Source organism: Triticum urartu, chromosome 2A, assembly GCF_056163025.1.
Source record: "Triticum urartu cultivar PI428250 chromosome 2A, HENAU_Tu73, whole genome shotgun sequence".
NCBI classification, from domain to species: domain Eukaryota; kingdom Viridiplantae; phylum Streptophyta; class Magnoliopsida; order Poales; family Poaceae; genus Triticum; species Triticum urartu.
Genome location: NC_141874.1, coordinates 599,819,174 through 599,890,779, shown reverse-complemented (window position 1 = coordinate 599,890,779; position 71,606 = coordinate 599,819,174). Strand labels below are relative to the sequence as shown.

Sequence of the window (71,606 nt, the reverse complement as noted above, 5' to 3'; positions counted from 1 at the left end):
CCTCCAAAGGACCTGCAACTGCTCACTCCCGAGATCATTCTGCAGACCAAGTTGGTACCAATCGGCGGCAAGACCACACCGCGCGTCAAGGTACGTTGGGCAGGCAGGCCAGGCACACACGACACCTGGGAAGACGCGTTCAGGCTGCAACGTCGTTTCCCTGTCCTGGCAACTTGGGGGCAAGTCGCTGCTCAAGGGGTGGGGAATGTCATGTCATGGGCCGGCCCAGGGCGACGGCCCAAAGCGACAAGACGCAACCGAAGGCTGGCAAGAGAATTCGAAGCCCAAGAGAAGGAGAAGCAGAGCACGGCAAGGGAGCGAGCTATATGAAGCGAGAGGAGGAAGACAGAGGCGTCAAGCAACAGAAGGATAACCCAACCACTTTGTTCCCCTAGTATCTTTCCTCCTCCCTCCTTCCCCAATTTGTACCAACCCCAATTGAGAGGGAGAATTCTGTTGTGAGCATAACATGCCCCTCCTTCAATCCAGAGTGTCTCTTCTTTCTTGATGTTGGAGAAAGACGGTGCTAGGCGTCGTGGAGGTGTTCTGCAAGCGTATAGCATTGCGTTCATTTCAAATTTCTTAAGAGACAAGAACGAGGATTGAAGCGGTTGATTTTGAAAAGCTACCATTGTGGACCAAGCCTGACGTGTGGTGAAACTACACTTCAAGATAAAAATCTTGGTACTCATACTAAAAAGGTTGTGTGCACCGCTAGTTGGTGCAGAGGCCGGGAAGTAAAATTCTCTCCCAAATTTTTAGACTTGGGAGGTCCTCGATCCACTTCTTCCGTGAGCCCGCGCCGTGCAGCCTCCCCTCAGCGCCGTCAATCGACGCCATCGAGCTTGCCTGTGCGGCTGACGACGACGGCGGGGCTTCATTCCTGTAGATTTGGAAGACAGCGCAGCGAAGGTGGACGCCATGAAGGAGGAAAATGTAGCGGTTGCGCCTGTTTCTACTTGGGAAACGACCTATGATCTTCATCCTTGATGGCATTGCCACCAAGACCCAACTTAGCGCCATCCCCCACACTGTCGAAGCGCTGCCTATGTTCGTGTCCAGACGTAACGAATTTGGTTGCGCGTGTTTGGCAGTGCCGGACGAGGATGACCGCCCAACGATTGATCCATGGTTGCGGCATCTACTAGATGGCGGTTACTGTAGGGCGTCGCCCATTCAATCCGACGTCAAGGGCGATGTTGGCCGGTGATCAGACCGGTGCGGAAATTCTCGCATCAGATGGTTCGTCGTCTATGTCTCTCTGGGCAATGCCTGTCAACGGTCAGGTCCTTCCCTTTTGGTATGATTTGCTTCAACAGGCGAGTACGACAGGGCTAGCGGTTGTGCGTGGTTATGTCGTCTAATGCAGATCAGCCACAGAATGCCACTTTGTGTGGACAGTGTGACACCTCCGGAGCGTCCCGAACTTGGAATTTCAGCGGCTGCAATGTCCTTCATCTCTATCAAAACTTCGTCGTGAAGTTACTAGTGCCTCTTGCGCATATGCAACTGTGGGGATTGTGGCAAGTGGAGGAAACAACACATGACTTTGATTGGGTGGTGCTTCTCTGAGTACCCAGTCTCAAGTTTCAGGGTGAAAATCCTATGTGTCACTCTAGTGTGTTATACCTGGCAATGTCGGCGTTCTATGCGTCGTTACCTTAGCAAAGTCATTTCTTGAAGTTTGCTCAGGCTTGATCTTCAGGGTGAAAACCCACGATCTGACCTTCGATAGTTGGATCTAGCGATGGCCGCGTCGTTCCCTTTCTGGAGGCGTCGTTTTTGGAGAACATTTTCTTGTAAGTCTTGTGTTGTCATGATATGGTTAGTGCCGATGATCGCGACTATCATTGTTTTCATCGGTTTTCTTTCGTTCATGGGCATTGCTCCTTGCCGGCGCGATCTTTTCTGTATATGCGTTTATGTTGGCTGTGTGTATCCTAATTATGCAGAGGTTGGGTGTGCACTCATGATGATTGTATCCCTCGATGCTACGATATGAGTCAATAAGAACGGTCTTTATCGAAGAAAAATGTGAGCGTGGAGGATGCTACCCTGGTGTGATTGGTGGCACCTTATGAGTGACAAAATTTTATTAGAAAAAAAATCTCAGCTGTTCAGGAGTATATGATTATATTTTTGAAAATACAGATATACGACGATAATAAAATTCAATAACTATGAATTATCAGTTTTATTTTTCATATTGTTAATCCAAATATTCTTCTTTCACACAAACAAAGTATTAAAATTTATTACAACCAATTTCCGCAGCAACACAGGAGCTATTATATCTAGTTGCCTAGACATTATTCATTAATTGAGATACTTGAAGTCTTGCAACACGGAAGACAGTAAAAAGCAGAGATCTTATTCTTGGATGCATATGGTTTATTGGCTAGTCCCAACAAGAGCCATGATGAAGGTCTTGAAGTCACCGGAGGTTTCCTTGGCGATGGCTTGCTCCAAGGCAACCGACGCCCTCCTGTGGAACTCGTCTTTGATGGCCCTGAGGTCCTTCTCCGCGTGCATCACCACCACCCGGAGCAGGCTCTCCTCGTCGGTCCCCGACTTGTGCATCGCGTTCCTCAGGACCTTGGCGAAGTACTTGTCCGTGTCGGCGATGCACCTCGCCGCGGTCCGCAGCACGCGCGCGTAGCCCGTCGGATCGGACCCATGCAGCAGGGCCTAGCCGATGGATGATACAGATGGCATTATATATTGACCACATCATCGCCTAATAAATTGATCCAAAGCCTGAAGAAATTTAGCAGATTTTTGGTTATGTATGGGCGGTGACCGGACCTTGGTGACGGTGGTGCCGTGCTCATCTCTGAAGCAGTTGAACGTGGCGCCGAGCTGGGCTCTGCTCCTGGTGCCCAGGACCCTAATGAGCTCCCCGTGGTCCGCCGTGACGCCGTTCTTCACGTCCGCTTGAATGATCTTCGCCTCCGATCTCGCCAGCCCGCCGTTCACCTCGTCGCCGTCGTACCTGTAGGTGCTCACCAGGGCGACCAAGAGCTGAACACAGCAGGGACAGGGATCGCCATTAGTTTGGGGAACAGAGCTTTCCCTTGTCGCGTGCTCTAGTGACAACCAGATATCATACGTTACGGAGGTTTCCCGTGGCACCAGCGGCGACGTCTTCCTCCAGCGAGCGCTTGTAGATGGCGTGGTAGGCCTGCTTCACTTCCAGGAGCTCGGCGGGCGAGTTGGCGCACGCGATCTCCACGATCACGGGGTACTCCTCGTCGATGCACTTCGTGGCGGCGTTGGCGATCACGGCCTGCCTCTCCGTGGGGTCGAGTACCCAGTAGCCCATCGCTGTCTGTAGTCACCAAGATCACTCGCTGGTTCATTAGAAGAAGAAAGGGAGATTCTGAAAATGTGTGGTCACCTGAAGATCGCCGGAAAGTTCAGACTGGAGCCGGTCGGTGAGGAGCTCGTTGTACTTCTCTTCGTACGCCTGCCGGATCAGCTTCCTCTGGGCCGCGTCCCGGTGAGCTAGTATGTAGATCACTGCCTGCTCGTCGGTGCCCCATCCTGAACCACAAAAATGTTGCAAAAATCACTACACATATTGCGAGGTTATGACCAAGATTCAGGACCTATGCACTAGAATAAATCGATGAACCGAAACAGCGAGGTAAATTCCGGGGATAATATAACCTTGGAAGGCCTTCATGAGCGCCTCAGCATCTTCAACCGGAGAAGGGACAACTTGAGGAACTGTGATCGTGGTCATCGCTCTCGTTCTTCTCCTGCAAATCTGATTTTCATGAGCACGCATACTCTGTTGGCATTTATACGGAGGCGAACTCTGAAACCACCAAAATAAAAGTTAGTGAGCATAAAAACTATGGGTGAAACCGATTGGTAATTCAACGGTTCCTGTTGGCTTACTGAGTCTTAAAAACCATTTAAAACTGTGTGTTACAGCTATAGCTGGTCTTTGCGGTTCTGGAAAGGAAAAAAGAAACTCGAAAGAGCAAACTAACCCTTCTCAATGCTTCGTGGTGTATAAGAATAGGACAATCTGATGTGACAAAACAATTAAGGAGAAAGAGCACTTTCATGACCCAGCAGAAATGATGCCAAGCACGCGGATCTATGCAAAACACTAATGAGAGAGTTTGATTGCCGAACAAGAAGCTAAGCACATATGGTCCTATGCATTGAGGAGTTTAGTTGGTGAGCTTTTTCATGCATTTAGTATCTCATTTTTCAACAAAGAAACCATGGTAACGGCCGGGAGGGAACCCTACAACACTTTTCCATTTTTTTTCTAGGGAGAATCCTACAGAGCTTATTATATAAATAAAATACCATAGAAAACTATCCTATTACACAAATTTTTACAGAAAGTATATTTACAAGATAAGATTTTTCTCAACAACCGTGGAAGGGTAGAAAATTGTCAACGCCAGATTTGGCCGTGCAAAAAAAAAAGGCAACCGCTAAAGGAATTGCCTCAAATTTCCTACTCTTGTGAACTGACTGGCTCTCACATGGTTCGCTTCTTGTGATGGGACCAGCCCATTCGGATTCAAGTTCCTTGTTTTCTTCCATTGATTTATTTCAACTTTTTTGAGGATGTTCGTTCCGTACGAGACTACATTCCCGTACGTCGACTATGTGAGGCTTGTGGTGATTTCATGAATCTGAAGATATACTGGCTCAGTCACTCTAAAGGCTCATAGAGAAAGGATGTGAGTGTATATGAGTATCTCCGTTTATACTTTATTTGTGAAAGAAATGAACTTCCCTACTCCCGTGAGACCCTTCGTGTGTGTCCCCTCCTCTCCCTCCCACCACCTCGCTAGTCACCACTTGGCGGCAGCTGTGACCCATGTAGAGCCCTTCCTTCTCAAGTCTAGTAGATATGATACTACCATGTAGCCCTATATATAGACCATGAAGAATATAGCTTCCAGTTGAGGTTCTCGGTTCCGATGTGGAAGACCTAGTTTTCTCATGCCGACGTTATAGTATCCAGGCCTCGTCCGATGGTCGCGCGTGTCAACCCCCTCCGGTGAGCAAAGGGAGCAAGTGATTGCCTCGCTTCCTATGGAAACCATGTCACCCATGATGAGTGACCAATCATTATGTATTGGGAGGGGGTGTTAAATAAATGATTTTCAATTTAGTTGCCAATTTTAAACTATGGTTGAAGGAAGTAACCATGGAAGCAAAACTTGCCAAAAGTACAAGAGCTACAATGAGGGATTAAGTAAAAACAAAGATGCATTCCGAGGTTCGAATAGTTGGCATTGTATGAGATTATGATTGCACGATGTATTGCTCTCGTGCATAGGCACGTATATATGATGTACAAAAGTGGGCCACAGACCTCAACTATACAAGAAACTAGGAGGCGGGCCCGATACACAATATGCACATAACACATATACTCAACACCCCCCGCAGTCGAAGCGGCACCGCGACTGATGCAAAGACTGGACCGGAACTTCTCAAATGACGCCGTAGGCAAGCCCTTGGTCATGATATCTGCAAATTGTTGGGAAGTAGGGACGTGTAAAACATGAATATGGCCAAGGGCCACTTGTTCCCGAACAAAATGAATATCCAACTCAATATGCTTGGTCCGTCGATGATGCACCGGGTTAGCGGAGAGGTAGACCGCCGAGACATTGTCGCAGTATACCACCGTGGCATGGTCAACAAGGCAAGAGAGCTCCTGAAGCAGCTGGCAAAGCCACGAACACTCGGCGACGTGGTTTGCCACTGCATGATACTCAGCCTCAGCACTGGAACGAGAGACCGTAGGTTGCCGCTTGGACGACCATGCGATGAGTGAGGGTCCAAGGTAGACACAATAGCCCGAAGTGGAGCGACGAGTATCAGGGCAGCCCGCCCAGTCTGCATCAGAGTAGGCAGTGAGGGCGGTGTCGGCGGAGGCGTGAAGCGTGACGCCAAGATCCATAGTGCCACAGATATAGCGGAGAATCCGCTTGACGGCAGCCTAATGAACGTCGCGAGGAGCATGCATATGAAGACACACCTGCTGCACGGCATACTGGATCTCCGGTCGAGTGAGAGTGAGGTACTGGAGAGCACCAACGATAGACTGATGGAAAGTAGCATCCGAAGCAGGAGAACCATCCGTGGCAGAAAGCTTGGCCTTCGTATCAACAGGCGTAGCGGCGGGCTTGCAGTTAAGCATGCCAGCGCGCTCGAGGAGCTCATGAGCGTACTTCCGCTGATGAAGGAAGAAGCCATCCGGATGGCACACCACCTCGACACCGAGGAAGTAGTGCAAAGGACCCAAGTCCTTGATGGCGAACTCAACGCGAAGACGAGTCGTGAGCCGACTGAGGAGACCAGCCGTACATGCCGTCAGGATGATGTCGTCGACATAGAGCAGCAAGTAGGCCGTGTCAGAGCCCTGATGATAGATGAAGAGCGAGGCGTCCGAGCGGGTAGAGCGGAACCCAAGCTGGTGGAGAAACGCCGCAATGCACTGGTACCAAGCATGCGGAGCCTGCTTGAGTCCGTACAAGGACCGCGAAAGCAGGCACACGTGGTCGGAAAGCGCTGGGTCAACAAACCCGATGGGCTGCTGGCAAAAGACCTGCTCCTCGAGGTGACCATGGAGGAAGGCGTTGGAGACATCCATCTGGTGCACCGGCCAAGCACGGGAGACCGTAAGGTGGAGAACCGTGCGTATCGTGCCGGGCTTGACGACCGGAGCAAAGTTGTCGGCGAAGTCGATGCCAGCACGCTGTCGGAAGCCACGAACGACCCAACGCGCTTTGTAGCGATCAAGGGTACCATCAGGACGGAGCTTGTGTTTAAAGACCCACTTCCCGGTAATCACGTTGGCGTGCCGGGGAACAAGCTGCCACATCCGGTTGCGCAATGATACGTCTCCAACGTATCTATAACTTTTGATTGCTCCATGCTATATTATCTACTGTTTTGGACACTATTGGGCTTTATTATCCACTTTTATATTATTTTTGGGACTAACCTATTAACCGGAGGCCCAGCCCAGAATTGCTGTTTTTTGCCTGTTTTAGGGTTTCGAAGAAAAGGAATACCAAACGGACTCCAAACGGAATGAAACCTTCGGGAATGTGATTTTCTCATCGAATAAGACCCAGAAGACTTGGACCCTACGTCAAGGCACGAAACAGGAGGCCGGAAGGCGCGCCCTCCACCCTCGTGGGCCCCCTGTTGCTCCACCGACGTACTCATTCCTCCTATATATATCCACGTACCCCCAAACGATCAGATACAGAGCCAAAACCCTAATTCCACCGCCGTAACTTTCTGTATCCACGAGATCCCATCTTGGGGCCTGTTCCGGAGCTCCGCCGAAGGGGGCATCGATCACGGAGGGCTTCTACATCAACACCATAGCCTCTCCGATGAAGTGTGAGTAGTTTACCTCAGACCTACGGGTCCATAGTTATTAGATAGATGGCTTCTTCTCTCTTTTTGGATCTCAATACAATGTTCTACCCCTCTCTTGTGGAGAACCATTCGTTGTAATCTTCTTTTTGCGGTGTGTTTGTTGAGACCGATGAATTATGGGTTTAGGATCAAGTCTATCTATGAATAATATTCGAATCTTCTTTGAATTCTTTTATGTATGATTGGTTATCTTTGCAAGTCTCTTCGAATTATCAGTTTGGTTTGGCCTACTAGATTGATCTTTCTTGCAATGGGAGAAGTGCTTAGCTTTGGGTTCAATCTTGCGGTGTCCTTTCTCGGTGACAGTAAGGGCAGCAAGGCACGTATTGTATTGTTGCCATCGAGAATAACAAGATGGGGTTTTCTTCATATTGCATGAGTCTATCCCTCTACATCATGTCATCTTGCTTAAGGTGTTACTCTGTTTTTAACTTAATACTCTAGATGCATGCTGGATAGCGGTCGATGAGTGGAGTAATAGTAGTAGATGCAGGCAAGAGTCGGTCTACTTGTCTCGGACGTGATGCCTATATACATGATCATGCCTAGATATTCTCATAACTATGCTCAATTCTGTTAATTGCTCAACAGTAATTTGTTCACCCACCGTAGAATACTTATTCTCTCGAGAGAAGCCACTAGTGAAACCTATGGCCCCTGGTTCTATCTTTATCATATTGATCTCCTACTACTTTGTTATTTACTTTGCCTTTATTTTACTTTGCATCTTTATCATAAAAATACCAAAAATATTATCTTTATCATATCTATCAGATCTCACTCTCGTAAGTGGCCCTATAGGGATTGACAACCCCTATTTGCGTTGGTTGCGAGGATTTATTTGTTTTGTGCAGGTACGAGGGACTCGCGCGTAGCCTCCTACTGGATTGATACCTTGGTTCTCAAAAACTGAGGGAAATACTTACGCTACTTTGCTGCATCATCCCTTCCTCTTCGGGGAAACCAACGCAGTGCTCAAGAGGTAGCACGCAACAGGGTGTCAAACTCCTCTTGCATCGCAGCCATCCAGAGAGGTCACGAAGAGCGCCTCGAACGGAGGACGGCAATGGCGACGGCTCAGAGGTGGACGCCGCATGAACGTAGTCATCCGAGGCGTAGCGCGAGCTCGGGCGAAAAACACCCGTACGGGCGCGGGTGACCGGACCGGCCGGGGGCGCCGAGGGGGCCGCGGGGGCCACGGGCGCCAACATCGGGGGCACCAGGGGCGCCGTGGGCGCCGAAGGAGCCGCGTGCGCCAACATCGGGGGCGTCAGTGCCGCGACTGTAGGAGGCGCCGCATGCGGGGGGGGGGGCACCTCAAAGCCAGGGGCGGGCCAAGAGAGACGCGTGAGCGCCCTGGGAGAGGCGTCGAGGAGCCCGCATCACCAGCGGCGGGAGGAACAGCCGGAGGTACCTGGTGAAATGGAAACACATGCTCATCAAAATAAACGTGCCGGGAAGTGAACACACGGTGGGAGACGGGATCGTAGCACCGATATCCCTTGGAGTTGGAGGGGTAGCCGATGAAGATGCAAGTGATAGATCGAGGTGCAAGCTTGTGAGAAGCAGTGTCGGCAGTGCTGGGATAGGAAAGGCACCCAAAAATACGCAAGTCGTGATAAGACGGGGGGGGGCATACTGACGAAGCTATGTACCTAGGATAGGGTCATGGACCTGTCCAAACTGCCCTACCCAAGGACATCTCTAGAAGAAATCACCTTTCAATCGACTTGGAGGTGTTCCACTCGACAGACTCGAAGACACTCAACCAAGAAGCGATCACTCGACCAAGACCAAACCACTCGACGGCCAGGAGACCTAAAGGCACTCCGCATGCTAACGGTCGGTTATTAAGTAGCCTTTATGGTCATCATAGCACTTTATTAGGGGCGTTACCAGTAACGCCCCTAATAAACCATACACGCATAATCCAGTCGACCGCCTCCGGGCTCCGAGACGTAGGGCTATTACTTCCTCTGAGAAGGGCCTGAACTCGTAAACCTCGTGTGCTTACAACTTCTCCATAGCTAAGATCTTGCCTCTCCATACTTACCCCCCTACATTACTGTCAGACTTAGAACCACGACAGTTGGCGCCCACCTTGGGGCAGGTGTTTTAGCGATTTGTTGGAGGAGTTGCGATCTTTTCCGATCCGAATCATCATGGTTTCCGGCGGAGTTTTGGTGGAGGGCCGCAAGATCCGTCTCGGCGCGCTCACGTTCATCGCCGACGACTCCGCTTGGCTTCAGGAGGCTCCGCTCGACGTGGACGCGCTCCCTGTCCGCGGGGCGACGCACTTTCGCGCGTGCGTCCGCGGCATCCTTTTGCGGCAACCGTCGACCCACTATCGGTCGGCTCCTGTGCTGTCTTCCCTTCCTGTTTCCCGCCGGCACAAGCGCTCCGGTCGGTCGAGACTTCAGGGGTGGGTGAGACACGCGGTGGCATGCCAGTCGGCCACCCCTCAAGTCGCGGCGATCGAGCCCGACGAATCCCTCTACGGCTTGTTCGATCTGTCGACTGGCTCTAGAGAGACCGCCTCCGAGTGCGACAACAGTGATCCGGCGGCGGAGGTTCTGATGGTCGATAGACCGCCCAGTCCTCCCGGTTTTCCCCGCACCGACGGAGGCGCGGGTGGAGGCGACCCGTCGCGTCCCCATGAGGAATATCTCCCCGAGCCTCTCACGTCGTTGCAGAGAGAAGAACTTCGTCGCCGGAACATGGATGCGCTGCACACTCCTATCGTCGGAGAAACCCCCGAGGATCGTGCCTTGGAGGACGCGCGCCTGGCAAACTTGGACGAGCGCACTCGACTGGAGAACCTCCAGCGAGCACTCGACGAGCGTGCGCGACAATGGATTCCCGAATCCAGTCGACGTCAGCTCTTCCCGCCCCCGCAGGTATATCGAACTCCGATTCAGAATTTAGCGGCTGCAGCCCGTATAGCAGAGTCGATTCAGCCTTCCCAGTCGAAGGCTGGCAGAGGCTTGCTGCAGATTAGAGCGTTACTCCGGGCAGCAGGAGACCAGAATTTCGCTGTTTCTCAGTGGTGGAACAGGATTCACAGCAGATCCGTTGCTGCAGACATAGTCCAGTCGGCTCATAGCCCAAGATCGCCCCCGAGGCGTGAGGGACGTGGGGATCGGCGTAATCAGTACGGGAACCGTGAGCAATATGATCACCGATTCGATCGTGATGATCGACGTCGAGTGCCCACCCCTCCCCCGAGGAGCGGGTCGTATGCGCCTCGACAGCAGGATGACAGGCGTCCTCGTAGTGTTGGGCGAAGGATTTCAGTCGACTCCAGGGAGCCAGGCTTTGATGCGAGATCCATTCTCGTTCAAGGTTTGGTCGACAGGAATAGAGCTCACCGAGAAGGTCACGACAGAGATGCACCTACCAGCAGTAGAGCACATGTTTCGGGGCCAGAGTGCTTTAGTAGAGCCATTAGGGCCGCTGTGATTCCTCCCAACTTCAGGTTGGCGACTGGAGTCAGCAAGTTCACTGGTGAGTCCAAGCCCGATACTTGGCTTGAAGACTACCGAGTGGCCATCCAGATTGGCGGCGGCAATGATGAAGTGGCCATGAAGCACCTGCCTCTCATGTTGGAGGGTTCGGCCAGAGCATGGCTGAACCAGTTAGCACCCAGCAGCATTTACACTTGGGAAGATCTCGCCCGAGTGTTTGTCACCACATTTGAAGGAACATGCAAGCGACCGGCAGGGCTGACTGAACTGCGGTCTTGCGTGCAAAAGCCGAATGAAACTTTGAGGGATTACATCCAGAGATGGATCACGTTACATCACACGGTAGAGAATCTGCCTGACCACCAAGCAGTCTGTGCCTTCAAAAAAGGCGTCAAGTACAGAGAACTGAATCTGAAATTCTGTCGGACCGGAGATATGTCTTTGAATCGGATGATGGAGATTGCCACCAAGTACGCTAATGGTGAAGATGAGGATCGACTCAGGAGTGGCAAGCTCAAGTCAGTCGCTCAAGAAACCGGAGGAAATTCCAATCGGAAACAGAAGCGGAAAGCCGAGCCAGCTGCTCCTGGGGAAGCCTTGGCTGTAACCCAAGGAAAGTTTAAAGGGAAACCCAAAGGACCTTGGAACCCCAAGAAAATTAAAGACCAGGATGGAAATGATGTGTTGGATTTGCCATGTCTCGTCCACACCAAGAAAGATGAAGAGGGTAATTTCATTTACCCAAAACATACCACTCGACAGTGCCGACTCTTGATCTAGCAGTTCCAGGGCAAGCAGCCCAAAGATAAGGAAAAGGAGTCGGACAAAGTTGAGGACAAGGAAGATAGTGACGATGGATACCCTCAGGTCAATTCCACCCTGATGATTTTTGCTGATGTTGAAAGCAAAAGTCGACTGAAAGTTATCAACCGAGAGGTGAATATAGTTGCTCCGGCGACACCCAGTTATCTGAAGTGGTCTCAGACTGCCATAACATTCGACCGGTCCGATCACCCAACGCACATCGCCACCCCTGGGAGGCAAGCTTTGGTGGTCGACCCAGTTGTTGAAGGCACTCGACTGACCAATGTCTTGATGGATGGTGGCAGTGGTTTGAACATATTATATGCTGAGACGTTGAAAGGTATGGGCATTCCGATGTCCAGACTCAGTACCAGCAACATGAGTTTCCATGGAGTCATTCCTGGGAAGACGGCTGAATCACTCGGCCAGATTGCTCTTGATGTGGTTTTCGGTGATTCCAAGAATTACCGCAAAGAAAAGTTGACGTTTGAAGTTGTAGACTTCCAGAGTGCCTATCACGCTATTTTGGGCAGGCCGGCTTATGCACGCTTCATGGCCCGACCATGTTATGTGTATCTCAAACTGAAGATGCCTGGCCCCAAAGGTGTGATCACTATCACGGGCAATCGGAAGAAAGCGGAAGAATGTTTTCAGAAAGGTTCAAAGATCGCTGATGCTCAGATGGCAGTGGTGGAGCTGCAGGAATACCAGAAGACTGCAGACCCGAGTGATTTGTTGCGAGCCAAGAAGCCCGCTACAGAATCAACTTTTCAGTCGTCTGGCGAAACGAAGACAGCTCACATCCACCCGACCGATCCCAGCGCTGCTCCAACTCATATCTCAACAACACTCAACTCCAAATAGGAAGAAGCGCTCATCCAATTCCTCCGTGAGAACTGAGACATTTTCGCATGGAAGCCTTCTGACATGCCGGGTGTTCCCAGGGAGCTGGCTGAGCACCGCCTAAGAGTCGACTCAAAAGTAAAACCTGTCAAGGAACATCTCCGACGGTCCGCCGTCCAGAAGAGAAAGGCTATTGGCGAGGAGGTGGCTCGGCTCTTAGCAGCGGAGTTCATCCGAGAAATCTACCACTCCGAGTGGCTCGCCAACGTTGTCATGGTCCCCAAGAAGGACATGTCACTTCACATGTGCATTGACTTTAAACATATCAATCGGGCCTGCCCGAAAGATCATTTTCCTCTCCCCCGCATCGATCAGATAGTCGACTCGACTGCGGGATGTGAGCGACTGTCTTTTTTAGACGCCTACTCCGGGTACCATCAGATCCGTCTGTATGGACCTGACGAGATCAAAACAGCTTTCATCACTCCATTCGGGTGCTTCTGTTATATTACCATGCCGTTCGGCCTCAAGAATGCCGGAGCCACATTCATGAGGATGATTCAGAAGTGTTTGCTCACTCAAATCAGTCGGAATGTGGAAGCGTACATGGATGACATTGTGGTCAAGTCACGGAAGGGTTCCGACCTGCTGGCTGACCTTGCTGAAACCTTTGCCAACCTCAGGAGGTATGATATCAAGCTTAATCCATCAAAGTGCACATTCGGAGTTTCTGGCGGAAAATTACTCGGTTTTCTCGTTTCCGAACAGGGAATCGACGCCAATCCAGAAAAGGTCGGTACTATACTCCGAATGAAAATTCATGTGCCAGTGCACGACGTCCAGAAGCTTACTGGTTGCTTGGCCGCTTTAAGTCGATTCATATCTCGTATCGGTGAAAAGGCATTGCCTCTTTACCGATTGATGAAGAAGTCCGACAAGTTCGAGTGGACTCCCGAAGCTGATGCAGCGTTTGCAGAGCTCAAAGCTCTGCTCTCCACCCAGCCGGTGCTTGCTGCCCCGATCAACAAGGAGCCTTTGCTGCTTTACATCGCAGCCACGGGACAAGTCGTCAGTACGGTACTTACGGTCGAGCGGGAAGAAGAAGGAAAAGCCTTCAAAGTTCAGCGCCCAGTATATTATATTTCTGAAGTTTTGACCCCGTCGAAGCAAAGATATCCTCATTATCAGAAGGTTGTATATGGGATTTATATGACCACAAAGAAAGTTGCTCACTACTTCTCTGATCATTCCATTACAGTCGTCAGCGACGCTCCATTATCAGAGATCCTGCACAACAGAGATGCAACTGGTCGAGTGGCAAAATGGTTGATTGAACTCCTTCCTCTAGATATCAAGTTCGAGGCAAAGAAAGCTATCAAGTCCCAGGCAATAGCAGATTTTGTCGCCGAGTGGATTGAACAGCAACTGCCGACTCAGGTTCACTCGGAGCATTGGACCATGTTCTTCGATGGTTCCAAAATGCTGAATGGTTCCGGTGCCGAGGTGGTGTTGGTCTCCCCCCGAGGAGATAAGCTCAGATATGTTCTTCAAATCCACTTTGATTCCTCCAATAACGAGGCGGAATATGAAGCACTTTTATATGGGTTGGGCATGGCCATTTCACTCAGCGTCCGACGCCTCATGGTCTATGGCGACTCAGATTTGGTGGTTAATTAGGTGATGAAGGAATGGGACGTCAGAAGTCCAGCCATGACTGGTTATTGCAATGCAGTGAGAAAGCTGGAGAAGAAATTCGAGGGGTTAGAGCTTCATCACATACCCCGACTGAAAAATCAAGCAGCTGATGATTTGGCAAAAATAGGTTCCAAAAGAGAAGCCATTCCCAGCAATGTGTTTTTGGAACACATCCACACACCATCAGTTCGGGAGGATCCCTTCACTGAAGAGGCCCCGCAGCCAAAAAGTGCCACGGATCCGACTGAAGTTGAAGTTCCAGCTGTGGTCGACCTGACCATGGAAGTCTTGGTCATCACTCCCGACTGGACAGTACCGTACATCGCGTACATCCTAAGGAAATAACTCCCAGAGGACGAAGAAGAGGCCCGACAGATCGTCCGTCGATCCAAGGCCTTTACAGTCATAAAGGGACAGTTGTATAGAGAAAGCGCGACTGGAGTCAGTCAGAAGTGTATAACACTAGAAGAAGGTCAGATGATCCTTGACGATATCCACTCGGGGACCTATGGTCATCATGCGTCCTCTCGAACCATTGTGGCTAAAGCATACCGAGCGGGATTTTACTGGCGAAAGGCCAATGAAATGGAAAAAGAGATAGTCGACAAATGTGAAGGATGTCAGTATTACTCCAATATGTTGCACAAGCCCGCGTTAGCTCTGAAAACTATTCCACTTGTCTGGCCCTTCGCTGTTTGGGGGCTGGACATGGTTGGACCACTGAAAACGGGCAGGAGCGGCTTCACTCATGTGCTAGTAGCAGTCGACAAGTTCACCAAATGGATTGAAGCTAAGCCTATCAAGAATCTTGATGCATGCACTGCTATCAGTTTCATCAGAGAGTTGATATTCAGATATGGAGTTCCACATAGCATCATCACTGACAATGGGTCAAACTTCGATTTCCGACAAATTCAGGGCCTTTTGCGCCTCTCAGGGCACACGAGTCGACTATGCTTCGGTCGCTCATCCTCAGTCGAATGGACAGGCGGAAAGAGCAAACGACCTAATTCTCAAAGGACTGAAACCTCGATTGATGCGCGATCTCAAGCACGCAGCAGGTGCATGGGTCGACGAGCTTCCATCGGTTCTTTGGGGATTGAGGACGACCCCGAACCGATCGACCGGAAGAACCCCATTCTTTCTGGTCTACGGAGCCGAAGCAGTCTTGCCGAGTGACATGCTTCACAACGCCCCTCGAGTCGAGCTCTACTCTGAAGAAGAAGCAGAACAAGCCCGGCAGGACGCAGTCGACCTCCTGGAAGAAGAAAGAGAAATGGCCATGATCCGATCGACCATCTATCAGCAAGACTTGCGTCGATTCCATGCCAGAAATGTGAAGAGTCGAGCCTTCCAAGAAGGAGACTTAGTCCTCCGCGTGGATCAGCAAAAACCACACAAACTCGCTCCTACTTGGGAAGGCCCCTTCATAGTCACCAGAGTCCTCCACAATGGAGCGTACCACCTCTACAATGTCGATCGCTAGATTGATGAGCCACGAGCCTGGAATGCGGAGCTACTCCGCCCCTTTTATACTTGAATTCTCACTTGGATGAGATGTAATAAGAAAAAACTCCTGTAGTTTATTTATCAAAGACAAGAGCGTTATAATTTTCCCAATGATTGTTATTGTTTTTTGTTTGCGTAAGAAATCCCCCAGTGGGTGGCTTAGCTGCGAATCCGCCTAAGTTTGTAAAAATAATTTCCTACCGAGTGGTGAGCCAGCCTCCCACTCGGGGGCTTAGCTGCGAACCCGTTTCGCCTAAGTATTTAAAAATCCTACCGAGTGGAGAGAAATCCTCCCACTCGGGGGGCTTAGCTGCAGTCCAGTACTCGCCTAAGTTCTCTCACTCGGAGACTTAGCTGCAGTCCGGCACTCGCCTAAGTTTGAAAAAATCCTACCGAATGGGAGCAACCCTCCCACTCGGGGGCTTAGCTACAGTCCAGTACTCGCCTAAGTTTTCTCACTCGGAGACTTAGCTGCAGTCCGGCACTCGCCTAAGTTTGAAAAAATCCTACCGAGTGGAGAGCAACCCTCCCACTCGGGGGCTTAGCTGCAGTCTAGTACTCGCCTAAGTTTTCTCACTCGGAGACTTAGCTGCAGTCCAGCACTCGCCTAAGTTTGAAAAAATCCTACCGAGTGGAGAGCAATCCTCCCATTCGGGGGCTTAGCTGCAGTCCAGTACTCGCCTAAGTTTTCTCACTCGGAGACTTAGCTGTAGTCCAGCACTCGCCTAAGTTTGAAAAAATCCTACCGAGTGGAGAGCAATCCTCCCACTCGGGGGCTTAGCTGCAGTCCAGTACTCGCCTAAGTTTTCTCACTCGGAGACTTAGCTGCAGTCCAGCACTCGCCTAAGTTTGAAAAAATCCTACCGAGTGGAGAGCAATCCTCCCACTCGGGGGCTTAGCTGCAGTCCAGTACTCGCCTAAGTTTTCTCACTCGGAGACTTAGCTGCAGTCCGGCACTCGCCTAAGTTTGAAAAAAATCCTACCGAGTGGAGAGCAACCCTCCCACTCGGGGGCTTAGCTGCAGTCCAGTACTCGCCTAAGTTTTCTCACTCGGAGACTTAGCTGCAGTCCGGCACTCGCCTAAGTTTGAAAAAAAATCCTACCGAGTGGAGAGCAACCCTCCCACTTGGGGGCTTAGCTACAGTCCAGTACTCGCCTAGGTTTTCTCACTCAGAGACTTAGCTGCAGTCCGGCACTCGCCTAAGTTTGAAAAATCCTACCGAGTGGAGAGCAAACCTCCCACTCGGGGGCTTAGCTGCAGTCCAGTACTCGCCTAAGTACGAAACACATCTCAATCCTCAAGGACGACGAGGTGCAGGTCGACTGCCGCCTCCTCCTTAGGAGCTTCGCCACAAATACAACGTGCGCTCCATCCCACTCCGCAAGGACGACGAGGTGCAGGACTACTGCCACCTTCTCTTGAGGAGCTTCGCCGACCCGCAAGGGCAACGAGGCGCAGGTCGACTGCTTCCTTCTCCTTCGGAGCTACGCTACAAATACAAAAGTTGTCTCGAATGAAGAACGAGTTCACTCGACAGGGGATTCATGAAGATATTCAACGATAAACCAAGTTAAGATAAATCCTAAAGGTTCCAGACCACAAATCGAAGTGCTCGGGCATTCAGCCCGAAAGAGTTTAACGGTTACAAAAACCACTTGGCATTCTGAGGCAAATTTAAGGTGAGGCATAAAAGTTTGTTCACTCCGCGGGAGGAGGACTAGCAAGCTCGACGAACTCGTCTAAGTCGACGCCGTCGGCGATCCGAGTGGCTGCAGCGATGAAAGTCTTCATAAAAGATCGGAAGTCATGCTTCTGGGTGTTGGCGACCTTGATTGCTGCCAGCTTATCTTGTCGCACCTCCTTGCAATGGACGCGAACCAGAGACAGAGCCACATCAGCGCCACACCGGGCAGAAGACTTCTTCCACTCCTGCACTCGGTCAGGGATTTCGTTAAGTCGAGTCATCAGCGACTCAAGATCATTTTGGAGCGTGGCCTCTGGCCAAAGTGCCGGGTTGATCCATGACATGGCGACCTTCAGTCGAGCCAAGTAGTCCACGACACCGTCGACGCGGGATTCCAGTCGGAGCAGATTCATGGCAGTTTCATCTTTCACAGGAGAATTGATTGGATCCAAACCTGGTTCGATCCGCCCAGTCTCCTCCTCGAAGTCTTGGCAAAACTCTGCATTCACGATCCAAGGATAAGTCAATTTTCATACGCTGAGTCGACACAAAAAAAATCAGTCGGAACAAAATGTGCACCTTCAAGCTTGAGGAACAACTTCTTGGCAAGGCTCCTCAGATAGCTCTCCAGATCGTCCCTCCTGCGAGCGATGCCTTCCATCTTCTCGCACAGGTTGAGGTTCTCCTTCTTCCAGCGTGAGCACTCCTTGTTGGCTTCGTTCAGAGAAGATTTCAGCTTGGTATTCTCTTCTTCCAACTGGCCGACCGAAGCCAGTTTCTGTTCAGCCAGAGCGGTCCTGTCGTCAGCCTCCTTTCGAGCAGCAACCAAATCCTGATCCTTCTTCACCAGAGCTTCTCTCAGTTTTTCTGCAAAGAAATGATGATTGATTCAGAAAGAGCAGAAGGGTACTCAAGCCCAAGACAGACCAGTCGACAAACTCGTCTTACCAGTGGCGCCGTCCTTGACCTTTTGCAGCTCTGTCTTGGCCAGCTCCAAGTCAAGGTTCAGTTGAATCTGCTGTTTCTCCAAGTCAGCAAAGCGAGCTCCAAGATCGCAAGATTTCTGAAATCAGAGGAGAGAAGTTATTTTATAGCGAAAAACAACAAAGACATTAAGTACTAAGACTACGGTCGACTGCCTGCAGTCCACCATAGTCTCGGGGACTACACCCAGTGGGTGCACTTTGCGTGCCCCCACCGGTTCTGATCCCACTCGACCGGCCCGCCGGAGTCGAGTGCAGGGAGTAAAAAAAGGAGAGAAAGTAGAACTCAAACCACAGTCGACTGTCAGCAGTCGACCGCGGTCTCGGGGACTACACCCAGTGGGTGCACTTGGCGTGCCCCCACCGGTTCTGATCCCACTCGACCAGATCGAGTGGAAGAGACAAACTACCAGTTCGGTTTACACTCGACAAAATACAAAGACTACAGTCGACTGCCAGCAGTCCACCGTAGTCTTGGGGACTACACCCAGTGGGTGCACTCAGCGTGCCCCCACTAGTTCAAAAATTCAATCGACGCACCCAGTGGGTGTACAGATGCAAAGATTTTCGGAAAGAGTCTTCAGATAGCATATCCTAATAGAACAAGCGGCGACCAACTAACCCGAACGTTGCTCTGGACAGCCGAGCTGGCATCATAGGCGGCTAGGCTGGCGTCCCGCACCGTCTTCATCTTCTCCATCATAATGCCCGCCTGGCGTATGGCTTCCCTGGCAGCATTCACCTCGTCCTCTGGGACATGATGGGTCGCAAAAACTGAAGGCGGGTCGACAGGGGCCTGAGCAGTCGACGAGGAAGGCAAGGCACTCGACAATGGCACGGCGAAGGTAACAGAACCCCGATTGGCATCGCCAGCGTCCTGAACGACTGGCTCCGCCCTCGGCGTCGATTGTGGCACCTCGCTCGCAGGAGCTTGCCTATTTTTCCTCGTCAAAGGCCTCTCGGGCTCTTCATCATCATCATCAGGGAGGTCAATAATGTTAGGGGCTGTTCAAAGTTCAATCGACAAAATCACATCACCCAATGGTACACATTGCAGTTGAATCGACCAAAATAAAGACAGTATGGCAGAAATCATACCTAGATTAGAAGTGACCGCATCCTCCATCACCTCATCATCGTCCCTGTAAGCTGAGGTCCCGGAAGTAGCAGCGCTGACAGTTCCAAAGTTCGTCCGGTTAAAACAAGAAAAACAAACAGCATAGGGCGTCGAGTAAATATGAAGGGAGACACTCACGCGGAAGCGATGGGGATGTCAATCTTAATCTTCGGCAACGCCTTCCGAAGCTTCGGCTCTGCGACTTTGGGATGCTTTGACGCTTTTTCAGTCGGAGTTGGCGAAGAGGTCCGAGGACGCTTTGAAGACTGACCAGCTTGAGCAATCGCCTTTTCACGGGTGCTCGGTCGTTCTTGGTCAAGTTTGGACCGCCTCTCCCTGCGAGGAGGCGACTCGACTTCTTCTTCCTCACTTGGATCATCGCTTTCTTCGTCTCCTCCACCGTCAGAATCCCATTCTCCACTGTCGCCGCCGCTCGCCTCTCCTTCCGGGTCCTGCTCTTGCTCCCCGTTGGGCATTGAATACATTTCAATAATGGCCTGAAAGAAAGCAGGAAGAACAAAGTCAGTCGACTCAGTATAGGCAACTGCGCGAGTGAATTCAGATTACAAACAAAAGCTCAGAATCAGACCTTCTCTGGTACATGAGACTGGTCGAATGGAGGAACTCTCCTGGCTCCCCTGGGGTTGTCCTTGTTCCCGGTCATGCCCGACAGCCACTTCTCCAGTGTGTCGTCATCAGCCTCCTCCGGGTGAATCCGAGTGGAGTCTTCAAGACCCGAATACATCCACATCGGATGGTCTCGGGCTTGAAGAGGCTGGATGCGCCGCTGAAGGAAGACCTCCAAGAGATCCATATAAGCTGGACCACTCGCTCTACCAGCACCCTCACCTGCGCCTTCTCCTTTGGGAGCACCTTCAAAGGGGAGGGTTTCCTCACTCGGTCCATGGTGAAAGGAGGGAGGCCAGTCGACTGCCCTGGCGTCGACTGGTCTTTGCAGTAAAACCAGGTCGACTGCCATCCGTGAACTGAGTCGGGAAGAATCATGGCCGGAAAGGAGCTTTTCCCTCTCATCTGGACACCAAGACCCCCACACATCTGAATCACTTGAGTCCTCTCGTCACTCGGATTAGCTTTTTTCACCGTCTGGGAGCGACAAGTGAAAATATGCTTGAAAAGGCCCCAGTGAGGCCGACAACCCAGGAAATTCTCACACAAAGAAACAAAAGCCGCGAGATAAACGATTGTGTTGGGAGTGAAGTGGTGGAGTTGTGCCCCAAAGAAGTTCAGAAATCCCCGAAAGAAAGGGTGAGGAGGCAAGGAAAATCCACGGTCGACGTGGGTGGCAAGGAGAACGCGCTCACCCTCCCGAGGTTGCGGCTCGGATTCCTTCCCCAAAAGCCGCGCGGATTCATAGGGGATCAGCCCTCCTTCGGCTAGGTCGTCGAGGTCTTCTTAGGTGATCGTTGAGCGGATCCAGCCGCCCTGGATCCAGCCCTTCGGTAGGCCGGTTCGCGAGGAGGATCCGCCCCGACTGGTCGCCTTCCCCTTCGACCTCGCCGTCGCCTTCTTCGCTCGCTCTAGAGCCGCCGTATTCTCCTTCCCCATCGTCGCCGGCGAAACGCGTACGGAGCGGTGGCGCTGGGGCGAGAGCGAGCGCGGCGAGGGAGCGTGAAGAGGAGAAGAGATAATGGGGACGCACTGTTCGAAGAGACCCCGGTCCGACGCCTTATATGAGGCCACTTCCGAGTGGCTGACTGGTAGGCCCGGGCGGCCCTGTCAAAACCCGTAACAATCACGCGCATGATACGTGGCGAAAAAGGTGGCACGGGGATCGAGGCAGCTCCGCTCTATCCCATCCGATTACTGCGGCCTCCCCCGTCCCGCGCGCTTCCCAAAATTCGGATCCCGTGAAATCTGCGGGCAGCAGAACAACTTGTCAGACCGAAGATCTCCTCCGCACCGTCACTCGGAGCCTTTCAAGTAAAGAAACTCACTCGACAAAAAGCTAAGAATGGATCAAGGCGACTGAAAAGGAAGTTGCTGTCATCACTCAGGTTCATTGATCCGAAACCAGATATGCTCATGGCATGAAAAATGAGTCAGGAAAATTCTCAACTCCTTCCCCACTCAAACCTCGATCCATTCGGGGGCTAATGACAAAGCTATGTACCTAGGGTAGGGTCATGGACCTGTCCAAACTGCCCTACCCAAGGACATCTCTAGAAGAAATCACCTTTCAATCGACTTGGAGGTGTTCCACTCGACAGACTCGAAGACACTCGACCAAGAAGCGATCACTCGACCAAGACCAAACCACTCGACGGCCAGGAGACCTAAAGGCACTCCGCATGCTAACCGTCGGTTATTAAGTAGCCTTTATGGTCATCATAGCACTTTATTAGGGGCGTTACCAGTAAGGCCCGACCTTAATGTATTTAAAACCCTGCATAACTGAGGGCCGGAGGGGTCCGGCGAACTCTATATAAGCCACCCCCCTCCTCAGTGTAAAGGGTTCGCACCCCTGTAAACCATACACGCATAATCCGGTCGACCGTCTCCGGGCTCCGAGACGTAGGGCTATTACTTCCTCTGAGAAGGGCCTGAACTCGTAAACCTCGTGTGCTTACAACTTCTCCATAGCTAAGATCTTGCCTCTCCATACTTACCCCCTACATTACTGTCAGACTTAGAACCACGACACGTACCAAAGAGAAGATGGTGAGGTGCGTAGTTCCACCGTGGGCGGCAGGGTCTAATGTTAAGAAGTGATGTTGTGGCGAGTGCGTCCGGCCAGAAACGAGGCGGCACGTTGGCATGAAACAGGAGCGTGCGAACGCAGTCATTCAGAGTGCGAAGGGCGCGTTCGGCTCGACCGTTCTGCTGTGAAGTGTACGGACATGTGAGGCGGAAAACTGTGCCGTGATGCGACAAAAAAGTGCGAAAAGCGAGGTTGTCGAACTCTTTTCCATTGTCCTTCTGAAGCGCAAGGATGGGACGCCCAAACTGCGTGCGGACATAGGAGTGAAAAGCCGTCAAGGTAGAGAGTGCATCCAATTTTCTGCGCAAAGGAAAAGTCCACACATAATGAGAATAATCATCAAGAATGACCAGATAGTATAAATAGCCCGAGTTACTAGGAACCGAAGAAGTCCACATATCGCTATGAATCAATTGAAAAGGAAAAGAAGCAATGGTGGTGGAATTATTAAACGGCAGGCGAACATGTTTGCCGACTCGACATGCATGACAAGTGTGATCCTCGATCTTATTACAACTAAAACTGAAGCTCCTAAGAATATGACGAAGTGTGACGGGGTTGGGATGACCCAAGCGAGCGTGCCAGAGATCGACGCCAGCGGAGAGAGCAACCGGTGCGGTGGTGGTGGATGAAGGCGAGTGCACCGGATAGAGCTCGTCGGGGTTGTCACATCGGTGAAGTACCATCCTGGTTCGAGCGTCTTTGACACAAAAATCAAGCTCGTCAAATTCAACAGTAACGGGATTTTGACGAGTGAAGCAACGAACGAGAATGCGATTCTTAATAAGATGAGGTGACACAAGTATGTTAGACAAAGATAATGGAGTAGAAGTGGAAGGAAAAGAAGTGTGTCCAACATGTGTGATAGGAAGTGTGGAACCGTTACCGACAATGATGCGGCGATCAGTGGAGACAGGAGTGAAGGAGGCAAGGTTACCAGGATGAGCAAACATGTGAGCCGGCACCGGTGTCCACGTACCAATCATCACCTTCAGTGTAGTTGTTCGGCGTAGGAGCGGCATGCAGCCCGGTGAAGAGCGTCGGGTCCCAGGGCGCCGGCGGCAGAGCCGGCGAGGGGGACGAAGATGCCATGGAGAAACCGTAACCGCCGCTCAGCGACGGCGGTAGGTACTCGCCATATAGCTGCGGAGCCGCGTAGTATGCATGATGCCCCGGCGATGACTGCGGTGTCGGATAGGCCGGATGGTCCGCCGGAAAGACCTGCGGGCTCACTGAAAGATGCTGCAGATGTTGGACGCTGTCTGGCTGCTGCCTAGCGGACGAGTGCTGACCCGCTGATGATCACCACCAATACTTGAGAGACCCGTACGCGGGCAGAGCCTCGTATGTGAGAACATGCATGTGGGGGGCCACGTCAGAGGGCGCCGGCGGCGGGACAGCAGAGGCGGCAGCGGACGCCATCGTTGGTCCGATGATGGCGGCTGGCGACACGGCTGGATATTTCAAAGGCTATTACTGATGGTCAACTTTGCCTTCACGTGAAAAAGTAGCAAGGCTACTAGCAAGACCAATCTTGAAAAAATGAGTACTAGTAGTACTTGGCTTCTGTCTTCACGTCACGATCGGGAGCAGCAGCACCACAAGTGATGCACTCGGGGCTTGAAGCAGCGGCTCGGTTGATCGGAAAGAGCGGGGCGATGCTAGCTAGCGGGCAGCGCGGGCGGGCGATGCTAGCGGGTGGCGGGGTGATGCGATCGGGATCGGGCGAGAGTGTCGGCCGACCCGTAGGGCGCGCGAGCGGCGGCGATGGGGTGGCGGTGGCGGTGGCGGCGACCGGTGTGGGGAGGTGCGCAACGGCGGTGCAAAGGAGATGCGCTGCGGCGGCGAAAGCGAGAGAAAAACCTAGAAAGCTGATACCATGTATGAGATTATGATTGCACGGTGTATTGCTCTCGTGCATAGGCACGTATATATGATGTATAAATGTGGGTCACAGACCTCAACTATACAAGAAACTAGAAGACGAGCCCGATACACAATATGCACATAACACATATACTCAACAGGCATAGTCCCCCATGCATGGTTCTATGCTGAGAAGGGCAATTTCCCACATTTGGTTCTATGTTGAGTTGGCATATTTACATGTTAAGAAAAATATTTTAATATAGATTAACTATCTAATTATATATAGGATTTGCCGAACAAGTGAAGATTTTGGCTCCTGGGCTCCATAGTCCATAGAGCCTGAAACTTTTAAAAAATTGGAAATCAAAATTTTATGTTTAAAAGAAAATGTGAAAACAAATATACATGTATGTACAATTGTAGAGTATTTAACAAAAAACTATCACATTTAAGGTTAAACTATCAGTTGAACCTTAATTTTTCACTAAAAACGACCACTTTCAGATAGTGGCTGGTTTAGACGATTTAAACGCAACATGCAAGGTCCATCCGTCAAGGCTGACGTGGCAAGAAAGTCAACTACGTTAAGTTTGACCGCTATGACAGAGGGACCCACACGTCATCATCATCCTTCTTCCTCTTCCATCCCTCTCTTTGGCATTTCCTCGAACACCTTGTGTGCATGCGAGGGAAGCAGGGGAGCTCCGGCGACGCGCCACACCATGCCACGCCGGCTACTGAAGGCGCCCCCCGGAGCAGCCCGAGCACCTGGACCTCCGTGACCCTGCCGCCAGCTCTCTCTCCTTCCTGGACCTACTGAAGTTTTATGATGAAATACATTTGGATAGTGAATAATACATGTGCTAGAAATACATGTTTTTTTTGTGTGTGTAGCTCACACCAAAATGTATTTCACCATTAAACTTTACAAACATGCAGTATTCCTCTGTTCCTAAATATAAATCTTTTTAGATATTTTAATATGGACTACATACAGAGCAAAATGAGTGAATCTACATTCTAGACTATGTCTATATACATCTGCATATAGTTCATATTGAAATCTCTACAAAGACTTATATTTAGGAATGGAGAGAGTTCATCCGTATGCATGTGTATGTTTGTTTCAAATAAAAAGTTAAACTTAAAAATCAGTTTAGAAAAATGAAGGAGCCCAAGAGCCAAAAAGCAACCTCTGTTCATGAACAACAAAAGTGGAGATCTGGAGAGGAGACTGTGAAGGAAAGCATCCCATTATATAGACTTTGAAGATAGATGCTGATGAGAGGATGCAGAGACGAATGTTGATACAGGCCAGGCCCTGGATGGGTCAAGTCAAATAGTAGCGCCAGTTTTGTGGAGGACACCACTGCTGCTTTATGGGATGCGGTGATCAACGGACTGCAATGGCCTGATCTGCTCGTGTGCATGGGACTAAAATCCCTGACTGTGCAGGTGCAGAGCTAGCTGAGGCAGTGGCGTGCTAGGAATAGGATGGTGTTAAACTTGCCTTAACCTCGTCCCAGCTGCCTATCATTATCGAGAGGGGCTGCGCTGCCCCTGTGTCTGAGAGGTGGTGAACGCAAGAGGTAGCAGATCTCAAATTGGTCAAATTGGTGCTAGTATTACAAGGCTCGATGTCAACCAGGTCTCATCTGATTAACTAAATCAGCCAAAAACAATCGAAGAATGCTAGGTCAACGGATCAAGCAGCAATGACCTCCGTTGAGATCTGTCGCAGATTGTTTTCCACTAAAGAATATGCATCTAAATAGATACAGAATTGGAGTGCAGTACAAAGGTTATAATTCATACCGCAACTCACACAACCCAACATGAAAGATGAAACAAAGGAAGACGTTTTACCAAGTCTCTTCCGACATTTTACTCAAGCTGGAATTAATACAATAGAAGCATCAAGAAACAAATCCAGACAACATCACATATGAGTACGATTCTCCCCACCAAATCCTGTCAAAGAAAAATACAATTCTCCCCACCAAAAAGAGCAAGTACCATTAAAGCAAAGATTGCAAAACCGCCGAATGCCCTAGCACATCATGCATTGAAGTAGAAGCAGTATTCAAGCATTTGTCAAGATGGACAAATAAAACTGAAAAAATATTTTCAAGTGCAAACACTTGAAGAAGAGAATTTAGTTCCCAGGTCGGACAGAGCCGCCTGAACCAATCGATTGATTGAATAATAAAGAGGAGCGCATGGGTATTGAACTACATTCGCAAAACATACCGAAATGTAACACTTACTTGGCCTGGATTAGGAAATTATGAAAACTCTTACATTGACATTATCAACATTGTTGCAGTAAAGTGCCACTTCACAATGCTAATTTGTTTATCCGAAAACTGAAGCACAAATGCACAAGCACAACCCAGATAAACTTTCAAGGACTGTCGGTCACAATTAAACAAGGCCTGATTAATCTCGATGCATGACGCAACAATTAAAGGCATTATATGTTGACTTAAACTGGAGATGGGTAGAACAAAGCGCTGGCTGTGACTGTAATGCTTTGAGTAGCTAAGAGATGGAGTTGACCTGAAAAGGGGGATAGCAGAGAGATGGAGAAAAAGAGGAGTTAAATTCAGATTGCTATGTGCTGCATTGCATGAAATCTGCACACTAGGCGAAATCACTGTCACTCGGGGCAATACCAGGTTGGACTCGGGCCTGTGGATTATTTTCTCAGTTTCAGCAGCTGAGCAGTGCAAGGTAGATAGCATAGGTGTGAAGTATATAATTAGATAACTTGAATAGTTCAAGGGCATTATGTATGCCTGTTCCCCTTTCTTAAAAATGATCGGTATTTAGTCGAACTGTAAAATCCTAGGCAAAAAGTGAAGAATCAGCACTAGTCGCTTCATGGCCCTATTTCCAAGATAAACTTACAATAAGATTTCCTACTCATAGATTCCAACATCACACTGTTTATTCACGAAACAAGAAGCCAGGCACAATACACACACTTTGATGGCTTGAGATCAAAGTTCTTATTTGATACTGAACCTCAAATATTATGGTTTGTTTAACAGAACAGAAACTTCAGCACCCTTATATATTGGTCAAGAGCTTGGCCAATACTAACACACTCATGGTAGGCCTGGGAAAAACCAGAATCCTTATGCTACCAGTATGTTGAGTTTAGATAATATAGCAAGTAGAATGAAATACATAGGTAAGGACTAGAGAGTGCATATATTACAAACTCATCTCTGAGTGTTAACTCAAATCGTTACATATGCCCACCCGGATGTGATTTGGGTGGATGGATTTGAAAAGGTATATGAGGGTCACAGAAAGCTACATTTTGCGAACAACTCCTACCTCACATCGCTCGAAATATGAACAATCAACTACTCAAATGAGGAGTTAGCAATGACGTACTAGTTTGCACTAGATATCCCCCGTGGATGGAAGGACAAGAGCTTAAACAACATGAAGGCCTTAAATTCAGACTGAGCACATAACAATCATAGCATTTACTCTTTGCGCGCGTGAACTGGACAAGGTTTAAATCTCTGGAAGATTATTAACACTAAGCTGAAAATATATATTGCAGTAAGGAGCGACATGTATCAAGAAAGAATAGAGCCTACAGTGTGTACTATTTTTTTCTTTTTCTTTTATGTTTGTGCTAGCTCGGGGTACCATCCTGAAGGTCCGTGTGAAAATAATTTGCATATATCTCATCAACGCTGTTCAGAAAGCTTTCTGTCAATGTCTTCAATTTCATCTTGTTAGCAAGACAGCTTCTTTTATAATTTTGGTTTGGAAAGCTAACCTAAAAGTGCCTTAGAAAGTGGGATCACCGTATATTCAGTTTTAACAGCTACAATATGCATTCAAATAAGCAATTAATTTTGTTCAGCATGCAGAAAATTTTGACATATTTTCCAGTCAAATCAGATAAAGTTATGCCTGCCCATGGATTAACATAGTGAATCAGATAAAATTTCAACACACTAAACTTCATCAGAAGATATCAACATGGTGAAGGCTCTTGATCCCAAAGTAAAGGATTAAGGGGGCAGTTTTAGTAGAACTAGCATATTCAATTGGCAGCGTACCATCCATTTTCAGTGATTTTCATGATACTTTGAATGATTCAGAGTGTTCCATAGTGCCTGCATATTCCCTTAAATAATGATTCAGTGCAGGAGTACATGTTGAATTCAGTATACCAGTATATGATATCTTCTGCTCCTATTAAGCACATACTTACCACCCTTTAGACAGATCGGTATCCATCGTTAACTCATTACCACTGACTCCTCTCGAACAATATCTTTTCTTGAAAGAGTAAACAGATAAAACTATTGAACACAACAACAGATACAGCAGTATAATTGCTTTGGTTCATAATCGTCATCATCTCGAACAACTCTCACATCTGAAAATTTAGATGTTGAGCACTGGGCAGGAGAGTGAGGAGCACAGGAGACATGACAAGTAAACAAACATCAACTTACTTGACATCTCGTCGCCCCTCTTCAGTCTCCTCTCTAATGTACATATGCTGCATCCGCCCCCAAGCGCGCATTATTTTACAGACAAACAGAGGGATCCTATTCGTCTCTGACGAACTCGAACTCGTCCTCCCGGAGGTGAGCGAAGAACCGGACCGGCTTGTCCTGTCCGTCGAGCTTCAGCTCGAACTCCACCCGGAAAGGGCGATTGGCCGTGATGCGCTTGCCCTTCCAGACACCGACATACTGTTTGACCACACCTTCCATGCCGCGGAGGTCCAGGTCCGGCGCCTTGGGGACGTGGTAGACGCGGACCGGAGCCGTGACGCACACGCGCTTGCCGAGCTTGGGCGCCGCCGCGGCCTCCTCGTCCGCCACGTCGGGGGACGGGGACGGGGACACGCTGCTGACGGCGACCTGGCGCGCGGTGCGGAGGCCCGCGCGGCACCGCGGTGGCGCGAGGCAGCGCGCGGCCGTGGGATTTGGAGGGAGGGGTCGGCGGAGGAGGAACGAGGAGGAGGTGGAAGGGGACGCCGCGGCGGTGGCGGTGGCGGTTGCCATCGGGGAGGTTGGTGTGCTCGCGGGCGTGCGGGGAATTGCGTCGAGCAGGCGGTGTGCACGTGAAGGTGAGATACGCGGCGCCGAAGGTGGAGGAAGTGATGGCGATTCGGGAGAGGCGTGGAAATTCTCGCGAGGTGTGGTTGGTTTGTCAGATGATGAAAAAGGAAAAGCTATGCGCTAGTGACCCCTACACATTCCAAGGGACATCTGATCATCACGGCGGGTTGTGGCAGGACCAGGCGGGTTGTGCCGCTCAGGCAATCTCCTTTTGACACATTCTGCGTCAAATTGTATTGTCGATGCACCGCACACATTGGATCAACATGGTCCAGCCCATTTACAGCGAGACACGCATCCACCGTTCCCGGTTTTGGGAACCTTCGGGAAGCTTCCCCGGGCGGGTTTTTTCGGTTCTGGGAACCTTCTACAAGGTTCGTGCACTTTTTTATTTTCTGTTTCTTTTTCGTTTTCTTTCTTATTTCCTGTTTCTTTTTTCATTCTTTCTCCTTCTTCCGTTTACTTTTTATTTTTCTTTCCTTTTTCTTTTTTTTCTGCTTCATCTTCCTTCCTTTACCTTTTAATTTTTTCCTTTTTCATCAAATGTCCAGGAATTTAAAAAATGTTTTTATTCTTTTAATTTGATTTATTTTTTCCAAACGTTCCTGGTTTGCAATTTGTTCAGAAATTCCAAAAAGTTTAGAATTACAAATTTGTTGGCTTATTTTACTAGAAATGTATGGAAAATCATGAAAAAACTTTAATTTCAGATTTTTCAAAGGTTCACGTCGCATTCTATGTTTTTGTTAAAAAATTCACAAAATGATCGTGAATTTCAAAAAAGTTCTTGCTTTCAAAATATGTTCACAAACATTTTAACATAAGCTCGAGAAATATGTTCTCTAAATATGTTCGCAAACTCAAAATATGTTCGAGGCATTTGAAAAAAATGTTCTCATTTCTAAAAAAATCATAAGCTCGAGAAATGTTCCCTAATTTCAAAAAAATGTTCCAGCTTTTCCAAACATTTTAACATATTCAAAAAATTTCATATTTTTGGAAATTTATAAAAAGTGCGCTTTGAATATATTGTTTGTAACTTCGAAAAATGTTCGTGTTTTGAAAAAAAGTTTGTGTTTTCAGTTTTGTTCACAACTTCAAAAATATTGAGGACTCAAACATGTTCTAGCTTCTCCAAATATGTTCATATATTCAAAAAAATGATCATGTTTTAAAATTTTGTGTGTAAATTCAAAATATGTTCGGGGAATTTTCGAAAAATGTTTGCATTTTGAAAACGCTTTTCATAATTTCGAATTCAAATTTCGTTCCTATTTTTCAGAAAACGTATGTGTATTTTAAAAGATTGTTTGTAATTTTAAAAATTGTTCTCATTTCCAAATTTGCTCCTTTTATCAAGAAAAGTTTGAGAAGCCCAAAAGTGCTCACGTTTTCAGGAAATGAGTGAGTTTTCAGAAATTTGTTCATAAATTAGTAAATATTCACGTTTCAGAAAGTATTTACAATTTTTTGAAAAGAAATTGACGTTTAAAATTTCTACTTCTTAAAAATTTGTTGTGACTTATAGTTCATATGCATCGGGCTGCTATTTTAGTTACAGTTTACAGTGGCTAACGATTTTAGTTCACTATCGTCAGGTCATTTAGATTTTTGCCGATGTCGTTTCATTCTTTAACAACCACGTTGTATATCTAGATGAGGACCTTGTCCGTTCCGAGCAGCTAGCACAGCGCGCCCACCACAAAGTAGTCTTGGGTTCGAATCCCAATTCTGGTTTGCTACTATTTGAAGTTTTTTCACTCGCGAAGTGCCACTGCATAACGGGGCGGCCCTCTCGAGCCGCGCCAATTTTCGGTATAGCGAGCACGCCCAGAACCACTATAAAGACTGCATACAAAGTTTGATTTATTCCGTAGGATTTACAACCTTCCAACCGTAAGGATGTACTCCCTCGCCGGACAGCCCTCGGGAGGCGGTCGGACAGTCCCCCGGACGATGTCGCGGACAGCCCTTCGGGAGGACCCTCGAAACTCGAACGGAGACTCGGACAGCCCTTCGGGAGGACACTCGAACAGCCCCTCGGGCAAAAGACCGAAACTACGACCTCTCTACGGGGTTGCACACATACGGTGCCAGCTATCCGGCAGGGCTTCGCCGTCCAGAACTAGTTCCTGCCGGAACCCAGACAGCCTTACGGCTCTACGAAACTCTTTTCGTGGGAGGGAGAGAAGAAGCCAGATAATGCATGGCATGTGTATGAGAGCAAGGGGATGAGCTTTGGGCTGCCCACTCCTCCTCTATTTATAGGAAAGCCAAGGGGTAGGGATGGCCCACAAAAACCCAAAATGCCCATGCAAATGTCACACATGAAGGGCATAATGGGGAGGGAAGTGGAGCTCCATGGAGCCCCACACATGTGGCCGGCCAACCCCCTTGGGGGGCCCCATGAGGAGCATGCTTGGCCCCCAAGCCCTTTTAGAAGCCTTTTGGAAATATCCCAAAAGGTGACTCACCATAAAATATTCCAAAAACCACTTTCACTATTCACGACGACATTTTTCAGCGTCCGTTCGAACTGAAAATATTTATGTGGGCTTAGAACATTTCCAGTACCCACCATAATAATTTTCAACGCGTTCCGAAACAATTCCGGTTTTAGTGATTTTCATCTGCGAAACGCATCTGAAGTGGCTCCGGCAGCTCCGGAACATTTCCGGTTTTTATCTCAGAAAATTCCAAAAAGCTTCCAGAATGATTCTGGCACCCTCCAAGAATTATCAGGCATTTGCCGAAACCAATTTGACTTAATGGTATATCCCGAAACAACTTTTCGGTATCATTGAAACTCATCCGATGACCTCTCTCTGCGGTACGATTCCGCTGTCCGAAACTTTTCGGTGTCCGAAACTTTTTCGGTGATTTTCTCTCAGACTCCCTGTCTAGTATTCAGCAGATAGATGACCCTTAAGCATGTGACCCTATAGGTTCGGTGAAGTATAGACATGACCTGGAACCTCTTCCGATCAATGATCAACATCGGAGCCGTGGACACCCGTATTGATCCCTATACCCACACAAATGAATATTCGAGTGAACCTCCAGTTGCCTTGAGCTATTCCTGTTGCTTCGCGATATGTCACAAACACCCGAGGTGAGATTTATTGCATTCCTGTGGATCAACAATTTGTCCACCATGCAAGTTACCTCGTTACCGGTTTTGTTCTCTTTTCTCGTTTCCGTGTTCCGGCATCCCAGTGATCAAATCACAATGTGTCTGGCCAGGCGATGATGGATACCGTTACATCGAGAGGGCCCGAGTATATCTCTCCATCGTCGGAGGAGCAAATCCCAATCTTGAGCTATCTCGTTACTTGCCATACTTTTCCGTGAACCCGTAAGCCGCCGTAATAGCCACCCAGTTACGGATGACGTTTAACATACCCCAAAGTTCACGAAGCAAGTATGAAGGAACTCGATACTCTCATGGTCTAAGGAATTATGCAAACATTGACTTCTCTGTGTTATTAACCATTAACTTGTGATGAATGTATCTGATAGCATAACATCAAATGGGTCGATACAACACAAGTGTTCTACTAATAATTGTGCCCTCAAAATTGCCAGCATAGTCATGCCCATGATCAGGAAAACAGGATCATCATGCAATACTTGAGCCAGTCATAGAGGCTTGACTAGGAATACATTTTACCGTTTATTATCCCACACGTGCACATGAGTTTCCCTCCAAGCCTCGTTTTATTTGCAGACTCGAGAATCATTGCAGTTATAGCATAGAACATAAACCTTCATTACAAACCAGAAGATACAAAATAACTGATATTACTGCCTCTAGGGCATATCTCCTACAGACTCCCACTTGCACTAGAGTCATAATCCAGTTAGATGGCTTCCCTAACACCAATGGCTATCCGGTGTTGCTCATGCTTTGCTCGTGGTAGAGGCTTTGTCATCGGGTCTGACACATTCAGATCCGTGTGAACTTTGCGTACTTTCACTAAACCCTCTTCGACATGATGTCGAATGAGTTTATATTTGCATTGAATATGTCTTGTCTTATGGTGCGAACTTGGCTCCCTTGCCTGAGCCACGGCGCCACTATTATCACAATAGATCTCCACCGGGTCCTGGGCACTAGGAACCACACCAAGGTCTTCAAGAAATTGCTTGATCCATACCGCCTCCTTGGAGGCTTCTGAAGCAGCAACATATTCCGCCTCCGTCGTAGAATCCGCCGCAGTATTTTGTTTGGAACTTTTCCAATCTACTGCGCCACCGTTCAGAATGAAAACATAGCCTGATTGAGATTTGAAGTCATCTGGGTCAGTCATGAAGCCTGCATCAGTGTAACCACTTACAATGAGCTCTTCATCACCTCCGTACACAAGGAGTAAATCCTTGGTCCTTCGGAGGTACTTAAGAATACCCTTGACTGCGGCCCAGTGTTCCAATCCTGGATCACTTTGGTACCGACTGCTAACACTTAGTGCATAGGAAACATCCGGTCTTGTACATAGCATGGCATACATAATAGAACCAACTGCCGAGGCATACGGAACATCATTCATTTGCACTCGCTCATCGAGAGTCCAAGGACACTGATTCTTGCAAAGCACTGTGCCAGGTGACATGGGGAGAAGGCCCTTCTTGGAGTTCTCCATGTTGAACCTTTTCAACACCTTGTCAATGTACGTGCTTTGGCTAAGCGCTATCAGGCGTTTTGATCTATCTCTATAGATTCTGATGCCCAATACATATGCCGCTTCGCCTAAGTCTTTCATTGAAAACCTCTTTTGCAATGAGTCTTTTATTTCGCTAAGAAAATTCACATCATTTCCAATCAACAATATGTCATCCACATACAAGATTAGAAATGCTTTTGCGCTCCCACTAAACTTCTTGTAAACACAAGATTCTTCGTCATTCCTGATGAAGCCAAACTCTTTGACCACCTCATCAAAACGAATGTTCCAGCTCCTTGATGCTTGCTTCAGACCATAAATGGCTTTCTGAAGTTTGCATACCTTTCCAGCATCCTCATGAATGAAAAAACCTTCTGGCTGTATCATGTATACATCCTCTTTGAGGTTTCCATTTAGGAAAGCCGTTTTGACATCCATCTGCCATATTTCATAGTCGAAATAAGCAGCAATTGCTAGCAATATCCGAACAGACCTAAGCATAGCTACGGGCGAGAAAGTCTTGTCGTAGTCCACTCCTGGAACTTGCGTGAACCCTTTCGCGACAAGTCTAGCTTTGTGGATAGTAATGTTACCATCCGCGTCCGTCTTTCTTTCGAAAATCCATTTACAACCAATCGGCTTTACGCCTTCTGGAAGTTCCTCCAAGTTCCAAACTTGGTTTTCGTACATGGATTCCATTTCAGATCTCATGGCTTTGTGCCATTCTTTTGAGCTGGGCCCCGCCATCGCTTCCTTGTAGTGCGCAGGTTCATCGTCTTCAAGAATGAAGATATCGTTATGAAACCACTTGGGTGGCTGGATAGCCCTACCTGATCTGCGCGGTTCAGTTACAACATTGTCTGAAGTCTCCGCATCACATGCGACAACTTCCGGATCGGTTGTAGGGATAATTAGCGGAATTTCTTCCGGTTCCTTAGCCATATCAACGGTTGCCGAAGATTCACTAATCTCGTTAAGTTGTACTGTCCTCCCACTCACTTCTTTAGTGAGAAACTCTTTCTCAAGAAAGACTCCATGTTTTGCAACAAACACTTTGTTCTCGGAGGCGTGGTAAAAAGAATACCCAACTGTCTCCTTGGGATAACCTACAAAGTAACATTTGTCTGATCTGGGATCAAGTTTGCTTGGCTGTAAACGCTTTACATAAGCTTCACAACCCCAAATTTTGAAAAACGACAGGTCGGGTTTCTTCCCTGCCACATCTCATGTGGTGTCGTCTCAACAGATTTAGACGGTGCTTTGTTTAGTGTGTGAGCAGCAGTAAGTAGTGCGTGACCCCAAAAAGATATCGGAAGATTTGTAAGAGACATCATCGACCTTACCATGTCCAACAAGGTTCGGTTACGTCGTTCCGATACTCCGTTTCTCTGTGGAGTTCCGGGAGGCGTAAGTTGTGAAACGATTCCACGGTCACTCAGATGTTGGCCAAACTCATGACTAAGATACTCGCCTCCGCGATCAGACCGCAGAAACTTAATCTTTTTATCACGATGATTTTCTACCTCATTCTGAAATTTTTTAAACTTTTCAAAGGTTTCTGACTTATGCTTCATTAAGTAGATATATCCATACCGACTTAAATCATCAGTAAAAGTCACGAAGTAGAAATACCCACCCCGTGCGGCTGTGTTCATTGGACCACATACATCACTATGTATTATTCCCAATAATTCATCCGCCCGTTCAGGATGACCCGTGAACGGCGTCTTGGTCATTTTCCCCATCAAGCAAGCTTTACATGTGTCAAATGATTCAAAATCAAAGGACGGTAAAACTCCATTTTTATGGAGTCTTTGCATGTGTCTTTCCGATGTGGCCAAGCCGACAGTGCCACAAGAAAGTGGTGGTGGTATCAGCCTTCTTAAGGCGTTTAGCATTCACGTTAAAGACATCATTTCCACATTCAAGATTTAGTATGAAAAGGCTCCCAACAATGGGTGCAAATCCATAAAACATATCCTTACAATAAAGTGAACAACCATTGTTCTCAGACTTGTACGAATACCCATCGTGTACTAAACATGATCCGGAGATAATGTTTCTACACAACAGTGGAACAAAATAACAGTTACTTAGTTCTAAGATAAATCCTGAAGGGAGACGTAGAGGCATAGTGCCGACGGCTTGAGCGGCGATCCCAGCGCCGTTCCCGACGCGCATCACGACTTCATTCTTTGCCAGCTTGCGCACCTTCTGAAGCCCCTGTATCGAGTTGCAAATGTGAGCAACCGATCCGGTACCAAATACCCAAGACTTAGAATTTTCGCTAGCAAGCAAAACGTCAATGACATTAACTTGTATAACAATTATACCTTTTCCGGTTTTCCCGGTCTTCTTATCTTCCAGATACTTCTTGCAGTTTCTCTTCCAGTGTCCTGTGCCCTTGCAGTAGAAGCACTCAGTTTCATTCTTGGCTCCGCCCTTAGAGTTGCTTTGGGAGCCGGTCTTACTGGCACCCTTGCCCTTCTTTGGCTTGCCTTTCTTTTTGAAACTGGCGGTTTTATTCACAAGCAACACTTGCTTGCGATTTTTCCGCACTCCTCCTTCTGTAGTTTTCAGCATGGCGAGCACCTCTTCCGGTGTCTTCTCCATCCCTGTCATGTTGTAGTTCATGACAAAACCGTCGTAAGACGGGGGGAGTGAAGAAAGCAACATGTCCATCATATGGCCAGGTGGAAGTGGAAATTCCAGGGCTTTAAGCCTTTCAGAATAGCCAATCATTTTGACCACGTGTTCACCAACTGAACTACCCTCAGCCATCTTGCATTCCATCAAAGCCTTCATGATATCAAATCGTTCAGACTTTGCGGTTTCCTTGTACAGAGCATCCAATTCCCGGATCATATCACGGGGTTTATGGAATTCAAAATGTTTTTGAAGCCCTGGACTCATGCAAGCTAGCATGAGGCACTGCACTAAGTTGTGATCATCATCCTTAGTGGCCCAGACATTTTGTTCATCTTCCGGGGCCTCTGTCGCCGGTTTAGCTGGAAGAGCAGTTTCAAGCACGTACAATTTCTTAGCGCTCCTGAGGACAATCCTCAGGTTACGGACCCAGTCTGCATAGTTGTTTCCAGTCGTAGCTAACTTCTCTTTCTCTAACATCGAGCCTAAGTTGAACGCGGTGTTGCGAGCCATTTGATCTACAACGGAAAACACAAGTTTCGATTAGACTTTGTTTATAATGAAATTTGCACTAGTGAATAAACATTTTTATTCTAAAATGCACTCCCACTCAAATCAATATCTCTCAAAATTGATTATGAGTGATTCAAGATCCATGTCTTGATTGTTCGCCATTGGTGTAACACCACTGATGACAAAAATCTTAACCGGTAGGACAACTTGCCAATCACATCACTATATGGCTCTTGTTCATCTTTCGATGCGTGTGTTCCGAGCTCATGACGGTCATGCCTGAACGTCAAGACAACCAAGTGATCTCGCTGCGAGGTCTCAACTCACCCGCCTCACACTTCTCTAATCGTTCGTACCCGTGTGACACGGCGCACCCCGAAAAGATAGGTGCCGTGACAGTGCTACACTTGGGAGAACACTATCCACTTGATATCTTTAAGTGAGAGATCACCCTAATAAAAGCGACTACCGCGCAATCAAGAAGGGTGCATCATAGGGGATAAACATCTCAGGCAATTCATAATTAGCATGATATGGTATAGCCCTTTCTGACGGAGAAGTCTTTCAATTCTTCGTCTTCGACATTTGCGTCGGTGTTCACCTTCGCGAAGATTGCCACCACCTTGTCGATGCACCAGATAATATTGCTATCTCTATAGCTAATAAAATAAGTGCATTACTTAAGGTTGACATGCAGGTCATTAAAGTGCAATCATATGGCTCCAGCCATCATGCCGAATCATGACACGCAGGTCATGTTAATTACATCATATAGTCATCTCATACATAATAAAATTGAATATGAGCATTGCTATACCTACACAGCCTTACGGCTCTACGAAACTCTTTTCGTGGGAGGGAGAGAAGAAGCCAAATAATGCATGGCATGTGTATGAGAGCAAGGGGATGAGCTTTGGGCTGCCCACTCCTCCTCTATTTATAGGAAAGCCAAGGGGTAGGGATGGCCCACAAAAACCCAAAATGCCCATGCAAATGTCACACATGAAGGGCATAATGGGGAGGAAAGTGGAGCTCCATGGAGCCCCACACATGTGGCCGGCCAACCCCCTTGGGGGGCCCCCATGAGGAGCATGCTTGGCCCCCAAGCCCTTCTAGAAGCCTTTTGGAAATATCCCAAAAGGTGACCCACCATAAAATATCCTAAAAAGCACTTTCACTATTCACGACAACATTTTTCAGCGTCCGTTCGAACTGAAAATATTTATGTGGGCTTAGAACATTTCCAGTACCCACCATAATAATTTTCAACGCGTTCCAAAACAATTCCGGTTTTAGTGATTTTCATCTGCGAAACACATCTGAAGTGGCTCCGGCAGCTCCGGAACATTTCCGGTTTTTATCTCAGAAAATTCCAAAAAGCTTCCAGAATGATTCTGGCACCCTCCAAGAATTATCAGGCATTTGCCGAAACCAATTTGACTTAATGGTATATCCCGAAACAACTTTTCGGTATCATTGAAACTCATCCGATGACCTCTCTCTGCGGTACGATTCCGCTGTCCAAAACTTTTTCGGTGATTTTCTCTCAGACTCCCTGTCTAGTATTCAGCATATAGATGACCCTTAAGTGTGTGACCCTATAGGTTCGGTGAAGTATAGACATGACCTGGAACCTCTTCCGATCAATGATCAACATCGGAGCCGTGGACACCCGTATTGACCCCTATACCCACATGAATGAATATTCGAGTGAACCTCCAGTTGCCTTGAGCTATTCCTGTTGCTTCGCGATATGTCACAAACACCAGAGGTGAGATTTATTGCATTCCTGTGGATCAACAATTTGTCCACCATGCAAGTTACCTCGTTACCGGTTTTGTTCTCTTTTCTCATTTCCGTGTTCCGGCATCCCAGTGATCAAATCACAATGTGTCTGGCCAGACGATGATGGATACCGTTACACCGAGAGGGCCCGAGTATATCTCTCCATCGTCGGAGGAGAAAATCCCAATCTTGAGCTATCTCGTTACTTGCCATACTTTTCCGTGAACCCGTAAGCCGCCGTAATAGCCACCCAGTTACGGATGACGTTTAACATACCCCAAAGTTCACGAAGCAAGTATGAAGGAACTCGATACTCTCATGGTCTAAGGAATTATGCAAACATTGACTTCTCTGTGTTATTAACCATTAACTTGTGACGAATGTATCTCATAGCATAACATCAAATGGGTCGATACAACACAAGTGTTCTACTAATAATTGTGCCCTCAAAATTGCCGGCATAGTCATGCCCATGATCAGGAAAACAGGATCATCATGCAATACTTGAGCCAGTCATAGAGGCTTGACTAGGAATACATTTTACCGTTTATTATCCCACACGTGCACATGAGTTTCCCTCCAAGCCTCGTTTTATTTGCAGACTCGAGAATCATTGCAGTTATAGCATGGAACATAAACCTTCATTACAAACCAGGAGATACAAAATAACTGATATTACTGCCTCTAGGGCATATCTCCTACACCCTGTGCAAAAGGTTGACTCTCTGATGCAGTGAGTGTCACATAGGAGCTCCTGCCACTCAGTGTGTGTAGGAGCAGTGGGACGCACATAGGGCGACCCAACTGGGCCGGCCCAATCCTATTTGGCGCTTTAGCACCTGTATACAACGGCTGGCCCAACTCTCCTTCTGTTCTGTTTTTTTAAATGCAAAAAGGGAGTAACTAATTGAGGAGCGTTCCTTCAGGAGTCAATGATCACTTGGGCTAGGTTGAGAGCGCGCTATTTGGTGCGCTCTCAGCCGCCGCCAGGTGTCACGCTCTGGGTGATTCCTTCGGATTTTGATTTTATTTTTCGCACGCAGTTTTGGCTTTTTAGATGGTTTTTTCCTGGGTTTTTTTAGCTTTTCTGGTTTTCATCGGCCTTTTTTAGCTTTTCGACAAACAAATTTTAAAAAAATTGCGCGAAAACGTGGTTTCTAGAAAAAATTCCTTCCGCAAGAGGCACGTATTTGTGCCTCTCGTAAACGAAAGAAATCACGTTTTTTCCTTCCAGGAGAGGCATGGTTTTGCTTCCGCGAGAGGCACGGTTAAAGAAAAGAAAACGTGTTTTTTTCCGTGAGAGGCACGATTTTTCTTCCGTGAGAGGCACGGTTTTTCTTCCACGAGAGACTCAGCCGTGCCTCTCGGAAACGGCTTTCGGGAAGGTAAAAAAACTTGCTCCTAGTTTGGTTTTTTCGTGAAAAGAGTTCGTCAAAACCTATCAACATAGTATCTAGTTTGGAGATGTTGATGCGAGGAATCCAACAGTGAAAACGGTTCGAGATTTCGACACACGGTTTATGAAATAAAATGTTTTGAGTAAACGGATTTACGAAAAAAGGAAAAACTCTCAGATTGCGACAAGTGATGCACATGCAGTCCTGGGAAGGTGAGAGTGATCTTTGGAAAGAGTACTCCTTAATTAGTGATTTCGGCAAAAAGAATTGTGCGCATTCAAGGGCCATACAAGCATCACACAGCTCCGGGCAAGGCAGGAGTCCCGATGAGCAGCACGACACACATAGAATGGCCCAACAAGGCCGGCCCAATCCTATTTGGCGCTTATGCGTCAGTTTGCAAACAGGCGCCTGAAGTTCCTCCACACACATACAGTGAATCGAACCGGTGATCTCCCCCTTCGAGAGACGTTGCACTAACCACACAACCACTAAGCCCTACCTGGTCATTTAAATCTTTTTTGCTCTATTCATATTCTTCTTTCCTCTTTCTTTTTTTATATTTTCTTTTTCCTTTTTCCTGTTCCTTTTTCTCCTTTGTTGGAACGGTTTTTTTCCTTTTTTTCTCTTTCTATGGCCAAATGCGTGAACCTTTTCAATTTCTTGAAATTGGAAAAACGTTGAACTTTTTCAAATTCATGAACTATTTTTAAAACTGATGAACTCTTGTTCAAAATCGATGAACTTTTTTTCTGAATCGATGAACTTTGTTCAAAATTAATGAACTTTTTTTCAAAATCAATAAACTCTTTTCGAAATTGATGATTTTTTCAAAAATCAATGAACTTTTAAAAATGATGAACTTTTATTAAATATGATGAACTTTTTCCAAAAATCGATGATCTTGTTTTTAGATTTACCTCTTCTATTTTCAAAATAATTTACATTGGTTATACAGTTTTATTAAAAGAAACATCAACTAGGACGGTTTTCTAGGAGTACACAGAAGAGGTAGGTTGGTCTAGTTGTTATTGCGTTAAGCTGCTAATGTTGCGGACTCACGGTGCTCGGTTCGAATCGCAGCAATCCCATATTTTTGATTTGGAGTAGCTTCTATTTTTTTTTCTTAACGTTTTCTTATTGAGTCGGTTGGTGGGTCGGCCTGCTCCGCGTCGCTAGCTAGCACCGGTAGCGCCAATAGGCGTCTGAAGCGCTGATTAGGAGCACCCAGTTTTGTTCGCGCGTACTGTAACATCACGTACGATAGCAGGTTTTTACAGGCATAATGTAGAAACACGTACCATGACGACCTTTTGAAACCACGGTCCCTTTGAATATTTGGGAACATTTTTTTGATGAACATTATTGAAACACGAACATTTTTTCAAAAAGATTGAACAATTTCTAAAAACAAGAACAAATTTTGGAATTTATGAGCATTTTTTCAATTTCAAACATATAGTTTTTAAAAACAACTAAAATTTTCATACAAGTTTTTATAATTTCGTAAATTTATGTAGAATGTGAAGATTTTTTAATTTTTACAACTTTTGGGAACCACGGATTTGTTTTTTGATAAAATGAAACAAAATACAAAACTTAGGAATTTTATGAAAAATCCCCGAATAGTGTTGAAAACTCAAAGAAATAATCGTATGTGCGAGAATTTTTTTGAAAATGTTAACATTTTCTGAAGTTCTAAACAAAATTTGAAAAGTAGAACATTTTTCTTAAATTCTCAAACATTTTCTGAAAACAGGAAGATTTTTTCAATTTTTTAGAACATTTTCGAAAACAGAAACATTTTTAAAATTCTGACTTTTCTTAAATACTAACACTTTTTGAAGTTATGAACACAAATTTGAAAACAGGATCATTTTTTAAAGTAAATAAACTTGAGAAGGAAAAAAAGAAGGAAAATGGAAGAAACAAAAAAAACAAAAAATAACTCACTATGAAAATGGGTCGGCCAGTTAAGGGCGCTCATGTGCGTTGCACGCCTATATGACGGAGACAACATCATATTGGAAATTCTCTGTTAGGTTGGCTCCATCAATTTTTGTCCTATTTACAGCGTGTTTGGTAGCTTGTATTTTTATTATGCTCAGCCAGGCCCACTGGATGTTTTGCCCTATTTGATTGGCTGAGTTGCACCTGAATCTTGGACCGCATGAACCTCAAAGCACCTCTGGGCCTAACTCTGAAGGAACGATTGAATCCACCGTTTTCATCAAGCTAGGTCCGAGCGATGCAATTGAGCATGTGTGGGTGGGTTGCTTGGCACAACGTGTAGGTGGGTTCCTACTCCACTCACCTCCTTTAACCCCCTTAACATAATCTCTTATAATCTACACAATGGCGTTTCAATTCAAAATAAGTTCTACACAAAAAAGATGCACATCGATATTGTGGTTCCATTCAGACAATCGGTTTCTAATTTCGTGCACTATAAGTTCATGGTTGATACTTCTTTAGATTAATTTTGGCGAATTCTTCGCACACAGTTGACTGTTTGAAATTTTCTTTCATCATTAGCCTCATCTCGTTGTTTCACACGACTTCCCAGTTGTACGTTTTCTACTTCGATGGTCATAAACGAGTACATTTACATCTCCTACTAGATTGCACTAATGGGTTCATGTATGCATGTTATGGACCGATGAATTTTGATAATATTTTCACACATGGCCGGCCATTTGAAGTTTCCTTTAACCACTAGCTTTATTTTTTTGTTTCACACGTTTCATGTTGTAAGTTTGTGTTTCAACGGTCATAGAGGAGTAGAATTACAAGAGCACTAATGTGTTCGTGTGTGCATGTTATGAACCGATGATTTTTGGCGTAATCTTTGCACACAGTCGATCATTTGAAATTTCTTATTATTAATAGATTTATCTTACTGTTTCACATGACTTCTGTGTTGTACATTTTCTGTTTTAACGGTTGTAGATGAGTAGAACTACATCTCCCCCTGGATTGCACTAACGTATTCATAACTTCATGTCATGAACCAATGAATTTTGCCAAAATCTTCGCCTACGGTTGGCCGTTTGAAGTTTCCTTTCACCACTAGTTTTATGTCATTGCTTCACGTGACTTTCATCTTGTATGTTTTTTTCATTTTGACGGTGTAGATGAATAGAACAATGTCTCCCTACTCAATATACAAATATGTCACACATGGGCGTTAGTTGCGTGGAAAATGGTTCGTGCCAAGTCGATTTCATAGCATTGAATGAGCATCCGGGGGATGCCACACCTTCTTCCACCTTAAGTTGACCTTTCTCTTTTTCCTTCAGCACCAAGTAAAGAGTGGAGGTTTGAACTTGAAAAGGTAGGCGGACACAAAAGAAATGTGGTTTTTGGTCAAGGGGAGGGTGGGGAGGTAGATATTTCTGTGGAAGCTGAAAATTTTGGCTCGGTGCAGTGAAAAACTGGCGCGCAAAGTGTCATCAGACACGGTCCCTTATTCAACACTGTGTATGATATATGAACATCACAAACGATTCATATAGTTTACCCTGTGTGTGATGAGTTTGAAAGTGCAAATTTTGCTCCAAATTTCCCTGGTTACAGTGGTCATCCACGTCATTGCCTAATTTGGGTACACAAAAAATCCTACAGCACACCTACACTTCTTAATCGAACAAGTTCATCAATTAAACAAAGCTAGCTGACATAAACATTACTCTAACAAATTAAAGACCGGCGCTCTAAATTAAACAAAGACTACTACTCCTGCTGGCGCTCGTCGATCTCCGCCGCCTCCTTCATGTCCAAATCACACCCAACGATCTCCTGTGGAAGGGGCTCCATGGCATCCATCACACCATACTCAGCAAGCATCTCGCCATCCGTGTCCGCCATCTCTTTCGAAAGGCCGCCACGAGCTGGGCGTGGGCGACCGCGGTCTGGGCTTGGATGGGCTCCATGGTGGCAAGGTATGCCGCGAAGGAACGAATAGCTGTTCGAACGCTATCGACGATTGCCAACTCTTCGGCCGTGCGTAGCCGACCGTTGACGGAGAAGCTTCGTGCGATCTGTGCGGTGCCTGTGAGGAGCTGGGCGTGGACGGCCTCCATTAGGGCTAAGGACGCCGCTGCAGAACGAACAGCTATTGTGCCGCTCTCGCTAGTTGCTATCCCCGTCGCATATGTTGCTGCCGCCACCAGAGAAGCAACAACGGCCGTTTGGGCTGCCTTGGCCGCCCGGTCACAGATTGCGGCCGCGCTCACACAGCTTGTTAGCACGAGCATGGCGGCTGCGGCCGCGCTATCGCCGGAGTGTGCTACTTCTTGATCTTGCATTGGTTTTTCCCTTGAAGAGGAAAGAGTGATGTAGCAAAGTAGAGATAAGTATTTCCCTCAGTTAGAGAACCAAGGTAACAATCCAGTAGGAGACAACGCACAAATCACCAATACATGCACAAACAATCAAACAACTTGCACCCAACGCGATTAAGGGGTTGTCAATCCCTTCACGGTCACTTGCAAAAGTGAGATATGAGATAGAGATAGATAAAACTAAACAAACGATAAAGTAAATATTTTTGGGTTTATAGATCGGAAAGTAAAAGATAGCAAAATAGTAGATCGGAAACTAATACGATGGAAAATAGTAGATCGGAAACTAATATGATGGAAAATAGACCCGGGGGCCATATGTTTCACTAGAGGCTTCTCTCAAGATAGTAAATAATATGATGGGTGAACAAATTACTGTCGAGCAATTGATAGAAAAGTGCAAAGTTATGAAGATATCTAAGGCAATGATTATGAAATATAGGCATCATGTCCGTGTCAAGTCGACCGAAACGATTCTACATCTACTACTATTACTCCACACATCGACCGACTCATGCATGCATCTAGAGTATTAAGTTCATGAAGAACAGAGTAACGTATTAAGTAAGATGACATGATGTAGAGGAATAAAATCAAGAAATATGATGTAAACCCCATCTTTTTATCCTCGATGGCAACAATACAATACGTGCCTTGCTGCCCCTACTATCACTGGGAAAGGACACCGCAAGATTGAACCCAAAGCTAAGCACTTCTCCCATTGCAAGAAAAATCAATCTAGTTGGCCAAACTAAACCGATAGTTCGAAGAGAATTACAAAGATATTAAATTATGCATAAAAGAATTCAGAGAATATTCAAATAATATTCATAGATAAGTTGATCATAAATCCACAATTCATCGAATCTCGACAAACACACAACAAAAGAAGATTACATCAGATGGATCTCTAAGAACACCAAGGAGAACATGGTATTGAAAATCAAAGAGAGAGAAGAAGCCACTAGCTACTAGCTATGGACCCGTAGGTATGAGGTAAACTACTCATGCTTCATCGGAAGGGCAATAGAGTTGATGTAGAAGGCCTCTGTGATCGAATCCCCCTCTGACAGGATGCCGGAAAAGGCCCCAAGATGGGATCTCACGGGAATAGAAGGTTGCGGCGGTGGAAAAGTGTTTTCGTGGATGCTTCTGGAGGTTTGGGAATATATGAGAATATATAGGGCGAAGAATTAGGCCAGGAGGTGTTGGAGTAGGCCACAAGGCAGGGGGCGCGCCCTTGTAGCTTGTCGTCTACTCCAAGGTCTTCTGACTTGGAGTCCAAATCCAACAGGTGTCTTCTGGTCCAAGAAAAATCATCGCTAAGGTTTCGTTCCGTTTGGACTCCGTTTGGTATTCCTTTTATGCGAAGCTCAAAAACAAGAAAAAAACAGAAACTGGCACTGGGCTCTAGGTTAATACATTAGTCCCAAAAACAATATAAAATAGCATATTAATACATATAAAACATCCAAAACAGATAATATAATAGCATGGAACAATAAAAAATTATAGATACGTTGGAGACGTATCAAGAATCCCCAAGCTTAATTCCCGCTCGTCCTCGAGTAGGTAAATGATAAAAAGAGAATTTTTGATGTGGAATGCTACCTAACATACTTATCGATGTAATTTTTCTTTATTATGGCATGATTGTTCAGAACAATAAGATTGAAAACAAAAGTTTAATACTAACATAAAAACAATAATACTTCAAGCATACTAACAAGGCAATTATGTCTTCTCAAAATAACATGGCCAAAGAAAGCTTATCCCTACGAAATCATATAGTCTGGCTATGCTTCATCTTCATCACACAAAATATTCAAATTATGCACAGCCCCGCTGACAAGCCAAGCAATTGTTTCATACTTTTGATGTTCTCAAACTTTTTCAAGTTTCACGCAATACATGAGCGTGAGCCATGGATATAGCACTATAGGTGGAATATAATATGGTGGCTGTGGAGAAGACAAAAAGAAGGAGATAGTATCACATCAACTAGGCGTATCAACGGGCTATGCAGATGACCATCAATAGATATCAATGTGAGTGAGTAGGGATTGCCATGCAACGGATGCACTAGAGCTATAAGTTTATGAAAGCTCAAAAAGAAACTAAGTGGGTGTGCATCCAACTCGCTTGCTCAAGACCTAGGGCAATTTGAGGAAGCCCATCATTGGAATATACAAGCCAAGTTCTATAATGAAAAATTCCCACTAGTATATGAAAGTGAGAACATAGGAGACTCTCTATCATGAAGATCATGGTGCTACTATGAAGCACAAGTCTGGAAAATGGATAGTAACATTGCCCCTTCTCTCTTTTCTCTCATTTTTTTGAATGGGCTTCTTTGGCCTCTTCATTGCAAACATTTTAGATAGAACACATGTATGCAAACCGTCAGCTTCCCCAGTAAGCCAAGGGAAAATGTGCCGTGTGGGATTTGTGCATATCTTCATCGCAAACGTTTTATATAGAACAACCATATGCGAAGCGAGAGCTATGATACTTCCCCAGTAAGCCAAGGAAAAATTTGCCGCGCGGGATTTGTGCATCTCTTCATCACAAACAGTTCAGATTGAACATAATATGCAAAGCGAGAGCTACGGTTTGATATCTACTACACAACCTTCTTCTTGTAGAAGTTGTTGGGCCTCCAAGTGCAGAGGTTTGTAGGACAGTAGCAAATTCCACTCAAGTGGATGACCTAAGGTTTATCAATCCGTGGGAGGCATAGGATGAAGATGGTCTCTCTCAAGCAACCCTGCAACCAAATAACAAAGAGTCTCTTGTGTCCCCAACACACGCAATACAATGGTAAATTGTATAGGTCCACTAGTTCGGCGAAGAGATGGTGATACAAGTGCGATATGGATAGTAGATATAAGTTTTTGTAATCTAAAAATATAAAAACAGCAATGTAACTAATGATAAAAGTGAGCATAAACGGTATTGCAATGCTAGGAAACAAGGCCTAGGGTTCATACTTTCACTAGTGCAAGTCCTCTCAACAATAATAACATAGTTGGATCATATAACTATCCCTCAACATGCAACAAAGAGTCACTCCAAAGTCACTAATAGTGGAGAGCAAACGAAGTGATTATGGTAGGGTACGAAACCACCTCAAAGTTATCCTTTCTGATCGATCTATTCAAGAGTCCGTAGTAAAATAACATGAAGCTATTCTTTTCGTTCAATCTATCATAAAGGTCGTACTAGAATAACACCTTAAGACACAAATCAATCAAAACCCTAATGTCACCTAGATACTCCAATGTCACCTCAAGTATCCGTGGGTATGATTATACGATATGCATCACACAATCTCAGATTCATCTATTCAACCAACACAAAGAACTTCAAAGAGTGCCCCAAAGTTTCTACCGGAGAGTCAAGACGAAAACGTGTGCCAACCCCTATGCATAAGTTCACGAGGTCACGGAACTCGCAAGTTGATCACCAAAACATACATCAAGTGGATCACATGATATCCCATTATCACCATAGATAAGCACATGCAAGACATACATTAAGTGTTCTCAAATCCTTAAAGACTCAATTCGATAAGACAAATTCAAAGGGAAAACTCAATTCATCACAAGAGAGTAGAGGGGGAGAAACATCATAACATCCAACTATAATAGCAAAGCTCGCGATACATCAAGATCGTATCACCTCGAGAACACGAGAGAGAGAGAGAGAGAGAGAGAGAGATCAAACACATAGCTACTGGTACATACCCTCAGCCTCGAGGGTGGACTACTCCCTCCTCGTCATGGAGAGCGCGGGGATGATGAAGATGGCCACCAGAGAGGGATTCCCCCCTCCGACAGGGTGCCGGAACGGGTCTAGATTGGTTTTCATTGGCTACGGAGGCTTCTGGCAGCGGAACTCCCGATCTATTCTGTTCCTCGATGTTTTTAGGGTATATGGACATATATAGGCGAAAGAAGTCGGTTAGGGGAGCCACGAGGGGCCCACGAGGGTGGGGGGCGCGCCCAGGGGGGTAGGGCGCGCCTCCCTGCCTCCCTCGAAGCTTCCCTAACATCTACTCCAAGTCTCCTGGATTGCTTCCGTTCCAAAAATAAGTTCCGTGAAGTTTCAGGTCAATTGGACTCCATTTGATTTTCCTTTTCTGCGATACTCTAAAACAAGGAAAAAACAGAAACTGGCACTAGGCTCTAGGTTAATAGGTTAGTCCCAAAAATCATATAAAATAGCATATAAATGCATATAAAACATCCAAGGTTGATAATATAATAGCATGGAACAATAAAAAATTATAGATACATTGGAGACGTATCATGGTTCCTTCGCCACTAAGCCAAGAGAAAAATCTGGCGCGCAAGATTTGTACATCCCTTCAACGCAATCGGTTTTTTCTGATGACCCGTGTGCAACCACGTACATACAATTTGATAAGGTTTGCATCTGTCATATTGGGTATATTGCTGATACGTCTCCAACGTATCTATAATTTTTGATTGCTCTATGCTATATTATCTCCTCTTTTGGATGTTTATGGGATTTATTATACACTTTTATATTATTTTTGGGACTAACCTATTAACCTAGAGCCTAGTGCCAATTTCTGTTTTTTCCTTGTTTTAGAGTATCGCAGAAAAGGAAAATCAAACGGAGTACAATTGACCTGAAACTTCACGAAACTTATTTTTGGAAGGAAAGCAACCCGGGAGACTTGGAGTCCACGTAAGGGAAGGAACGAGGAAGCCACGAGGCAGGGGGCGCACCCACCCCCTGGGCGCGCCCTCCACCCTCGTGGGCCCCTCGTGGCTCCCCTGACGTACTTCTTCCGCATATATATCTCCATATACCCTAAAACGATGAGGGAGCACAATAGATCGGGAGTTCCGCCACCAGAAGCCTCCGTAGCCACCGAAAACCAATCTAGACCCGTTCCGGCACCCTGCCGGAGGGGGAAATCCCTCTCCGGTGGCCATCTTCATCATCCCGGTGCTCTCCATGACGAGGAGGGAGTAGTTCTCCCTCGGGGCTGAGGGTATGTACTAGTAGCTATGTGTTTGATCTCTCTCTCTCTCGTGTTCTTGAGGTGGTACGATCTTGATGTATCGCGAGCTTTGCTATTATAGTTGGATCTTATGATGTTTTCTCCCCGTCTACTCTCTTGTAATGGATTGAGTTTTCCCTTTGAAGTTATCTTATCGGATTGAGTCTTTAAAGATTTGAGAACACTTGATGTATGTCTTGCCGTGCGTATCTGTGGTGACAATGGGATACCACGTGATTCACTTGATGTATGTTTTGGTGATCAACTTGCAGGTTCCGCCCATGAACCTATGCATAGGGGTTTGCACACGTTTTCGTCATGATTCTCCGGTAGAAACTTTGGGGCACTCTTTGAGGTTTTATGTGTTGGTTGAATAGATGAATCTGAGATTGTGTGATGCATATCGTATAATCATACCCACGGATACTTGAGGTGACATTGGAGTATCTAGGTGACATTAGGGTTTTGGTTGATTTGTGTCTTAAGGTGTTATTCTAGTACGAACTCTAGGGCTGTTTGTGACACTTATAGGAATAGCCCAACGGATTGATTGGAAAGAATAACTTTGAGGTGGTTTCGTACCCTACCATAATCTCTTCGTTTGTTCTCAGCTATTAGTGACTTTGGAGTGACTCTTTGTTGCATGTTGAGGGATAGTTATATGATCCAATTATGTTATTATTGTTGAGAGGACTTGCACTAGCGAAAGTATGAACCCTAGGCCTTGTTTCCTAGCATTGCAATACCGTTTACGCTCACTTTTATCATTAGTTACCTTGCTGTTTTTATAATTTCAGATTAAAAAAACCTTTATCTACCATCCATATTGCACTTGTATCACCATCTCTTCGCCGAACTAGTGCACCTATACAACTTACCATTGTATTGGGTGTGTTGGGGACACAAGAGACTCTTTGTTATTTGGTTGCAGGGTTGCTTGAGAGAGACCATCTTCATCCTACGCCTCCTACGGATTGATAAGCCTTAGGTCATCCACTTGAGGGAAATTTGCTGCTGTCCTACAAACCTCTACACTTGGAGGCCCAACAACGTCTACAAGAATAAGGTTGTGTAGTAGATATCGAGATCTTTTCTAGCACCGTTGCCGGGGAGGTTAGCGCTTGAAGGTATATCTTTAGATCTAGCAATCAAATCTTTTTGTTTCTTGTTTTATCACAAGTTTAGTTTATAAAAGAAAATTATAAAAAAATGGAATTGAGGATACCTCATATGCTTCATCTTTTTAATATCTTTCATGAGAATAAGGATTCCGATAATTGTGCTCAAGTGCTAGAAGAAGAATGCATTAGAATGTTTGGCACTAAATATTTGAATGATGAGCATGATTGCAATGTTGTTAGTATGAATTCTTTGAAAATCCATGATGCTAATGATATGCAAAGCCACAAGCTTGGGGATGCTACGTTTAATGAAGATGATATTTCTAGTCTCCCAAGTTTTGATGAGCAAATTTATTATGATGAAAGTATGCCTCCTATTTATGATGATTATATTGATGAAAGTGGTTTTGGAGAGGTCATGATTTTATTTTGTGATGAATCCACTATTTCGGAAGAGGTTCCAATTGATTATGAGAACAAAGTTGCTATCTATGATGATTATTGTGATGGCTTGTATGCTATAAAGAATAATGATATCCATGAAACTTTTCATCATGATTTTAGTTTTCAATTGGATTATGCCTCACATGATAATTATTTTGTTGAGTTTGCTCCCACTATTATTCATGAGAAGAATTTTGCTTGTATGGAGAGTAGTAAAATTTCTATGCTTGTAGATCATGAAAATAATGTTCTAGGTGCTGGTTATTGATAACCCACAAGTATAGGGGATCGCAACAGTTTTCGAGGGTAGAGTCTTCAACCCAAATTTATTGATTCGACACAAGGGGAGCCAAAGAATATTCTCAAGTATTAGCAGCTGAGTTGTCAATTCAACCACACCTGGAAACTTAATATCTGTAGCAAAGTATTTAGTAGCAAAGTAATATGATAGTGGTGATAACGGTAGCAAAAGGTAACATTAGTAAAGGTAATGTTTTTCGTATTTTGTAGTGATGATAGCAATAGCAACGGAAAAGTAAATAAGCGAAGAACAATATATGGAAAGCTCGTAGGCAATGGATCGGTGATGGAGAATTATGCCGGATGCGGTTCATCATGCAACAGTCATAACCTAGGGTGACACAGAACTAGCTCCAGTTCATTGATATAATGTAGGCATGTATTCCGAACATAGTCATACGTGCTTATGGAAAAGAACTTGCATGACATCTTTTGTCCTACCCTCCCGTGGCAGCGGGGTCCTTACGGAAACTAAGGGATATTAAGGCCTCCTTTTAATAGAGAACCGGAACAAAGCATTAACACATAGTGAATACATGAACTCCTCAAACTACGGTCATCACCGGTAAGTATCCAGATTATTGTCACTTCGGGGTTAACGGATCATAACACATAATAGGTGACTATAGACTTGCAAGATAGGATCATGAACACTCATATATTGATGAAAACATAATAGGTTCAGATCTGAAATCATGGCACTCGGGCCCTAGTGACAAGCATTAAGCATAGCAAAGTCATAGCAACATCAATCTCAGAACATAGTGGACACTAGGGATCAAACCCTAACAAAACTAACTCGATTACATGATAGATCACATCCAACCCATCACCGTCCAGCAAGCCTACGATGGAATTACTCACGCACGGCGGTGAGCATCATGAAATTGGTGATGGAGGATGGTTGATGATGACGATGGCGACGGATTCCCCTCTCCGGAGCCCCGAACGGACTCCAGATCAGCCCTCCCGAGAGGTTTTAGGGCTTGGCGGCGGCTCCGTATCGTAAAACGCGATGATTTCTTCTCTCTGGTTTTTTCTCATCGAAACTCAATATATGGAGGTGGAGTTGGAGTCGGAGAGGCAACAGGGGGCCCACGAGGTAGGGGGGCGCTCCCTAGGGGGGCAGGCGCGGCCCCACCCTCGTGGCAAGACGGTGGGCCCCCTGGCCTTCTTCTTTGGCAGGTATTTTTCTTGTTTTCTGAGAAGTGTCTCCGTGAAGTTTCAGGTCATTCCGAGAACATTTGCTCCTGCACATAAATAACACCATGGTAATTCTGCTGAAAACATCGTCAGTCCGGGTTAGTTCCATTCAAATCATGCAAGTTAGAGTCCAAAACAAGGGCAAAAGTGTTTGTAAAAGTAGATACATTGGAGACGTATCAACTCCCCCAAGCTTAAACCTTTGCTTGTCCTCAAGCAATTCAGTTCACAAACTGAAAGTGATAAAGAAAAACTTTTACAAACTCTGTTTGCTCTTCTTGTTGTAAATATGTAAAGCCAACATTCAAGTTTTCAGCAAAGATTATAACTAACCACATTTGCAATAATGCATAGGTCTCAAGTTTACTCATATCAATAGCATAATCAACTAGCGAGCCATAATAATAAAACTCGGATGAAAACACTTTCTCAAAACAATCATAATATGATATAACAGGATGGTATCTCGCTAGCCCTTTCTGAGACCGCAAAACATAAATGCAGAGGACCTTTAAAGACCAAGGACTGACTAGACATTGTAGTTCATGGTAAAAGAGATCCAGTCAAGTCATACTCAATGTAAACTAACAGTAATGAATGCAAATGACAGCGGTGCTCTCCAACTGGTGCTTTTTAATAAGAGGATGATGACTCAGCATAAAAGTAAATAGATAGGCCCTTCACAGAGGGAAGCAGGGATTTGTAGAGGTGCCAGAGCTCGGTTTTGAAATAGAGGTGAATAATATTTTGAGCGGTATACTTTCATTGTCAACATAACAACCAAGATATGGCGATATCTTCCATGCTACACACATTATAGGCGGTTCCCAAACAGAATGGTAAAGTTTATACTCCCCCTTCCACCACAAGCATCAATCCATGGCTTGCTCGAAACAGCGAGTGCCTCCAACTAACAAGAGTCCCAGGGGGAGTTTTGTTTGCAATTATTTTGATTTAGTTTGCATAAAGCATGGGACTGGGCATCTCGGTGACCAACCATTTATCTCGTGAGTGAGGAGCGGAGTCCACTCCTCTTGAGAATAACCCGCCTAACATGGAAGATACGGACAACCCTAGTTGACACATGAGCTATTCGAGCATACAAAACATGATATTTATTTGAAGGTTTAGAGTTTGGCACATACAAATTTACTCGGAACGGCAGGTACCGTATATAGGTAGGTATAGTGGACTCATGTGGAATAACTTTGGGGTTTAAGGGATTGGATGCACAAGCAGTATTCCCGCTTATTACAGGTGAAGGCTAGAAAAAGACTGGGAAGCAGCCAGCTAGAGAGCGACAACAGTCATGAACATGCATTAAAATTAATCAACACCGAATGCAAGCATGAGTAGGATATAATCCACCATGAACATAAATATCGTGAAGGCTGTGTTGATTTTGTTTCAACTACATGCGTGAACATGCGCCAAGTCAAGTCACTTAAATCATTCAGAGGAGGATACCACCCTATCATACCACATCATAACCATTTTAATAACATGTTGGCACGCAAGGTAAACCATTATAACTCATAGCTAATCAAGCATGGCACAAGAAACTATGATCTCTAGTTGTCATTGCAAACATGTTTATTCATAATAGGCTGAATCAGGAACGATGAACTAATCATATTTACAAAAACAAAAGAGGTCAAGTTCATACCATCTTTTCTCATCTCAGTTGGTCCATCATATATCGTCATAATTGCCTTTCACTTGCACGACCGAATAGTGTGAATAATAATAATAGTGCACATGCATTGGACTAAGCTGGAATCTGCAGGCATTCAATAAACATGAGAAGACAAGGCAATATGGGCTCTTTTGTCAGATCAACAATAATGCATATAAGAGCCACTTCAACAATTTAATTATGGTCTTCTCCTATCGACCCCCAAAGAAAAGAAAAGAAATAAAACTATTTACACGGGAAAGTTCCCAACAAGCAAAACAAGAACAACAAATATTTTTGGGTTTTCTTTTTAGTTACTACTACAAGCATGGAAATTAAAACTAGCTAGAAGCTACAACTAATTTTTTTTGGTTTTTCTTAAGGTTTATTAAACACACAAGAAGAAAGCATAAAAGGAAATTAAACTAGCATGGATGATACAATGAAAAAGTATGAGCACCAACATCTAGCAATGAGTGTGTGAACATAAATGTAGTGTCGGTGGGAAATACGTACTCCCCCAAAGCTTAGGCTTTTGGCCTAAGTTGGTCTATGGCCACAGCTGGCCTGGCGGATATCCATAATAATAGTTGGGGTCGTACTGCGATGAGGAAGAAGAAGGCTCAGATTGCCACTGGCTGACAATCATCTCCGGATCCCACTGGTAATTAGACTGTCGTGAAGGATCAAATTGTGGTTCTGGCTCTGGCTCCTCGGCTGGTGCAGGGTTCCGGTAGGCGTGGATAGCCGTCAACGGAACAAGGTACGTGCCTACAGTCAAATCAAACAAAGAAGGAGTAGACAAGGTAATAGTCTCAGGATGATGTTTATTAAAGAACAATTGATATTTAAGCTCTCCTTCCCTATTCTTAACAATAAAATCATGTGCTACCATACTTTTATAATCTAAATAAACACGAGGCACACCTTTTCTTCCTTCTCAGCATGCCTAATAGGTATGTTAAAATGTGCAGCTAGGCATGTAGCATAGATGCCTCCAAAGATGGGGCCCTTGGTACGGTTCAGACTTAACCGTTTGGCAATAATGCCGCCCATACTAAAAGAGTTATCACCGTATAAACCGTGGTGCAAAATAATAATATCAGGGATACTCAGGTTTCCACAGTTTCCGTGACCAATTAAGCAATGACTAGCAAATAATGCAAAATAACGTAAAACAAGAAAGTGTATGCTAGTGATTCGTGCATCGGAAACCTTCCTTGTTTCCCCTACAGTGATAGTGTCAATAAATCCCTCCACATCATCACAATGTGGTTCTTCTGTATTGCCCTCAAAAGGGACTAAACAAATCCGACAGAAATCATAAAGTGACATCTCCTTATGCTCATCATATAAATAAAACTCCACCGTAGGTGGTGAGTTCCTAGAATGAAAATGAAAGTTTTGCACAAAGGTATTTGTGAGCAAGAGATACTGATCGCATTGGTCATGGAGGAAAGCGGTAAGACCTGCAGTCTGAGCCAATTCATGGAAATCTTCATAAATCCCGGCTGCTCTTAAGAAATCCTCGGAAGGCCATTCACACGCCCGAACCTCTACGGTGCAAGGCAGATTATACTTAGGCTTTGGTGCCTTTTCCTTCGAGCTTTGGCTCGATGAGCCCCTCAAAAGTCTCCTCATCATTTTCTGAAAAATTCTGAAATTTTTAGTAACTTCAAAATAAAAGTAAACCAAACTCAATAATATTGATAGCAGCTACTCCTACAAGTGCCTAGGGCCTATATCATGCATCAAAACTACTTTTGACCATATAAATTGGACATGCAAGCTCAAGAACAGGGTCACCTAAGCAGCAAAAATTTGCAATGAATAAAGCACTAGAACAAAAACTAATTGGACCAATGGAGGAGTCACATACCAAGGAACAATCTCCCCAAGCAGTTTTGTGAGAGGTGTTTTGAGCAAGGAGATCGAAAATGGCAGCAAGATGAGCTAGAACTCGTGCTTGAGCTGGTTATTTGTATTTGGGGAGGAAGATGAAGTGTATGTGTGAAGGAATAAGTGGAGGAGGGCCACCGTGGGCCCACGAGGCAGGGGGCACGCCCTAGGGGGGTGGGCGTGCCCTCCACCCTCGTGGCAAGGTGGTTGGCCCCCCTGGTGTGTTCTTTGCTCCATAAATCCTCAAATATTTTAGAAAAAATCATATTTAATTTTCAGGGCATTTGGAGAACTTTTATTTTCGAGGTATTTTTATATTGCACGGATAATCAGATAACAGACAGACAAATATTTATTTTTATTTTATTTGATATAAATAACAGAAAATAAAAGTGGGGTACAGAAAGTTGTGCCTTCTAGTTTCATCCATCTCATGATCATCAAAAGGAATCCACTAACAAGGTTGATCAAGTCTTGTTAACGAACTCATTCCGAATAACATGGAACCGGAGAAATTTCGAATAACACTATGTTACCTCAACGGGGATATGCACATCCCCAATAATAAGAATATCATATTTCTTCTTGACAGTAGGAAGAGGAAATTCAAAACCTCCAAATATAATCGATGGAATTTTTCCAATAGAGTTGATACTATGAACTTGAGGTTGTTTCCTCGGAAAGTGTACTGTGTGCTCATTACCATTAACATGAAAAGTGACATTGCCTTTAGTGCAATCAATAACAGCCCCTGCAGTATTCAAAAAGGGTCTTCCAAGAATAATAGACATACTATCGTCCTCGGGAATATCAAGAATAACAAAGTCCGTTAAAATAGTAACATTTGCAACTACAACAGGCACATCCTCACAAATACCGACAGGTATAGCAGTTGATTTATCAGCCATTTTCAAAGATATTTTAGTAGGTGTCAACTTATTCAAATCAAGTCTACGATATAAAGAGAGAGGCATAACACTAACACCGGCTCCAAGATCACATAAAGCAGTTTTAACATAGTTTCTTTTAATGGAGCATGGTATAGTTGGTACACCGGGATCTCCAAGTTTCTTTGGTATACCACCCTTAAAAGTGCAATTAGCAAGCATGGTGGAAATTTCAGCTTCCGGTATCTTTCTTTTATTTGTAATAATATCTTTCATGTACTTAGCATAAGGATTTGTTTTGATCATATCAGTTAATCGCATACGCAAAAAGATAGGTCTAATCATTTCAGCAAAGCGCTCAAAATCCTCATCATCCTTTTTCTTGGATGGTTTGGGAGGAAAAGGCATGGGTTTCTGAACCCATGGCTCTCTTTCTTGACCATGTTTCCTAGCAACAAAGTCTTTTTTTATCATAACGTTGATTCTTTGATTGTGGGTTATCAAGATCAACAACAGGTTCAATTTCTATATCATTATCATTACTAGGTTGAGCATCATTATGAACATTATTATTATCATTATCACTAGTTTCAGGTTCATTACCAGATTGTGTTTCAGCATCAGAAATAGAAATACCATTTGGATTCTCAGGTGTTTCAACAATAGGATCACTAGAAGCATGCAAAGCCCTATCATTTTTCTTTTTCTTCTTTTTAGAAGAACTAGGTGCATCTATATTATTTCTCTGAGAATCTTGCTCAATTCTCTTAGGATGGCCTTCAGGATACAAAGGTTCCTGAATCATTCTACCAGTTCTAGTAGCCACTCTAACAACATTATCATTATCTTTACTATTCAATCCATTGAGAAAATCATTTTGAGCTTTAAGTACTTGTTCTACTTGAGTGGTAACCATCGAAGCGTGTTTACTAATAAGTTTAAGTTCACCTTTGACATTAGCCATATAATCACCCAAGTGTCCAAGCATATTTGAATTGTATTTTAATTGTCTACCAAAATAAGCGTTAAAATCTTCTTTCTTAGCCATAAATTTATCAAACTCATCTAAGCATGGGCTAGCAATTTTAGTAAATGGGATTACAGCTTTATCATATCTATATAGAGAATTTACCTTTACTACCTGTGTCGGGTTATCAAGACCATTAGTTTCTTCAATAGGTAAAGGATTTGGATTATATGTTTCTTCAACAGACGGTAAATTAAGACCATGTATTTCTTCAATAGGAGGTAAATTCTTAACATCTTCAGCTTTAATACCTTTTTCTTTCATAGATTTCTTTGCCTCTTGCATATCTTCAGGGCTGAGAAATAGAATACCCCTCTTCTTCAGAGTTGGTTTAGGAATAGGCTCAGGAATTAGCTCCGAAGGTGTCCAATTATTTTCATTTGTCAACATATTATTCAATAGAATTTCAGCTTCATCCGGTGTCCTTTCCCTGAAAACAGAACTGGCACAACTATCCAGGTAATCTCTGGAGGCATCGGTTAGTCCATTATAAAAGATATCAAGTATTTCATTTTTCTTAAGAGGATGATCAGGCAAAGCATTAAGTAATTGGAGAATCCTCCCCAAAGCTTGTGGGAGACTCTCTTCTTCAATTTGCACAAAATTATATATATCCCTTAAAGTAGCTTGTTTCTTATGAGCAGGGAAATATTTAGCAGAGAAGTAATAAATCATATCCTGGGGACTACGCACAGAACCAGGATCAAGATAATTAAACCATGTCTTAGCATCACCCTTTAATGAGAACGGAAATATTTTAAGGATGTAAAAGTAACGAGTTCTCTCATCTTTAGTGAACAGGGTAGCTATATCATTCAGTTTAGTAAGATGTGCCACAACAGTTTCAGATTCATAACCATGAAAAGGATCATATTCAACCAAAGTAATTATATTAGGATCAATAGAGAATTCATAATCCTTATCAGTAACAAACATAGGTGAAGTAGCAAAAGCAGGGTCAGGTTTCATTCTAGCATTTAGAGATTGCTTACTCCATTTAGCTAATAATTTCTTAAGTTCAGTTCTATTTCTGCAAGCTAAAATAGCTAAAGAAGCATCTTGATCAAAAACATAACCCTTAGGAATAGCAAGTGGTTCTTCATCATCACTTTCATCAGTATCATCAGATTCAATATTTTCAATTTCTCTAGCCCTAGCAAGTTGTTCATCAAGAAAAGCACTAAGTGGCATAGTAGTATCAGGCATAGAGGTAGTTTCATCATAAGTATCATGCATAGTAGAAGTGGCATCATCAATAACGTCCGACATATCAGAACGAATAGCAGAAGCAGGTGTAGGTGTCGCAAGCTTACTCAAAACAGAAGGTGAATCAAGTGCAGAGCTAGATGACAATTCCTTACCTCCCCTCGTAGTTGAGGGATAGATCTTGGTTTTGGATCTCTCAAGTTCTTCATAATGATAAGCAGATATATATCCCAAGTGACTCAAAGAATAGAGCTATGCTCCCTGACAACGGCGCCAGAAAATAGTCTTGATAACCCACAAGTATAGGGGATCGCAACAGTTTTCGAGGGTAGAGTATTCAACCCAAATTTATTGATTCGACACAAGGGGAGCCAAAGAATATTCTCAAGTATTAGCAGCTGAGTTGTCAATTCAACCACACCTGGAAACTTAATATCTGTAGCAAAGTATTTAGTAGCAAAGTAATATGATAGTGGTGATGACGGTAGCAAAAGGTAACATTAGTAAAGGTAATGTTTTTGGTATTTTGTAGTGATGATAGCAATAGCAACGGAAAAGTAAATAAGCGAAGAACAATATATGGAAAGCTCGTAGGCAATGGATCGGTGATGGAGAATTATGCCGGATGCGGTTCATCATGTAACAGTCATAACCTAGGGTGACACAGAACTAGCTCCAGTTCATTGATATAATGTAGGCATGTATTCCGAACATAGTCGTACGTGCTTATGGAAAAGAACTTGCATGACATCTTTTGTCCTACCCTCCCGTGGCAGCGGGGTCCTTACGAAAACTAAGGGATATTAAGGCCTCCTTTTAATAGAGAACCGGAACAAAGCATTAACACATAGTGAATACATGAACTCCTCAAACTATGGTCATCACCGGTAAGTATCCCGATTATTGTCACTTCGGGGTTAACGGGTCATAACACATAATAGGTGACTATAGACTTGCAAGATAGTATCAAGAACACTCATATATTGATGAAAACATAATAGGTTCAGATCTGAAATCATGGCACTCAGGCCCTAGTGACAAGCATTAAGCATAGCAAAGTCATAGCAACATCAATCTCAGAATATAGTGGACACTAGGGATCAAACCCTAACAAAACTAACTCGATTACATGATAGATCCCATCCAACCCATCACCATCCAGCAAGCCTACGATGGAATTACTCACGCACGGCGGTGAGCATCATGAAATTGGTGATGGAGGATGGTTGATGATGACAATGGCGACGGATTCCCCTCTCCGGAGCCCCGAACGGACTCCAGATCAGCCCTCCCGAGAGGTTTTAGGGCTTGGCGGCGGCTCCGTATCATAAAACGCGATGATTTCTTCTCTCTGTTTTTTTTCTCATCGAAACTCAATATATGGAGGTGGAATTGGAGTCGGAGAGGCAACAGGGGGCCCACGAGGTAGGGGGCGCGCCCCCCACCCTTGTGCCAAGACGGGGGGCCCCCTGGCCTTCATCTTTAACAGGTATTTTTCTTATTTTCTGAAAAGTGTCTCCGTGAAGTTTCAGGTCATTCCGAGAACGTTTGCTCCTGCACATAAATAACACCATGGTAATTCTGCTGAAAACAGCGCCAGTCCGGGTTAGTTCCATTCAAATCATGCAAGTTAGAGTCCAAAATAAGGGCAAAAGTGTTTGGAAAAGTAGATACGTTGGAGACGTATCAGTTATATTGTTGAATTCATTCATGATGCTACTGAAAATTATTATGAGGGAGGAATATATGCTTGTAGGAATTGCAATAATATCAAGTTTCCTCTCTATGTGCTTAAAGTTTTGAAGTTATGCTTGTTTTACCTTCCTATGCAAGTTGACTCTTGTTCCCACAAGTTATTTGCTCACAAAATCACTATGCATAGGAAGTGGGTTAGACTTAAATGTGCCGGCCATATTCTTCATGATGCTCTCTTTATATTTCATTTCTTATCTTTTATGTGAGCATCATTGAAATCATCATGCCTAGCTAGGGGCGTTAAACGATAGCGCTTGTTGGGAGGCAACCCAACTTTATTTTTATTCCTTGCTTTTTGTTCCTGTTTAGTAATAAATAATTAGTCTAGCCTCTGTTTAGATGTGGTTTTATGCTTTTAATTAGTGTTTGTGCCAAGTAGAACCTTTGGGAAGACTTGGGCAAAGTCTTTTTAATCTTGCTGTAAAAAACAGAAACTTTTGCGCTCACGAGAATTGCTGCCATTTTTTATTGGAGAGTGCTATTTAGTTAATTCTTTTTGCATATGATTAATAGATAAATTACTCATGTCCATAAATTTATTTCAGAATTTTATGAGTTCCAGAAGTATACGTTTGATCCAGATTACTACAGACTGTTCTGTTTTTGACAGATTTTGTTTTCGATGTGTTGTTTGCTTATTTTGATGAATCTGTGAGTAGTATCGGAGGGTATGAACCATAGATAAGTTGTAATACAGCAGATATTACACCAATATGAATTTAGAATGAGTTCACAACAACCTAAGTGGTGTTTTATTTTCTTATACTAACGGAGCTTACGAGTTTTCTGTTAAGTTTTGTGTTGTGAAGTTTTCAAGTTTTGGGTAAAGATTCGACGGAATATGGAATAAGGAGTGGCAAGAGCCTAAGCTTGGGGATGCCCAAGGCACCCCAAGGTAATATTCAAGGACAAATAAAAGCCTAAGCTTGGGGATGCCCCGGAAGGCATCCCCTCTTTCGTCTTCGTTCATTGGTAACTTTACTTGGAGCTATATTTTTATTCGCCACATGATATGTGTTTTGCTTGGAGCGTCATGTCATTTTCTTTAGCTTTGTTTTCTGTTTGAATAAAATACCAAGATCTGGAATTCTTAAAATGGGAGAGTCTTCACATAGTTGCATAATTATTTAACTACTCATTGATCTTCACTCATATCTTTTTGGAGTAGCTTGTCATTTGCTCTAGTACTTCACTTATATCTTTTTAAAGCACGGTGGTGGTTTTATTTTATAGAAATAGATGAACTCTGATGCTTCACTTATATTATTTTGAGAGTCCTAAACAGCATGGTAATTTGCTTTGGTTATGAAACTAGTCCTAATATGATGGGCATCCAAGAGGGATATAATAAAAACTTTCATATAGAGTGCATTGAATACTAAGAGAAGTTTGATACTTGATGATTGTTTTGAGATATGGAGGTAATAATATCAAAGTCATGCTAGTTTAGTAGTTGTGAATTTGAGGAATACTTGTGTTGAAGTTTGCAAGTCCCGTAGCATGCACGTATGGTAAACCTTGTGTAACAAATTTGAATCATGAGGTGTTATTTGATTGTCTTCCTTATGAGTGGCGGTCGGGGACGAGCGATGGTCTTTTCCTACCAATCTATCCCCCTAGGAGCATGCGTGTAGTGCCGAGGTTTTTGATGACTTGTAGATTTTTGCAATAAGTATGTGAGTTCTTTATGACTAATGTTGAGTCCATGGATTATACGCACTCTCACCCTTCCATCATTGCTAGCCTCTTCGGTACCGTGCATTGCCCTTTCTCACATTGAGAGTTGGTGCAAACTTCGCCGGTGCATCCAAATCCCATGATATGATACGATCTTTCACACATAAACCTCCTTATGTCTTCCTCAAAACAGCCACCATACCTACCTATTGTGGCATTTCCATAGCCATTCCGAGATATATTGCCGTACAACTTTCCACCATTCTGTTTATTATGACACATTCATCATTGTCATATTGCTTTGCATGATCATGTAGTTGACATCGTATTTGTGGCAAAGCCACCGTTCATAATTTTTCATACATGTCACACTTGATTCATCGCAATCCCGGTACACCGCCGGAGGCATTCATATAGAGTCATACTTTGTTCTAGTATCGAGTTGTAATCATTGAGTTGTAAATAAATAGAAGTGTGATGATCATCATTTTCTAGAGCATTGTCCAAGTGAGGAATAAAAAAAGAGAAAGGCCATAAAAAAAGAGAAGGCCCAAAAAATGAGAGAAAAAGAGAGAAGGGACAATGCTACTATCCTTTGCCACACTTGTGCTTCAAAGTAGCACCATAATCCTCATGATAGAGAGTCTCTTGTTTTGTCACTTTCATATACTAGTGGGAATTTTTCATTATAGAAATTGGCTTGTATATTCCAACAATGGGCCTCCTCAAGTGCCCTAGGTCTTCGTGAGCAAGCAAGTTGGATGCACACCCACTTAGTTTCTTTTGTTGAGCTTTCATACATTTATAGCTCTAGTGCATCCGTTGCATGGAAATCCCTACTCCTTGCATTGACATCAATTGATGGGCATCTCCCTAGCCCATTGATTAGCTGCGTCGATGTGAGACTTTCTCCTTTTTGTCTTCTCCACATAACCCCCATCATCATATTCTATTCCACCCATAGTGCTATGTCCATGGCTCGCACTCATGTATTGCGTGAAGGTTTATGAGTTTGAGATTACTAAAGTATGAAACAATTGCTTGGCTTGTCATCGGGGTTGTGCATGATGAGAGCATTCTTGTGTGACGAAAATGGAGCATGACTAAACTATATGATTTTGTAGGGATGAACTTGCTTTGGTCATGTTATTTTGAGAAGACATGATTGCTTAGTTAGTATGCTTGAAGTATTATTATTTTTATGTCAATATGAACTTTAATCTTGAATCTTTCGGATTTGAATATTCATGCCACAACTAAGAAGAATTACATTGAAATTATGCCAAGTAGCACTCCGCATCAAAAATTCTGTTTTTATCATTTACCTACTCGAGGACGAGCATGAATTAAGCTTGGGGATGCTGATACGTCTCCAATGTATCTATAATTTTTGATTGCTCCATGCTATATTATCTTCTGTTTTGGATGTTTATGGGCTTTATTATACACTTTTATATTATTTTTGGAACTAACCTATTAAACTAGAGCCCAGTGCCAGTTTCTGTTTTATCCTTGTTTTAGAGTATCGCAGAAAAGGAAAATCAAACGGAGTCCAATTGACCTAAAACTTCACGGAACTTTTTTTGGAAGGAAAGCAACCCGGGAGACTTGGAGTCTACATAAGGAAAGCAACGAGGAAGCCACGAGGCAGGGAGGCGCGCCCACCCCCTGGGTGCGCCTTCCACCCTCGTGGGCCCCTCATGGCTCCCCTAACGTACTTCTTCCGCCTATATATCTCCATATACCCTAAAACGATGAGGGAGCACAATAGCTTGGGAGTTCCTCCACCAGAAGCCTCCGTAGCCACCGAAAACCAATCTAGACCCGTTCCGGCACCCTGTCGAAGGGGGAAATCCCTCTACGATGGCCATCTTCATCATCCCGGTGCTCTCCATGACGAGAAGGGAGTAGTTCTCCCTCGGGGCTGAGGGTATGTACCAGTAGCTATGTGTTTGATCTCTCTATCTCTCTCGTGTTCTTGAGGTGGTACGATCTTGATGTATCGCGAGCTTTGCTATTATAGTTGGATCTTATGATGTTTTCTTCCCACTCTACTCTCTTGTAATGGATTGAGTTTTCCCTTTGAAGTTATCTTATCAGACTGAGTCTTTAAAGATTTGAGAACACTTGATGTATGTCTTGCCGTGCGTATCTGTGGTGATAATGGGATACCACGTGATTCACTTGATGTATGTTTTGGTGATCAACTTGCGGGTTCCGTCCATGAACCTATGCATAGGGGTTGGCACACGTTTTCGTCGTGATTCTCCGGTAGAAACTTTGGGGCACTCTTTGAGGTTCTATGTGTTGGTTGAATAGATGAATCTGAGATTGTGTGATGCATATCGTATAATCATACCCACGGATACTTGAGGTGACATTAGAGTTTTGGTTGATTTGTGTCTTAAGGTGTTATTCTAGTATGAACTCTAGGGCTGTTTGTGACACCTATAGGAATAGCCCAATGGATTGATTGGAAAGAATAACTTTGAGGTGGTTTCGTACCCTACCATAATCTCTTCGTTTGTTCTCCGCTATTAGTGACTTTGGAGTGACTCTTTGTTGCATGTTGAGGGATAGTTATATGATCCAATTATGTTATTATTGTTGAGAGGACTTGCACTAGCGAAAGTATGAACCCCAGGCCTTGTTTCCTAGCATTGCAATACCGTTTACGCTCACTTTTATCATTAGTTACGTTGCTGTTTTTATAATTTCAGATTACGAAAACCTTTATCTACCATCCATATTGCACTTTTATCACCGTCTCTTCGCCGAACTAGTGCACCTATACAATTTACCATTATATTGGGTGTGTTGGGGACACAAGAGACTCTTTGTTATTTGGTTGCAGGGTTGCTTGAGAGAGACCATCTTCATCCTACGCCTCCTATGGATTGATAAACCTTAGGTCATCCACTTGAGGGAAATTTGCTACTGTCCTACAAACCTCTGCACTTGGAGGCCCAACAACGTCTACAAGAAGAAGGTTGTGTAGTAGGCATCAATTGCCATTTTTCAATCTCGAAAGATTGACATTTTTCAATCTAGTAACATTGCCCTTTGTCAACCTTGTAACAGTGTCATTTCTCAAAGCCACTAGTGATTAGTGAAATCTACGGCCCCCGGGTCTATTCTTTATCATATTTGTCTTTGAGATCTATTTTTATTCACTTTTATTTTTAGATCTATTAATCCAAAAAACCAAAAACAGCTTGCTGCACCCTTTTGTTATTTATTTTATTTTACGTTTTCGCGAGATCTATTTATCCAATCTACTACAAATTTATCTTTCTTTTTACCCGGGAGGGATTGAAAACCCCTCTTACACATCGGGTTGCAAGTATTTGTTCTTTGTGTGCAGGTACCGTTTACATAGTGTTGCGTGGCTCTCCTACTGATTCAATAACCTTGGTCTCGTCACTGAGGGAAATACCCACCATAGTTGTGCTGCATCATCCCTTCCTCTTTGGGGAAATACCGACGTAGTTCAAGCCGCATTACCTAATCACAAACAGTTCATCCGAGTGAACTGTATGCCATATATCGCGCACACACCCTCATCTGGCTGACCGTTTCTATTGTTGTGCTCATTACAAACAGTTCGTATGGACCAACCGTATTCCACATATCGCACATGCTACTCTGATCTGAACCGTGTTTGATGTCTGCGCCATCGCAAAAAGTTCGTAATTTTTTTTACGGTTTTCTTACACCACTATTTGTGATTAATGCATCACACACAGTTTTGTCGAAGGGTCTTTGATTGTACTTTCGTGTTTGGACTATCCTGCAGTAGTGGTGGAACACCCACGGTTGGAATAATACAATCATTTGCGATAATAACGTGGCGGCTATTTGCTCCAAAATGCCTAGAAAACTCAAATAGTTTATAAAAAAGGCATAACGACCCTGAATAATTTCATATTTTTAGCACGACACTCCTACAGTTGCATGTTGCCTATGTAAAATAAATCAAGGTGGGGTGAGGCAGCGTATATTGTTTCGCACTCTCAGAACCATGAGACTTCTTGAGAGAAGCTAAGTTTGTTTGTAAGAAGTTTATGCCAAAATTTGTCCCAAATTGGATAATTTTTTACCACATCATGTTTGTTGGAGATATTACCTCTGACTAAGACCCGACTTTAGGTGTGACCCGGCCAAGTGCCCAGAAGCACTATTGGTCGCACTATTCTCCGGGTCATGGTAACGCGACAAGGAAAGGGGTAAGGGCCTGAAGCATGACCCGGCCTATGGCTGACTCATGGAGAGGCCAAGTGGTCCGGCTTGTGGGGAAGGCCCGGATGGAAGATTCCTTAACTTGGGAAGTAAGATGAGTAAAAATTAGAGTAGGAGACGGGTCAGTAGTACAATCCAGAATCTCATGTAAACCTAGAAGACTCAGCATGTTATATAAAGGGGAGACCCTAGGATAGAAAGACTAAGTTTAAATCTCTCGAGAGCTAGGTTAGCGAATCTTCATCCATGTAATCGAGATATCTAGCAATATCAATCAAGCAAGAAGTAGGTCTTTACCTCCACCGTGAGGGGTCGAACCTGGGTAAACTTGTGTCATTCATTCCCGATCAACCCCGTTCAAGCAACCACCTAGTTGCGATGGCCTCCAGACTTAGTCCTTTCATGAGGACATCTGCCGTGACAAAACCACGACAATGCTAGTGCCATGCCATGCCACCATGTCAAGTTTCATGATTTTCAGGCGAGTTTTGGATTTACAGTAATTTTAAAACCAAGTTTTTCAATGTTTCCGGCTGAGGCACGACACCCATATGTTTGAAATTCATTATCATTTCTTGCATGGGACCTAAACATTCACCCAAGGACACATATATGATTTTTCAACCCATTTTGGTGAACTAGGGCATGTGCCTGTAGTTCAAATTTGAATTATGCACATTAAATGCCTAGAAACTCAAATAATGTATAAAAGGCCAAATGGACCTTGAATAATTCCAAATTGTAACACGACATTGCATGTTGCCTTTGTAAAAAAATCAAGGAAGAGGCAGCGCATGTCGTTTCGCACACCGAGGTGACAGGTTCCCTCTCGGAACCATGAGGCTTCTTGAGAGAAGCTATGGTTTGTAAGCAGCTTATACCCAAACTTGTTACAAATCGGATAATTTTTTACCACAGGATGTTGGTGCCATGTCATGACACCATGCCAAGTTTCATGATTGTCAGGCAAGTTTTGGATTTACAGAATTTTTAAAACCAAGTTTGCCAATGTTTCCGGCCGAGTCACAACGCCTAGATGTTTGAAATGCATTCTCATTTCTTGCATGGGACCTAAACATTCATCCATGGACACATATATGATTTTTCAACCCATTTTGGTGCATTGGAGCATGTGCATGTAGTTTAAATTTGAATTATGCACATTAAATTCCTAGAAACTCAAATAATGTATAAAAAGGCCAAATTAACCATGAATAATTTCAAATTGTAACAAGCCACTCCTATAGTTGCATGTTGCCTCTATAAAATAAATCAAGGCGGGAAGAGGCAACGTATGTCATTTCACACACAGAGATGACATGTTCCCTCTCGGAACCATGGGGCTTCTTGAGAGAAGCTCCAGTTTGTAAGAAGTTTATACTAAAACTTGTCCCAAATAAGACAAATTTTTTACCACAACATGTTGGTGCCATGTCATAACACCATGTCAAGTTTCATGATCTTAAGGCGAGCTTTGGATTTACAGGAGTTTTAAAACCAAGTTTCTCGATGTTTATGGCCGAGCCACGACGCCCGGATGTTTGAAATTCATTCTCATTTCTTGCATGTGACCTAAACATTCACTCAAGGACACATATATGATTTTAAACCCATTTTGGTGCACTGGAGCATGTGCCTGTAGTTCAAATTTGAATTATGCACATTAAATGCCTAGAGACTCAATTAATGTATAAAAAGGACCAAACGAACCCTGAATAATTCCAAATTTTAACACGACACTCCTATAGCTGTATGTTCACTGCAGATAAATGTTCTAGCAATTCAAACACCATCCTTTCCCACCGTAACCCTGTTTTGTCTTTGAAATCAGAATGAAATAATCAAGTATACAACAAACAATTTATTAGCGAGAATCATGTGCGATGGAGTATAAAATGTCTTGGGGCACCCTCATGTATGGCTTACGTGGGAAGCTTCATCGGCTATAGTCCCCCGCCATCGCGTCAACCACACTTGCGCACTAGTTTTTCGCTGCACCGAACAATTTTTTGGGAACTGCGGAAATATCTAGCTCCTCGCCCCTCCCCTGACCAAAAGCCACATTTCCGATGTTTCCTCCTTACTTTCCAAGTTCAAACCTTCATTACTTGCTTGCAGCTCCGCCTGGTCGCGGCGATGCTCCTTCCTATTGTGCGGCCTCGTCAATATACTCAGGTAATGCACACCCCACCCCCATCCTCCTCCTCCTTCTCCATCTCACATGCCCCGACCGCCCGACGCGATACCTTCCACCCAAATCACTGCCTCATCCTCCAAATAAGCGCTAGCCATAGCCATTTTGCATGTAGTATAGCCAGGAGCTCAAGGAGCATCTGGCAGCGGAGAAGCAAATCATGGCCACATGAGTGGATAAGGTCATGATAACTGCCATGTGTGTCGACCGCCAGATCTTGGAGGAGCACCTCACCGTCAAGGCCACCGTCGACGCCTCACGCGTGGATGCTGATGTCTAATACACAACATTCTTCTTGTAGACGTTGTTGGGCCTCCAAGTGTAGAGGTTTGTAGAACAGTAGCAAATTTCCCTCAAGTGGATGACCTAAGGTTTATCAATCCGTAGGAGGCGTGATACGTCTCCGTCGTATCTATAATTTTTGATTGTTCCATGCCAATATTATTCAACTTTCATATACTTTTTGGAAATTTTTTATATTATTTTTGGGACTAACATATTGATCCAGTGCCCAGTGCCAGTTCCTATCTGTTGCATGTTTTTTGTTTCGCAGAATATCCATATCAAACGGAGTCCAAACGGGATAAAAACGGACGGAGCTTATTTTTGGAAAATATGGAAATTCGGAAGGAAAATCAACGCGAACCAGTGCTCGAGGTGGTCACGAGGCAGGGGGGCGCCCCCCCTTAGGGCGCACCCCTACCCTCGTGAGCCCACCGTAAGGCAGTTGACGCTCTTCTTTTGCCGCAAGAAAGCTAATATTCGGGAAAAAAAATCAAGGCGAAGGTTTCAAGCCAATCGGAGTTACGAATCTCCATATATATACGAAACGGTGAAACAGAGCCAGAACAGAATGCAGAACCAGAGAGAAACAGAGAGATAGATCCAATATCGGAGGGGCTCTCACCCCTCCCATGCCATGGAGGCCAAGGACCAGAGGGGAAACCCTTCTCCCATCTAGGGAGGAGGTCAAGGAAGAAGAGGAAGAAGGGGGCCCCTCTCCCCCTCTCCTCCGGTGGCGCTGGAACGCCGCCGTGGCCATCATCATCATCACCGCGATCTTCACCAACACCTCCGCCATCTTCACCAACATCTCCATCACCTTCCCCCCTCTATCTACAGCGGTCCACTTTCCCGCAACCCGCTGTACCCTCTACTTGAACATGGTGCTTTATGCTTCATATTATTATCCAATGATGTATTGCCATCCTATGATGTCTGAGTAGATTTTCGTTGTCCTATCGGTGATTGATGAATTGCTATGATTGATTTAATTTGCTTGTGGTTATGTTGCTGTCCTTTGGTGCCCATCATATGATTGCGTGCGTGGATCACACCCTAGGGTTAGTTTGTATGTTGATAGGACTATGTATTGGAGGGCAAGAGTGACAGAAGCTTCAACCTAGCATAGAAATTGATGCATACGGGATTGAAGGGGGACCAATTTATCTTAATGATATGGTTGGGTTTTACCTTAATGAACATTAGTAGTTGCGGATGCTTGCTAATAGTTCCAATCATAAGTGCATGGAATTCCAAGTAAGGGATGACATGCTAGCAGTGGCCTCTCCCACATAATACTTGCTATCGGTCTAGTAAAGTAGTCAATTGCTTAGGGGCAATTTCGCAACTCCTACCACCACTTTTCCACACTCGCTATATTTACTTTATTGTTTCTTTATCTAAACAGCCCCTACTTTTTATTTCCGTTCTCTTTATTATCTTGCAAACCTATCCAACAACACCTACAAAGTACTTCTAGTTTCATACTTGTTCTAGGTAAAGCGAACGTCAAGCGTGCGTAGGGTTGTATCGGTGGTCGATAGAACTTGAGGGAATATTTGTTCTACCTTTAGCTCCTCGTTGGGTTCGACACTCTTACTTATCGAAAACTATTGCGATCCCCTATACTTGTGGGTTATCAAGACCTTTTTCTGGCGCCGTTGTCGGGGAGCAATAGCGTGGGGTGAATATTCTCGTGTGTGCTTGTTTGCTTTATCACTAAGTAATTTTTATTTGTTGTTCTTAGTTGTTTTCTATCTTTAGTTATGGGTAGGAAACGCAAAATACCAAAAAAATTAGTTGTACCTACTGAACCAATGGTTGAAGAACCACTCAAAATCTATCACACTGCTGAAGCTTTTTACTTGGATCATCTTCGATCCCTTTGTGCTCGTGCCGAAACCCCAACTAGCTTAGTTGAGGGCAAATCTTTAGATGAGCATGCTTGTTATGTGCGACACCGTATATCTGAAAAAGGGAAACTATTATGGGGTCAAATTCAACGTTTGCAATGCTATGCTTGGAATTTATGTGAAATATATGATTTTACTTGTTGTTCTGAAAACCCTAAGAAACACCTTCCCTAT

General features: G+C 44.8%; 5 protein-coding genes across 5 annotated transcripts in view; 1 reads left to right on the top strand and 4 right to left on the bottom strand.

Annotated features, from left to right (window-relative positions):
• Positions 1-330, top strand: part of LOC147986155 (uncharacterized) — a 615-nt gene extending 285 nt beyond the window's left edge. Inside the window, exon 1 of the mRNA XM_087541898.1 lies at positions 1-330. This exon is cut by the window's left edge and continues 285 nt beyond it. Within this exon, the coding sequence (XP_087398024.1) occupies positions 1-330 (330 nt within the window).
• A 2,061-nt stretch (positions 331-2,391) lies between these two features.
• On the bottom strand, positions 2,392-3,745 carry LOC125533737 (annexin-like protein RJ4). The gene is made up of 5 exons (XM_048697099.1): positions 3,670-3,745; positions 3,398-3,543; positions 3,110-3,328; positions 2,806-3,021; positions 2,392-2,688 (listed from the first exon to the last, which is right to left on the bottom strand). Exons 1-5 carry the CDS (start codon positions 3,743-3,745, stop codon positions 2,392-2,394), a joined length of 954 nt encoding a protein of 317 aa, XP_048553056.1.
• Positions 3,746-19,000: 15,255 nt separating this feature from the next.
• Positions 19,001-20,022, bottom strand: LOC147986154 (uncharacterized). Its single transcript, XM_087541897.1, has 3 exons — positions 19,676-20,022; positions 19,519-19,592; positions 19,001-19,425 (listed from the first exon to the last, which is right to left on the bottom strand). The coding sequence occupies exons 1-3, from the start codon at positions 20,020-20,022 to the stop codon at positions 19,001-19,003; spliced, it is 846 nt and encodes a 281-aa protein (XP_087398023.1).
• Positions 20,023-28,479: 8,457 nt separating this feature from the next.
• LOC125539073 (ferredoxin-thioredoxin reductase, variable chain) lies at positions 28,480-29,414 on the bottom strand. Its single transcript, XM_048702442.2, has one exon. It carries the CDS (start codon positions 29,171-29,173, stop codon positions 28,712-28,714), a length of 462 nt encoding a protein of 153 aa, XP_048558399.1. The 5' UTR covers positions 29,174-29,414; the 3' UTR covers positions 28,480-28,711.
• A 6,544-nt stretch (positions 29,415-35,958) lies between these two features.
• On the bottom strand, positions 35,959-37,050 carry LOC147986153 (uncharacterized). The gene is made up of 2 exons (XM_087539993.1): positions 36,225-37,050; positions 35,959-36,114 (listed from the first exon to the last, which is right to left on the bottom strand). The coding sequence occupies exons 1-2, from the start codon at positions 37,048-37,050 to the stop codon at positions 36,080-36,082; spliced, it is 861 nt and encodes a 286-aa protein (XP_087396119.1). The 3' UTR covers positions 35,959-36,079.
• Between the last annotated feature and the right edge of the window lie 34,556 nt (positions 37,051-71,606).

Coding starts and splice junctions, on each gene's coding strand:
- LOC125533737 (XM_048697099.1), bottom strand. CDS start 3,745: ATGACCACGATCACAGTTCCTCAAGTTGTCCCTTCTCCGGTTGAAGAT. Junction 3,022..3,109: donor CCACGGGAAACCTCCGTAAC/GTATGATATCTG, acceptor TGCTGTGTTCAG/CTCTTGGTCGCCCTGGTGAG. Junction 2,689..2,805: donor ACGGCACCACCGTCACCAAG/GTCCGGTCACCG, acceptor TCCATCGGCTAG/GCCCTGCTGCATGGGTCCGA.
- LOC125539073 (XM_048702442.2), bottom strand. CDS start 29,173: ATGGCAACCGCCACCGCCACCGCCGCGGCGTCCCCTTCCACCTCCTCC.
- LOC147986153 (XM_087539993.1), bottom strand. CDS start 37,050: ATGGCTCGCAACACCGCGTTCAACTTAGGCTCGATGTTAGAGAAAGAG. Junction 36,115..36,224: donor GACCGGGAAAACCGGAAAAG/GTATAATTGTTA, acceptor AACTCGATACAG/GGGCTTCAGAAGGTGCGCAA.
- LOC147986154 (XM_087541897.1), bottom strand. CDS start 20,022: ATGTATTCAATGCCCAACGGGGAGCAAGAGCAGGACCCGGAAGGAGAG. Junction 19,593..19,675: donor GACATCCCCATCGCTTCCGC/GTGAGTGTCTCC, acceptor TGGAACTGTCAG/CGCTGCTACTTCCGGGACCT. Junction 19,426..19,518: donor TGCGGTCACTTCTAATCTAG/GTATGATTTCTG, acceptor AACTTTGAACAG/CCCCTAACATTATTGACCTC.